The 71,209-nt window shown below is 33.7% G+C and overlaps 3 protein-coding genes, 2 non-coding genes and 2 pseudogenes across 8 annotated transcripts in view; 3 read left to right on the forward strand and 4 right to left on the reverse strand.

Annotated features, from left to right (window-relative positions):
* The window catches only part of LOC120174927 (receptor-like protein kinase HERK 1), a 2,771-nt gene extending 994 nt beyond the window's left edge, over window positions 1-1,777 (reverse strand). Inside the window, exon 1 of the mRNA XM_039181652.1 lies at window positions 1-1,777. This exon is cut by the window's left edge and continues 994 nt beyond it. Coding sequence (XP_039037583.1) covers window positions 1-1,753 — 1,753 coding nt within the window. The 5' untranslated portion in view covers window positions 1,754-1,777.
* Window positions 1-5,530, forward strand: part of LOC120174928 (histone H4-like) — a 17,082-nt gene extending 11,552 nt beyond the window's left edge. The window contains exon 2 of the transcript XR_005521208.1: window positions 5,518-5,530. The gene's annotated coding sequence lies outside the window, so the exon portion shown is untranslated. The remainder of the gene's footprint in view (window positions 1-5,517) is intronic.
* A 28,018-nt stretch (window positions 5,531-33,548) lies between these two features.
* Window positions 33,549-39,673, forward strand: LOC120174988 (probable NOT transcription complex subunit VIP2). 4 transcript variants are annotated; one of them, XM_039181706.1, is made up of 15 exons: window positions 33,549-33,740; window positions 35,174-35,278; window positions 35,809-35,917; window positions 35,993-36,171; window positions 36,334-36,382; window positions 36,497-36,715; window positions 37,039-37,251; window positions 37,337-37,432; window positions 37,647-37,735; window positions 37,937-38,065; window positions 38,407-38,829; window positions 38,932-38,984; window positions 39,072-39,113; window positions 39,209-39,353; window positions 39,461-39,673. In XM_039181706.1, exons 2-15 carry the CDS (start codon window positions 35,261-35,263, stop codon window positions 39,518-39,520), a joined length of 1,824 nt encoding a protein of 607 aa, XP_039037637.1. In that variant the 5' UTR covers window positions 33,549-33,740; window positions 35,174-35,260; the 3' UTR covers window positions 39,521-39,673. The 4 variants fall into 4 exon arrangements, with proteins under 4 accessions (XP_039037637.1, XP_039037635.1, XP_039037634.1 ...); XM_039181704.1 differs by having other exon boundaries at window positions 36,334-36,715; XM_039181703.1 differs by having other exon boundaries at window positions 36,334-36,715; window positions 39,209-39,673.
* Window positions 35,837-35,917, reverse strand: LOC120174989. Its single transcript, XR_005521216.1, has one exon. It is a non-coding gene; the product is annotated as a small nucleolar RNA snoR35 (small nucleolar RNA).
* A 703-nt stretch (window positions 39,674-40,376) lies between the features above and the next one.
* On the forward strand, window positions 40,377-40,449 carry TRNAV-UAC. The gene has a single exon. It is a non-coding gene; the product is annotated as a tRNA-Val (tRNA).
* A 423-nt stretch (window positions 40,450-40,872) lies between these two features.
* LOC120174951 lies at window positions 40,873-55,414 on the reverse strand (annotated as a pseudogene).
* A 1,160-nt stretch (window positions 55,415-56,574) lies between these two features.
* Window positions 56,575-58,608, reverse strand: LOC120174922 (annotated as a pseudogene).
* Between the last annotated feature and the right edge of the window lie 12,601 nt (window positions 58,609-71,209).

Consider the following 71,209-nt stretch of genomic DNA (forward strand, 5'->3'; position numbering starts at 1 on the left):
TTAAACTAGGATGACCTGAGCCGTAGAGATGACTCTTCAACGTCCCGTTCTCCATATACTCGTAGATCAAAATCATCTCATTCCTTTCATCACAATAACCTATCAACGAAACCAGATGTCGGTGACGAAACTGGGATAACATCTCAATTTCAGTCTGGAATTCAGCAAGTCCTTGTTGGGACTGTGGATTTCCCCTTTTAACAGCAACTTTTGTACCATCATTGAGTTCTCCCTTGTACACCTTACCGAATCCACCGATCCCAATAACCCAACTCTCATCGAAGTTGTTTGTGGCTTCTTGAACAGCCAGAAAAGGAACATGATAGCTCATGTTAGAATTGAGACTGACAGTCGTCCCCTTGGAGTATTTGCTCCCCATGGTGTGGGAAGTTCCTCCATTAATAGAGAAAGGAACCCACGTCTTCGATAGTCTCTGGCGTGCCAATCTTCTTCGTTTTCTACACAACATAAAGAGTACTCCAGCCAACAACACTCCAGAAGCCACTCCGACACTCGCACCTACAATAGCACCGACGTTCTTCTTTGAACTTGAACTAGAGCTGTTGACAATTCCCAAGCCAGAAAGGCTGCTATCAGAGTTGTTCATTTTCATGATTTCCAGCCCATTAAGTATGGCATCCGGATAAGTACCATGTAAATTAGAAGGGCCAATGCTTACTCGAAGTTTATTGCTAGTAGCTGACTCTGTGACATAGTCCATATAATAAGCAGCAGCCAAAACATTAACCATATATGTACTCAGATCAAGGTCCCGAACGACCATTGAGGAATCGATGAAGACATTGAAATACAACTGGTTAAGAGCATCACTGACAATATCGCAAAAGTGAAACCTAACAAGGTACTGAAATCCAGGGTCAACATGGAATTCCCATGTCACATTGAAATTGCTACTGGAATCATTGACAGAGTTCATCCTGGTGCAGGTACCATAGACAGAATTCGGAGCGATGTCTTCCGTTGAACCACCATCAACATACTTAACAGATCTAATATTTGATACACTTAATGCAAGGTTTTTTCCTACAAGGAAACGCTGATCAGGCACCCATGTTCGCCAAAGAGTATCGTTCTGGTAGGAGACGGTAGATCCCCCCATATTCACCCTAGCAACAGTCTCTAGTGCCTGCCACGTTAGGCCTTGGAATCCCGATGAAGATTGCACGGAGCCAGCAGTGTCCGGGATGAGCTGATCGGGGACTGAAACAACTTCCAGGGCATTTATAAATGCAAACGAATTCTCTGAAGGGCTGAATGTGATGGCAAGGCTATTGGTGTTTACATTAACAGAGAATTCTTTGACCAGGAGAGACTGAACACTGAAACTACTTAGAAGAACATGGTTTTCGGTTGAAACATCAAACTTTGCCATACTCATATTGTAACTAGCATGAACAAATGGAAAGAAATAAAAGCGAATCCAGTGTCTTCCACGCCGGCTGATTGAGAATGTGTACTTAGAAACACCAGTAAAGATCCTCGCCGTTCGATAAAGCGGCGAATCATCGGAGGAGGTAACCAATTTTGAAGTGTTTCCAAGAACATTCTCGGGTGTAGAAAGGAGCTTTGAGGCTAAGTTATCAGCCAAGAAAACTCGATCACCCACTGTAGTATTAGTAGGTGATCCACAATCAATAAGGTAATTGTCTGCGGGTGTAAAGCCACTAGCAAACAATGTTAAACACAAGATTGAAGAAACCCAGAACAGAAATTCAAGTACTTTACAACCCATGTTTTCAAAACCCAGAAATTAACTGAAAAATAAAGGTTGAATTTTTTTATGCTTAAAATATAGGAGGTTAAATTCAGGGTTTTACAGAAACAACTAAAGATTGATAGCAAAACATAACAGCAATCAAAAGCCAAGTAAGAGAACTGAATCACAAAAGCAGCTAAAATGAACCAGAAGAAACATCAAGAAAGAAAAGATGGAACCTTTGAACTCCAAGAGAGAGAAATGCTGCTGAGAGGAGGCCCCCCAAAGTGAAAAATAAAATATTTTAAGCACCTCTACTGGAATTTGACAGTTCTAATTGGAGTTTTAAATACAGATAAAGACTACACAAATCTCACAATGCACAAGCTGGCTTGAACCAGGTGACAACCTTAGAAATTGACAGATTCCTTGATATTTTTTTTATTGTTGTTTCATGTTGAAACCAAAATGAATAAAGTAAACACGAAACAAAGTGACAAAAGGTGGTGAAAACAGAAATGAAAATAATCAGGACAAAGAAAAAAAAGGCAACTTTTTATATTCCAATTTCAAGTTTGATAAATCAATGTTGGATAAAAGTTACTACTTTTTGTATATGACGAATCAGTATTACTAAAGCGGATAAAGAGATAAAAGGGCTAATTTAAAGCTTGGAAAGCGGATAAAGAGATAAAAGGGCTAATTTAAAGCTTGGAAAAATTTCTTTAGTGGTCATTTGGCCCTTTTTTTTAATTTAGATTTTTAGGTTTTAGATTTGATATCTTCATGACTGATAAAGATAATGTTTATTTATTATTTTAATGATTTTTTTATTTTGGACTCTCGGATTAGACTTGTATACACGATTACGTTCGTAGATAGTTTTCTTACGATATTCGATTCTGATTTGTGATTGTCGGTGGTATTTCAATAGTTTAATATTCTATTGTTGTTCGTTTGTCATTGCAGTCAAATTTATTTGTGTCTATATTTTTGTTGGAATTTTTTTGAATGAGTTCGAACATTTTCCTTATATGATCATTTTATGCTCTAGAATAGTTAATTATTTTGTGGTATTGATCATAGGAAAATATTTTAATTATGTGTCTAGATTATAAATTTTATTATAGTTTTAAATATTTTATTTTTTCTTTTCAATAAAAGTAACAGGTCTATTTACATAAAAAAATAAAGCTTGGAAATTTATGGAGAAAGGTTGCTTCTTGCTCTTGGCTGTAATGGGGGTAGGTAAAGTAAAGTTTTAAACTTTCAAATAATGGAATTGTTAGTTGGGTAGGGTGACCTTGAAAAGGCCATGCCTTCAACTTTAGTTAGTTGAGCAGGGAAAGAAATCTACTACCATTAATACAAAACTGATTGAAAATGAAACATAAAAATGAAATCTATAGTTCGATAAAGAGAGAGGGGTAGAGAGAGAGATTTACAAGGAGAGAGAAATACGTGACGTGTCGAGTAATAGCACGAAGGAAGAAAAGTATATGGATTACTTTAAAATTTAGGTTATTAAATGAAAATAACAGCCTCATTCATAATTGTTTATTAAACCACAAGCTTAATTATTATTTATTTATTAATTTTGGATCGGAGATATATGCTTAACAAATAATTGTTGTCATTCAAATTTAAATTAACAGTTTTTTTTCTTTATATTTATGTTTTAATTTATATTTGGGATTCATGGTTATTTTTCTTAATAATGTAATTTTAAAAAATAAAAAATATTTTTCTATTAAAATAACGGTATATCTTATCACTAATTTAAACACTTTATTTCGACGTGATTTTAGGTTATAGGCTTCCCCGGATGGATTTATTTGATGACAATTATATGGATTCATTTAATTTCAAATTCATGATTTTAACATCTAAAATTTATAAATTAAATAACATGGAAAATAATATAAATTAAATGTAAATATGTAAATTTATCAGATTTCCATATAGGAAAAATAAAATTAGTCAACTTCAATACTTTGGGATTTGAATTTTAAGACTGTTGAGGGACGTGTGACCTAACATTGTTTCTTATTTATTAGCTTTATCTATATAGTTATTAAAGTAACTAATTTGTAGGCAACTTTTGGCAAAATGATGGTAATATTGTGAATAATTTTTTAGGAATATGTATGGATCATGCAATATTATTTAAGAAAATAAAGATCATATATTAACTCAAATTTTAAATAAAAGTTAAATTATATTTTATTATAATTTTACTAATTGAAAATTAGTTAGTGATTAAGTTTATTTAATTAAAAGAATTTATAAAATAGAGATTATTGGTGATCAAATATTTGACTTTATATATTAGGTTTATGAAAGAGAATCATTTTGGAGAGATGTAATTTTTATGTAGTATGTGTAACTTTTGGAGTTTACGTTATAAAGATGGATTTAGTAGGGCTCTTAGTAATGTTTTGGGATTCACCAAGTTTTGTTATATATATTAAGTTTTGGGATACATGAGTTATATATTTGTACTTTTCACGATCTCTACATATATATAGTGAATTATTGTTTTTCTCACCCATGAAGATAGGCAAGATCGAACCACAATAAATCTTATTTAAGTTGATTTCGCTTTTTTTTTTCTTTCACTTTTACGAATTCCTAACAAGTGGTATCATGAGTCATGATTTAAGTTATAGAGTTTCAAATGAATTTGATGTTGAGGATTTTGTTAGCGATATTGGAGACATGCAAGATGAATTTTGCTGCTATAAGTTTTGAGTTGCATAATTCCCGATCGATACAACAGTAATCCAACAGATATTACGTAAGAATTGAAACTGTTAAAGACTTGATGGTTGAGCTTCAACGGATATTTAGCTTATGTAATAATTGAAGTTGTTGAAGATTTGAATATCAATTTTCTAATGAAGTTAGTGTTAAGGAAGAAATTATTAGATACTTACTCATATTCTAATTATAAATTACGTTGAACTTTGTTGTAATTTTACCAGTTAAAAATTATTTGGTGATTAAGTTTATCTAGTTAAAAATTCTTATGGAAAATTATCCGTAAGGTACTATCCATGCCAATATTCCCTAACACGCCCTCTAGAGAAAACTATCATTTGCTTCTACAAGAAAGACAACTACCTCTTCACCGACGCCATCACTTATTGTCAAGTTATCCTTCGTAAATTGAACTCCCTAAAAGGGAAAATGAGATGCCTCACCAAAATAAATAAATAAATGGCTAGGTGTTAAGAAACCTCCGATGACAAATAAACTATAAAAGATGGCAGTTCTTTACCGACTGCGACTCACCGCCCAAGTCAAAGGGTGAATCGTCATTGGCCAACGCAACCCATCTATCTTTAATCAGAGAACACCCAATGAAATCAGGAAAAAGGCCTTATACTTACTACCATGAATCTTGGGTCAAGCCACATTATGACATCTCTCTCAACTAAAGATGAATAACATGTTATACTTGCAGAGATGAACTTTAGAAACCTCCGAGCCTTCGAATAACTACATCCTATAAACACAAGCCTTTTTTAATACCCAAAAAATTGATTAGTGACTAAAATATAAATTTTGAAAGTTTAGTGGCCAAAGTAGAAATTTAGAAAAGTTCATGGACCAAAGAGGTAATATTCCCAAAAAGAAATTCTATTCTATAAATAAATAGTCCATATTTAAGAGTATATTCTTCATGGAATTCAAATTTTGATTCAGAATTGGTCAAAGAGCTACTAAGAGATAAAGTTCAGTAAATTATTCAGATAATTCGATCGAATAAAAAATCTACAAAATTTGAAGGATGGTAGTCTAGGGTTAGAAATATTATATTTATATTTTTAATCATTAGAACTCAACATGGAATAGTAGAATTAAGTGAATTTTTCATGTTAAAGTTGAATAGTGGAAATTAAGTGACTAAACTAAAATTTTAGAAAAGTGCAAGGGCAAGGATGGAAATTAATAAATATGATTTTTATATTGATATGATGATATAAGTATAGTGATTAAAGCATGGAAAAATAGTAGATATTTTGATTCATTAAGGGCAAAAATGACTTTTGGACTAAAATGAATTTTAAATTCATTTTTAATAGAATTCATACAAGTGTACATAGATATTTTTGGAAGATTGGTCTAGAAAATTTCCTTCTTCTTCCTATATATGACGTGAACCATGGAAGAAAAGAAGGCAATGTATCTTTCTTTCTTTCTTTTTTTCATTTTAGTCCTTTTTCCTTTGATTTTTGGATTAAGTTATGAAATATAAAAATAATCCATATCAAATTCTCTATCATTTTATGATAATATTTCATTATTTACATGCTTGAATAATTGGATTGTTGTTGATATGGAAATGATTGAGAATGGACAAAATGATGTGTTGAGATGAAATTATACTTGTATTAAGTTGAAAATTAAGCTTGATATATTTTAATTAATTTGATCTAAAGGAAGAAGACAAATAAAAATTGTGGAAAGATTATATAAGGACTAGAAATGATGTATGAGTGATTTTACGTGCTTAGATTATGATTTGAACCAATTTGGAAAATTGTGAAAGTATATGGATTTAATTGTATAATATGAGAAATATGGAGAATAGTGTGCAAATGTCTAATAGTTGATGTATTAGGTTGATATTGAATGTTGGAGTACTAAAATTGATATTTGGATGATGATTTGGATCAAATTGAAAACTTGTAAAATTATAAGGACTTATTTGAAATTTATGGAAAATTTAGTGATTGAAGTGAAATTATTTAATATATAATGTACTATACTGGAACTAAAAAGTTAGAATGCTGAATTTGATGTTAGAATGTGAAATTGGACTAATTTGGAAATTTGGTAAAGTTTAGGAACCAAATCATAAATTATGGAAAAGATGGGGAGTTTATTGAAAATTTTGTAATTATTGAGGTGTTATTTATTTGAATTAAATGTTGGAATTTTTAGTTGTGTTAATTGAAACTTGAATTGAAGTAAATTTGTAAAGATTGGTGACCAAATTGCATAATTGTATAAATTATGGTTTAAAATAGAAATCGGTATAAGTTAATGAGTAGAAATTGAAAATGTTGTTGGATTGTTCGGTTTTGTTTTATGATATTTGCATTTGGGATTAAATGTCTAAAAAGACTATATTGAATAAATTGTAAAAATGGAATAAAGTTGAGGATATAACCGACAATTGTGTAGTTATTTAAAATCTTTAAGTACTATATTAGAATCGAATATTAAAATAATGATTTAATGTTAAAATGTTGATTTTGGGCTAGTTTGTAAGTTTGTTAAAGTTTGGAAACCAAAATGTAAATTGCATAAATTGTGAGTTTGAAAATTACTGAATAAATATAAATATTAAAGCACTTGAAATTTAAATAATAGAATGGTGAGTTTTTGATGTTAAAATATTAAATTGAAATTGATTTGGAAATATGCATAAATTCAATAACTAAATTATAAGTATGGGAAAACTTACGGGTAAAAATAGAAATTGTATATAAAATAATATGTGAAGTATAAGTAAATTATAATAATAAATGATTGTTAGAAAGGCTTGGGAGAATAAATTGTAATTTGGTAAAATTTGTTAATAACCTTTTTACATTTCATGAGAACTTAGGATTATTATTCAAAAGTTAGAAAGTTAGTGTGCTATGCTAAAAATTTATAGTTAAATGATGAAATATTGAAATTGGATTAATATAAGAAGTTGTATAAGTTGGAAGTTCAATTTGCAAGTTTTGGGAATGTGAGTGGTAAAATGGTAATTATTTAAAGTTAATATATTAGATTGGAATTAATGTGAAAGTAATTAAATATGATGAATGATATGAATTTAATTTGAATATTAAGAATTATTTTGGACATTTTCAAAATGTTAGGTTATATTTTAAAGAAAAGTTTATTCGTAGCTAAATGTGAAATGTTGAAAAAGCTAAGTAAATTGTTGTAAGAACTAATTATTTAAAGAACTTGGATTGTTAATTTAATAAAACTAAGGTTTGTTATCAAATTGGTGAAAGAAATCAATATTGAATATACATTAATGATATTGTAAATATATTTATATGAATATGAATTTATTATGTTAGTTAAATATACTAGTATATGAATGAAACAATATATGAATGTGATAACTTTTCTATGAATATTATTATATATGAAAAAGATACAAGATTTAAATAAAGCCTAATGTATAAGACTTGGGAGTCATGGGTACATGAGATGTAGTGATTCTATATATGTTTTCGTACATTCAATGTAAATCTGTCATGCACTATATGTGCATTCTAGAACTTTATATATAATCTGGCATTTTATGTGCATTATAGGTTTCATGATGTTTTGACGTTCTGAGATACTATATCTGATTCAATATAGCGATGATGTGTTCTATAACACATATACTTCTATTTAGCACTAAAAGTGTTATATGTTACAGACAGTGTTTATAATGCATACATGCATAAAATGTGTCATATTGTTACTGGCAGTGTTATGCTGCATACAGGCACCTTTGGTGTATATAGGGCACTAAATGTACTGATCTGGCAGTTATATTGCATACCATGCAGAATACTCATTTTCTGACTCATTTACCATATATTCCCATGATTATACAATGGCCTATAAAATGAAATCAAAAGATACAATATTATAAAAGATGTAGTACATTAAAGGATATAGTATAATGAAAGGAACAATACATGAAAAGAGACGGTATGAAAAAATGAAACAGTACAAGAAGAAGAGACAATACAAGTTTAATTATTGTATTACAATAAAGTTTTATATGTAAAAATTGATTTAATCCTGAATGATTTATAGATGAAAAGATAAATTATATGTTACTTGTATATGAAATTGTAGATACCCCATTTCATCCCATCATATGTGTTACATTAATAATATTCATATATATATACACATATTATAATAAACATATATTATATATATTATTTATTTTTCTATTTTACATGTTTCAGGCCCAAGCATACGGCCCAGAACCATTACAAAGTAACCCAGCAACCATGACCCATTTGGAACGCCCAAGCCCAACAGTGATTCGACCCAACGCGCGTAACCCAGATCCAATGGGAGCTCGAACCCGAACCGGTCCAGCTAGGGTTTGAAACCTTAGCTTTCCCTTCTCTCGCCCCAGTAGCAACGACCGTTGGATCTAGATGAGTAGATCCAATGGTCCACAATAGACCCCATTTTAGGGTTTTCTCAATTTCTCCTCCAAGAGGCGCCACATCACCTACTCAACAAGATCACGTTCTTCGTCGATTTTCTCGATATCAACGTCAACAAGCAACAAACATTAGACTTTAGGTTCGATTAGTAGACTAAAAATAGTGCTTTATTTTCCTATAAATAAACATAGCATTTACATACGAAGGACACAAAATACACAAGTATTACGCACAAAAATACCAGGAAAATATGAGCAAAAAAAGAGTGATTTCGAAGCATTTGTAACAAGTTCGAGAGGAAATAAAAAGAAAGGTATTATTTTACCTTTTCGGTGGTTATTGACACATGCATGTTGCCTTGGTTGTCTTTGTTTTTTATTCGAAACCATAAAAAACCGAATGGCCGAAGACCCAGGGAGGGGTTGTTTTTCGAGAAGATCTACGCTAGATCTACTCCTCCTGAGGCTATTTTTCAAAATAAAAATGTGATTTTCAGACTATGGGAAGAAAAATGATTTTTAAAAGTGTATTTTTTTAGTGGGCCATAGTCGATCTACGACGGTCGGCGAGGCGGTGGCCACTGGTTTCTAGAATTGGGCAGTGGTTGTTCTTTATTGCTAAAGAACAAGCAAGAACAAGGGAGAGCATTTTAGGCTCTCTCGTTTGATCGGTTTTGACAAAGGAAGGAAAATGGTTTGATGTTTATGGGTTTTGGTATTTATACAACCCAAATCTCGGTCTGCGACCCAATCCGACCCACCTCTAGGTCCACACGTTTTGTCGAGGAAATGGGAAAATCCCATATTTAGTCATCGTTTTCTTTTAAACTCCTTATTTTGAGCACCAAAATCCGTTGTGATCCCGAGTTTTTCTTTAAAACCTTACCTCCTATTTTATTTCTTTCTAATTTAACCCATTATTATTACTATTATACACATATTTTTCTTTCTTTTATTATTTACTTAATTTAACATTTATATATATATATATATATATATATATATATTTTCTTTTTTATTTATTATTATTGCTACTTTTTTCTTTTTTTCAATACTTTTGTATTTTTATTTATTTATTTTTCATTATATATATGTATATGGTAGATTTTTTTTCTGTTTTGCATCGTTTTTTATTATTTCTTCACTTATCTTTATTTTCTTCTTATTTTATTTTATTTTGTTTTTTCCTTTTTGTCTTTTATTATTTTATATTTATTTACTTATTTATTTAACTATTTTCTAGGATTCGTACACTCTTATTTTTTTCTTTGTTTCAAGTGTTCACATTTAATCTCACAATTAACATAGGTTATTCTTATTTTCGTTAATGAGCTTATTTTTATCATGAGTTTTAATATGTGCATTTTTAATATCTTAATTTAACATTTCTCTGTTATTGGTTTAGTCGTTTTTACAAGTTTAACATTTTATCTCTTAAGGGTACACTTTTAAAATTATCAGAGGTAAGTAACTCGGATCAATTTTTACCTTTTTAATTAAACTTGTAATTTTCTTAATTAAAGACAACTGGAAATTATGTAGTTACGAAATGACAGTTCAAGGGTGTTAATCCTTCTTGACTGTAACCGACTCCCGAATCCGACACATCTTTGGTAATACGCAAATCAGGTAAGAAATAAGGTATCCGGTCAACCCATTTGTTCTTAAAATAAATTATCGGTGGCGACTCTTAATCCATTTTCCTAAGTCAAAGCCCAATTCCGGGCCCAACCGAAAGACGGTTCTAACAACTTGGCGACTCCGCTAGAGATAAGTAAGTGAGTCAGACTAAGGTAATTTTCAGTTGTCTTTTTAATGACAATGGTAAGTTTAAATTTTAAGGTAATTTTTCAATCCTTACTACTTACTTTTGATTATGTCTTTTCGAATAAATAGTTCTACTGATAGTTTTCTCAATGATTTCAATTTGTCAAAACTGGTTTTTCATCTAAGGCTCTAAACTCGAGCTCTAAACCCATTTTTTAAGTGGGGGTGATAGCGATGCTCCCGTGAGAATTTATTCTCCGTATGGGCCTAACAAGTAACCTTCGAGATTCATATACCTTATGCTTTCGTGTGAATTTATTATTCGTATAGGCGTAAGGGAATGTTTCCTCTCGAGTTTAACTTAGTCCACACAAGCTTGTAATGGGCTTAAGACTAAAGGTCTGGCAAGCCCAAGGGGTCACCGACAAGGAGAACTCGGGTACCGTTTTTAGAACCTAAACCGGGAGACTATGGAGAATTAGAGCCTACCCCGAAATCCCATTTCAAACCCTAGGATATTTTTACCCTAACCATACTGTTTACTTTTTTTTTCTTTTTTTTTCTTTCATTAATATTATTCTTATTTTCACTAACTTTTTGCTTTCGTGTTTGTTTTTTAGCATTTTGTATCATAAAAAGAGGCTTTGATCCCTAAAACGGTGTTTGTTACAAACAAATAATCTGAACTAATGGACAAAGGTATTGTAATACAAGATATAAAAAATGTCGAGGTTCGAATGTGGTCCGAGAAGACTCAGAAAGAGAAGGGAGACAATCTTCAGGGAAGTTATGTGTCAGAACTGGTCAGCTACGTCTCTGTCAGCATGAAGTAGAACGATGTCCAAGAGCTACGGAGTATTTGGGACAGTTGGAAGGGAGACCGAAAGAAGAAGTTCAGCCAGCGGTATGGTGATATCGCACTCATACTCCATGTCAAGGTAGACGAGCCCTTGATCAGAGCCTTGATTTAATTCTGGAACCCGGGGTACAAGTACTTCACCTTTAACCGAGAGGACATGGTGCCCACTATTGAGGAGTATAGGATACTGCTACACTCAAAAGCATCAGATTGGAGCGAGCCTATATCAAGCATATTAAAAGTCAACCCTTCAAAAATGGGTTGGCTAAAGTTGCAGGAGTAGACGAGAAATGGGTAACTGACCGGACTCAACGCGGAGGCACCGGAGAAGGAATTCTTTGTTCTGACATTAAGCAACTAATGAAGAACCACCATGATAAATGTAAGACTATATATTTTTACACTGGATCTTTATGGTTTGATCATCTTCTCGAAGACTTTGGGGTGTATCGACGCTGCCGTGGTGGAACTGTTTGAACAAATCCCGAGGTGAGTAAATCCAGCACCAGTTATCTTAGCCGAGACCTTTCGCTCTCTCAACCATTGCAGAAGGACTGGCGGATGAAGGTTCATTGGGTGTGCTCAGCTTCTTCAAGTCTGGATTCACATCCATTTTTGGAAGACTAACAGGGTTGCCTACCGCCGATTCAGTACCACTTATTTACCTTTAGGTGAATTCCTCACTATGAAATGGCATGAAGGCGTCTCAAAGGAAAAATGACTGAGAGTGTTCACACATCTTCAAGACCGAGACATTGCCTGGAGAGCCCCTTGGTTGTTATACAGTGACATTCTTTTCTGGTATGAAGATTCCGACACTATGACCCTACTTGGACTATGGGGCGGAGTTGGATATTCTCCGCTGTTGGCACTTTGATAGTATGGGGCACGTCAGTTTATTCCAACCACATATGGATTATCTGAATCAGAGTTTGTGTACCATAGAGACAACTATAAAAAGATGATCAAAGAGGTAGTTGAGCCATGAAAGAAGGTATTCCGGATGGATGTCGTGATTGCCAAAGAGATGCTTACTTCGGACTATTTGGAGTGGCGTAGATTGAGGAAAAATCACAACATCCTAGTGCCAGATTGTGAGGACACCCGGACCATGGAAGAACATCTCAGGCCCATCTCTTCCGAACTTGAGATAGCAAAGGAATAGTTCGAAGCTGTGAATAATGAACTGAAGCAGAGGGTAAGAGAACTCGAGGCTGAATGATACAATGGAAGTTAGATGCCAACACTTAGAAAGATCGAACAAACAAACTGGAGAAAGAATAGAAGAAAGTATGTTTCGAGCTCGAAGACTTGAGAAAGGAGTACCAAGAGAAAGTTCAGAATAACTCCAATTTGAAAAGGACTTCCGAGTACTGGAAAGACAAGACTCATAGCCTGAAAAGTAAATTTGAGGGGCATGATGAGAGAGCTCTAAAAGAACAGGTGAAGACTACTTAGAGGCATTTGATAGACAACCACCATCAGAACAAGAACTTGAGAATCCATATAGCTAATCTGGAGAATTCTCTTCAGAAACAACAGGAGCGAGATGGCAAAACCATAATTGAGTTAGAAGATATTGTGGATAGATTGAAGAAGCAAACCAGCCAGCTTCAGATAGTGCCCTTTGACGGAGGTTTATAGCGGCGTTTCTGTTATGAACATGCTCAGTAGAGGGTAAAGGCTAGAGATGAAGTCATCCAGTGACAGATCAGTGACATATGAATGAAGAAGACTTGTCAACCTATTAGAGGATGTTCAGGGTCTAGAGGATTTAGTTCGGATGTATCTCTGATTATTTTTATGTCTCTTAAAAGATAAAACATTTTTGTTTAAATAAAGATTATTTATAATAACATATATTTTTCTAGATCAGTGCCTCTAAATTACATACACCATGCATTGCATTCTTTGCATTTTATATTTCATGTTTATTTTCATATTTTCCATGTTTTTACATTCATATTAACTAACAAAACATGTCTTAGAAGGAGATGAAAGGGCAAACGCTGAGTTTACCTTCGCAAGTATTAGATATGCATCATTCAGACAATACTCGAACAAATAAGAGACAAATGAAGGTCAGAATTGAAAAAATTGAGGAGAATATGGCAAAATTACAGAAAGAGCTGGAGGACAAGATAGCCCAAAATAGTTAAAGTACCATGGATTCCATCATGAGAAGTCATGAGTCATTGGTCGATCAAATCTTTGCCAAATTGTCTGGTTTACAGTAGGTCAGTGTACAAGGGGTGGGTTCATCTAAGAGGGTAACTATACTAACGACTCTGCAAGTGGTTGTCTCACCTGAGATCTTACCTGGACTACAAGGGGACTCATTTGCTACCAAAGGGAAAGTTGTATATGTTGCTAATATACAAAATTCTACAACCAACCCTGACAATCATCTGGATGACTACCCTATCCAGGATTTTGATGAAGAGGATAAGAAAATGAAGATGGAAGAGAAGATCAGGATGTTGGAAGACAAGATAAAGATGGTCAAAGGGGACCTTCGATTATTATAGAGTGAATTCCATGGAGCTGAGCCTGGTTCCGGAATTGGTGCTTCCACCAAAATTCAAGGTCCCTAAGTTTGAGAAGTTTGACGAGAACAGTTGACTCTCAACCCACATCACTATGTTATGCTGGAAGATGACAGGATATATGGGAAATGACCAACTCCTAATCCATTATTTCTAAGAAAGCCTGTCCGGTTCAACTATCCAGTGGTACAATCAGCTGAGTCGAACTCATATCAAGACATGGAAAGACTTAGCCAAGTATTTCTTGGAGCAGTACAAACATATTAATGATATAAGGCCAGACCGGGTTAGGTTACAAAGCCTGGAGAAAAAGCATAACGAGAGTTTCCGATAATACGCACAACGATGGAGGTATTTGGTTGTGCAAGTTAATTAACCCTTGGATGAAAAGGAAACTAGAAAGTTGTTTGTGCAGACCCTGAAGGCACCTTACTTCGGATACTTGGTGGCAATCACATCAGAAAGTTTATCAGATATAGTTATGGCTGGTGAGATGATCGAGTTGGCCATAAAATAAGAAAAAATTGAGGAAGGGGATTCCAGTAAGAAGCATCCCATGAAGAACAAAAAGAGAGGTCAATAAAGTCAACACCTACAACGCTAACAAAGGTGTTACGATCTCAAGTTCAAATACTACTGCAGTTGTACCATCAGGTACTTCTAAATAAAATCAGAGAGAACCGAGAAGAGGAAGGGGAATGCAAAGGGAACAATATGATCCCATTCCTATGATATACAAAGAGTTATACCAACAGCTCTTCGACACCCAAGTGGTGTCACCCTACCCTATGGAGCCAATAAAGCCCCCTTACCCGAGATGGTTTGATGAGAACGCTCAATATGAATATCATGGCGATGTGCAGGGGTATTCGATTGAAAATTGTCTCGTATTCAAGAGGCTTGTACAATAAAATTCAAAATAAGAATTGGATCCATTTCAACTTCGGAACACCGAACGTCGCATATAATCCCTTGCCAAATCGCCAGGAGACTTGATTAATACAGTTACTATCAAAAAAGGCAAGAGAGTCAAATCGAGTGTTTCAGAAGTAAAAACTCCTTTGGCTTGGGTATGGAGCCAAATGCTAAAGGCGAGGCTTCTTACACCCAGTCATGTGCAGCAAGGAATAAAGATGGTAACCATTGCTATTACCACAACGAATAAGGATATAAAGTAAGAGATTGCCCAAAATTCAAATCATTAGTCCAACTCATGATGGACATGAAAGAGTTGGAATTTTACGAAGAAGTTCAGGAATCCCCGGAAGCAGAGGTTTGTGCTACCGGAGAGTCATCAGAGAAAAAATATAGCAGGGGTAGCCATTGATAATTACCCCTAAAGCGATAGTAGCAGCAACAACACAAGCCAAGGTGGTGATCACAACACCTTGGCTTTTTCAATACATGGACAATCAACAAGTGTCGTGGAAGTATGAATACCTGGTGAATACTTCAAAATAATGTCATAACAAAGTGGGGTAGAGACCACTTGAGCCTTTCAAAGAAGATGTATTGGCTATCAACGAACCTATAAAGGAGGAAGAAGCTAAAGAATTCCTCAAATTCTTGAAGCATAACGAGTACAGTATTGTAGAAAAACACCACATCTTGTCAACGCGTACTTCAATGTTGGCACTATTATTAAACTTAGAGGCACATCGGGAGGCACTGTTGAAAGTCCTGAATCAAACGTTCGTGCCACAAAATATATCAATCAATAAGATGGATCGACTGGTGAACAATATTCAAGCAGATAATCTCATTTCATTTTCAGATGATGAGATTACATCCGGAGGAAGAGGCTGAACAAAGGCATTACACATTACTACGTATTGAAATGGGAATGCCCTACCATGTTTTTTAATCGGCAATGGTTCAGCCCTAAACGTGATGCATTTAGTCACATTGAAGACACTGCCAATGGATACCTCTCATATGAGAACCTGCCAGAATATGGTCCGAGCATTTGATGGGACCAAGAGAGAGGTAATTGGCAAGATCGAGGTGTCGTTAACAATCGGACCAACAACCTACAACGTTGAGTTCTTAGTGATGGATATCATACCTTCTTACAACTGTATTATGTGAAGGCCATGGATTCATCAAGCAAGTGCAGTGTCGTCCACACTGCATCAAAAAGTTAAATTTGTTATTAATGGGGCCGTATTAGTCATCAATGTTGAGGAAGATATCATGGAAAGTGTGACCACGGAAGCCCCATACATCGAGGTAGATGAGAAAGCGACAGAGTGCTCATTCTGCTCCTTAGAATTTTTGAATGCCATATTCGTGGCTGATGAAAAGAAAATTCCTAAACCCCAACTCTCTAAGTACACCAAAATAGAGATCAAGCAAACCTTAGGATGAGTCGCCAAGATCGGAAGAGGGTTTGGGAAGCAGCTACAATGAAGGATTAATCCAGTCCTTCCTATTTCAAAAGTAGACCAGTTTGGGCTTGGTTTTCAGCCCAGTTATCATGAAAAGAGGAAGAAAATCAAGAAGAACCGAGAAAAAAGACTAGCCAGGTTGTCTGGAAGCGAGTTTGAACGGGAACCAATGGTATTCCCACCTCTTTATCACACATTCAAGTCAAGTGGTTATGTGTTTGAGACCACCTCATCAGATTTAGAAGCGGATTTGGAAGATCTGAGCATCAATGCTGTGACCATAGGAAATGCTGAAGATACGGAGAGATTCAGAATCTATCCTCTTCCACCTGGGTTCATGCCTAGCAACTGGTCAATGGAAGAACTACATGTGGTTTACAAGGGTCTTTCAGAGTAATATTCGAACTATCCTTATTTGCCTATACCCGGGGCAATAAGTAATCTTTTGTATGGGTGAATAAACATTGTTTTAAATTCAATAAGAGATGCGAATTTTCTTCATGGCAAACAATTTTCTTATTTCATTTCTGTTGAATTCATTTTTTGTTTTTTTCATTTTAGTGCTCCATTTTATTCACTTTCGAATTTTATTTTTTACTGTTCCGTGTGGGATATTTTCCTCTCATGCATACATATTTTCTTTCCTTCAGGTCCCTAGATAACGGTAATGTAGGCACTGATGATCCTGATCTGGAGGTGGATTTTGAATTAACCATTTGTCTCAGGGAATTTGATGATTGTGACAATGAAAAGGAGTGTAACTTACCTACTGAATTATTGAGAATGGTAGAAAGAGAAGAAAAAAATACCGCCACATGAGGAGACAATCAAAATCTTGAATCTGGACACTGAAGAGGATAGAAAGGAGGTTAAAATTTACACAACTCTTTCGGCTGAAGTAAGAAAAATCTTGATAGGCTTACTTCAAGAATACAGAGATGTGTTCGCATGGTCGTATCAAGACATGTCAGGGCTAGACACAAATATGGTGGTCTACAAACTGCCAATTAAACCAGAATACAAACCCGTGTAGAAAAAGCTGAGGAGAATGCGACATGAGATGCTCCTCAAAATCAAAGAAGAAGTCAAGAAGCAATTCGATGTTGGTTTCCTCCAAGTGGCCAAGTATCTGGAGTGGGTGGCCAACATAGTCCCGATTCCGAAGAAAGATAGGAAGGTTTGCATGTGTGTCAATTACCGGGACCTTAACAAGGCAAGTCCCAAAGGCAACTTTCCTCCGCCACACATAGACACTTTGGTGGATAATACAACCGTGAATGCTTTATTCTCATTCATGGACGGATTTTTGGGGTATAAACAGATCAAGATGAATCCCAAAGATATGGAAAAGACCATGTTTATCACAATGTGAGGGACTTTCTGCTACAAAGTGATGCCCTTCGGATTGAAGAATGTTGGGGTAACATATCAAAGAGCTATGGTGACCCTATTCCATGACATGATGCATAAAGAAATCGAGGTTTATATCGATAACATGATTGTCAAGGCACAAACCGAGGATGAACATGTCAAGAATCTGAGAAAGCTCTTCCAGAGATTGAGAAAGCTCCAACTGAGACTGAACCTTAACAAGTGCACATTCAGAGTAACATCTGGAAACATGTTAGGCTTCGTGGTCAGCAGGAAAGACATCGAGGTCGATCCCGATAAAGTTAAGGCTATCCAAATTCTGCCTCCCCCATAAACACAAAAATAGGTCCGAGGTTTTCTGAGCAGATTAAACTACATAGCACGGTTCATGTCTCAGTTAACCGAAAAATGTGACCCGATCTTTCATCTTCTTCAAAAGAACAACCCCGGAGCATGGGATGAGAACTGTCAAATTGCATTCGAAAAAGCAAATGAGTATTTGTCTCACACTCCTATCTTGATGTCCCCTATCCCAAGAAAGCCTTTATTCTTGTATCTATCTATATTCGAGAATTCGATGGGATGTGTCATGGGTCAACATGACGAGTCCGGAAAGAAGAAAAGAGCCATATACTATTTGAGCAAAAAGTTCACTAATTGCGAGGCCATATATCCTCCCATCGAAAAGGTTTTCTGTGCTTTAGTCTGGACTACAAAAAGACTCAGATAATACATGTTGTATCACACCACTTGATTGATTTCCAAGTTAGATCCTTTAAAATACATGATGGGTATACATGCTCTCTCTGGAAGGTTAGCCCGATGACAGATGATGTTGTCCGAATTTGACATCGAGTATGTGAGCGAGAAATCCATAAAAGGAGGTGCCATATCGGATTTCTTAGTAATCAGAACCGATAAAAATTATGAGCCATTGGACTTCGACTTCCCAAATGAAGACTTAATGGACATATCCTTAGAAGAAGCAAGTACTTCAATCGACGGTTCCTGGAGAATGCATTTCGATGGTGCATCAAATGCATTAGGACATGGCATCGGTGTTATACTGATTTCCCTAGAAGGGAATCATTATCCATTCACTAGCAGACTGAATTTCGATTGTACCAACAACATTGAAGAATATGAAGCTTGTGCTTTGGGAATTTGAGCTGCACTGGGGCAAAATATAAAGACATCCAGATCCGTGGAGAATGGGAAACCAATGATACAAAGCTGGTGGAATACCGAAAGCTAATATTAGATATGCTCGAAGAATTCAATGAAGTCACATTCCACTACATGCTTAGAGAAGAAAATCAAATGACTGATGCTTTAGCTACCTTGGCAGCCGCATTCAAGGCTGGTGGGAAGAATGAAATTATGCCAATTGACATACAGTCGTATGAGTACCCGGTCACTGTTACCAAATAGAGGAAGTGAAAGACACTAAGCCTTGGTATCATGACATTCTGCAATACATAAAAAAATCGGAGTTATCTAGAGGAAGCCACTGAAACTGATAAAAGAACTATTAGAAGAATGGTAGTTGGATATGTCCTTGACGAGGAGGTTTTGTACAAGAAAAGCCATGATCAAGTCTTGTTAAGGCGTGTCGATGCAGAAGAGGCAAAGATGATAGTGGAAGAAGTACATGACGGAGTTTGTGGAACTCATACAAATGGACATATGATGTCAAGACAAATAATGAGATGCATATATTTTTTGTCCACATTGGAAAGTGATTGCATCAATTATGCAAGAAGATGTCATAAATGTCAAATTTACGGAGATAGAATAAATGTTCCACTACACCCACTTCATGTGATGACATCACCATGGCCTTTCTATATGTGGGGCATGGATGTTATCTGGAAAATACATCCAAAGGCTTCAAATGGTCACCGGTTTATTCCTGTAGCAATCGATTACTTTACAAAATGGTTTGAGGTTGCATCATACGCCAGTGTCACTCAATCCACTATTTGTAAGTTTTGAAGAAAGAGATCATATATCGGTATGGTCTACCTGAAAGGATCATTACCGATAATGCTGCAAACTTGAACAACAAAATGATGGATGTTTCTTGTGAACAGTTCAACATAAAGCATTACAATTCTATTGCTTACAAATCAAAGATGAACGGAGCAGAAGAAGCAGCAAACAAAAACATCAAGAAGATAGTGGAAAAAAAATGACTGAGACTTACAATGACTGGCATGAGAAATTTCCTTTTGCTTTGTTCGCTTACCGAACCTCGGTGCGAACTTCGACTGGGACAACCCCATTTTCATTAGCATATAAAATGAAAGCAGTGTTGCCCATTGAAGTAGAGATTCCGTCACTCTGAGTCTTGACAAAAATCAAACTGGACGATGCAGAATGGGTGCAATCCTGAACGATAAGCTGAACTTGATAGATTAAAAGAGATTGAAAGCCATTCATCATGGTCAAATCTATCAGAAACGAATGATTCGAGCACATGATAAGAAGGTGCGCCCGAGATTATTTCATGAATGATATCTGGTGATAAAAAGAATTTGCCCAATCCAGAAAGATTTCAAAGGAAAATGGATGCCAAATTGGGAAGGCCCTTATGTCATGAAAAATGTCCTTTCGGAGGAACCCTTGTCATGGCTGAAATAGACGGACCGAAACTACCCCATCCCGTCAATTCAGATGCAGTCAAGAAATACTTCACTTAGGATGAAAACCCGAGAGGGAGTCCTAAGTCGAAGAAGAAAAAGAAAAAAAGAAAAGAACAGAAAAAGAGAAACGTTTAGGGTAAAAACCCGAAAGTGCGCTCTAAATTGAAAAAAAGAGAAAAAGAACAAAAAAAGAGAAAAGAAAAATAAGGTGGGTTCAAGATAAAAACCTGCAAAGGGCGTCTTGCAACCAAGGATGAGTTCAAGTTGAAAACCCAAAAAGGCGATTTGGACATTAATTCAATAAATCCAGACGGTGGAAACATTCCGGTATCTAAATCTTCTATATACTTAACGAGTCGGAGAAAGGTTGCACTCTCCTGAACGTTGTCGCATTTTCAAAGATCTCTTGGCAAGGCTGCGTTCAAGGTCACCGAACGACTTATCAGTTCAACAATGCTCATATTATCAAGAACTAAGACATTCATTCACACTTCATCATGTATTTATTTTCTAGAATGTTTGTCATGTATTATTTGTTCTTTTTCCCATATGAATAAAGACAATATTTTCTCTAAATCAATTCCTTTTGAGCATCTTGGGTTGAATTTAAGCCTAATGATTTATTTACTTTGGAAAAAAATAATTGCATATTACTGTACAAAGATTCTTTAAAAAGTACAGGTACTTGAAAGCCGATCAAGGCTCATGCATATACTTGAGATGGTCGAGAAGTATTTCCTAAATCAAGGATCAAAAAATAAAATATGCACATCAGATTTAAACCTTTGAAGAGTTCAAGATTGGGAATCAAAACTTCAAGATTCCAGAATCGAGATTCTAGACAGGCAACTGAAGATCGATATCTCTCTCTAGAGCCCAAAACAACAAATTTTCGCATATGAATTTTAGGCACACCTAAGAGCATTGCATCCATAGCATCACATATATGCATCACTTTGCAGGTTCTAGCTAGAGTCAATTTCAACTTAACAGTGAATGATATTAGATTCGAAGTGACACAATTTGCTCGAGATTGGATTTCAACTTCACAACGAAGGATATCCAACTCAAAACCAACTTACTCAAGATTGGATTTCAACTTCACGACGAAGGATATCCAATTCAAGGCTCAACTTCACAACGAAGAGGCCATCCATTATTTCAACTTCACAACGAAAGATATCGTTTTCACTAGCAACATACAAGATTGGATTTTAACTTCACGACGAATGATATTGTGCCCACTTACACAAGATTGGATTTCAACTTCACGACGAAGGATATCAAATTCAAAGCTCAACTTCACAGCGAATGAGCCATCTACGATTTCAACTTCACAACGAAAGATATTGTACTCTAAAGATTGACATAACTTCACGACAAAGGAGTCATCTGTAACACATTAACACTGTTGAAAACATTTTGATGTTTCGATATAACAAATTAAGTTAAATGAATTTTAAGATTTTACAAAATATTTTATGAGTATATTCGATGTAATTATTCGAATATCAAAATATTGCTCCAAGTCTTTCAAAGTTCATTTTAATCTTTACTAAAGTGTAAAATTGTGTTTTATACTTAAACTATTTTAAAGCAATTTTACAAAGTAGTTCGAGCCTTAATCGAGCCAAAAATATTTTCTTTTAAAAGGGTTTTAAGAAAAATCAATTGTTCAGGGGGTACAGATTCCCCCCAGGGGGTACCGATTCCCCCCAGGGGGAACAGATTCCCTCCCAGGGGGTACCGATTATCCCATGTCTAACGGTAAAAAATAGATTGCACTTAGGGAACTGATTCCCCATGAGGGGGTACCGATTCCCCCACGCTCCAAGCTGTTTTATTAATTGTTTCTCATCTCCAAACGGCTCCAAAACATCCCTAACGACTATATACGACTTCAAACACATTCCAAGCTATAAATACAAGCTAAGTACACTTGAATAAGTAAAAGAGAACAACCATCCAAGCAATCAAACACAAGAGAAAAGTTTTTCATTCTTATTTCATCTTTCTCTTGTAAATATTTTGTTCTTGTGAGCTTAATTCTTGTAAACACCTACCTTAGAGAGGTTTTCTTGTTTACATCTTTTATCCTTTTATAAAGGGGAAAAGTTCTAGCTTAGCCCGTGTAAAATCTAGGGAAATGTTCTAGTTTAGCCCGGAAAAACTAGGGAGTTTGTAAGGTTACTCTTTATCCTCAAAAGAAAGAACAAATTAGTAAATTTGTTGGAAAATCCTTGGTGAGGAGCTAAGGCAGTGGACGTAGACTTTGGTTGAGAAAGTCAAACCACTATAAATCGATGTGCAATTCTCTATCTTTCAATCTCCTTACTCCCTAAACACAAAACCGTTCCGACCCCTCGTTGAAAACCGTTTCGATTGTCGATTTGAGCTTCCAAAAATTCTAACAATTGGCATCAGAGCCTAACTCGTTAAGAATGTTTAACCACCTTCAGACGATCCTCGAAGAATCTCTACCAATTCCCAACGCAACCGACAAATAAATGACTTTTTCCTCCGGTGCTTATTATCTTGAAGAATATCCTAATATGGATTCACAACCGGTCAACAAGTCACCCTTCTTTAATGGAGAAAATTATGCAGATTGGAAGAATAAGATGATGTACTTCATTCAATCCTACAATCTAGGAGCTTGGTACTCAATCATGGACGGTTACTCATCTCCACCCGGCAAGTATAACGATTGGAGTAGCGAAGAGCAGAAAAATTTTCAGCTTAATTCTAAGGCTATACATATTCTATTTTGTGCTTTAGGCCCAAATGAATATGGAAGAGTCTCATCTTGTTCTAGTGCCAAAGATATTTGGGATAAGCTCCAAGTCACTCATGAAGGAACCGACGAAGTGAGGGAATCAAAGAAAAATATTTTCAACCATAGCTACGAGAACTTCAAGTTGAAACCCGATGAAGACATCAAAGCTATGACAGATAGATTTTCCGTGATTGTCAACGGTCTCAAGGGATATGGAGAAGTAATCCCAAATGAGAAGCTTGTGAGGAAAATGATTTACTCTCTTCCAAAGGAGTGACAATCAAAGAAGACAACCATTATCGAAGCAAGAAACCTAAAGTCTCTCACTCTCGATGAGTTAATTGGTTCCCTTCTCACTTATGAGATGATGGTGAAGGAAGATAAAGAAAGGGAAGAGAAGAAAACAAGAAGAAGAAGAAGAAATAGAAGAAGAAGAATGAGGACGTAGGCATCAATGAAAGCTATCAAGATTCAAGTGATGAGGTGGATGAAGACGATGATAAACAAAAAGAATAGATGATCAAGCTCTTAAAGAAACTCAAGAGATTCATGATTTCCAAAGAAGTGAAACAGGAATCAACCAAGAAGAAGAGTCCCTCGGTATGTTTCGATTGTCAAAGAAAGGGGCATATCATGTATGAATGTCCTCTTCTAAAGAAAAAGGGGAAGAAGGCATTTGTTGCATCTTGGAGTGATGAAGATGATTCCAATGATGAAGATGATTCCAATGATGAAGATGAAGTAGTCAACCTATGTCTCATGATCACTCAAGAAGAATTCGAGGTATCTTCTAACTCAAATGAATTTAATTCATTTACTTTTGATGAGTTACAAGATGCTTATAATAGATTGTTTTTGGGATTTGAGACCATGAATTCCAAATATACGAAATTAATTTCAAAACTCAAAAATAAAGATAATTTGATTTTGAAAGAAAAAGTTGATTTTGAAAATCAAAATGAAATTTTGAAAAATAATTTAGAGCTTTCAAAAATCAAAATAAATGATTTAGAAAAAGAAAATTTTGAGTTAGGTGTTAAGTTTGAAAGCTTAATAAAAGAAAAATAACTAATTTCTAAAAACAATCTATTATGTTTAAATATGGCAAAATGCTCACATTGCCATTATCATGGTCATATGGAACATACTTGTCATTTGAAAGAAGGAAAACGTTTTAAAATTAGGCAAGTATAGGTTCCAAAATGAACAAGGGGCATTGTAACTAACGTTCAAGGATCCAAAGCAATTTGGATACCAAAATCTACTTAAATGTCTCTTGTAGGTGAGTGGAAGCAATTGTGATGAAAATGATGATATTCAAGATGCTCTAGCCACACATGAAAATGAATGGGTAACCTCTAAGCTTAATGTTTTTAATTTTAGTTATTGGGTTGCTCATTTGATTTTAAGCATGCATGAGTTTTGTTTTTAAATAATTATACATTATTGTTTTAATCTCATGTATGTTAAAAAGGTTTTATGATAAACATTTTAAAGTTTTAATGATTTTTTAGAATTTTTAGTTCATCATAAGGAATTTAGGTCAAAATTGCTTTTAATGCAAATGATATCTCTCTAACAATTGATATCAACTTTTCAAATGTTTTAATTTTATAAATTTTAAATTTTTTTAACTAAATTTAAATGTTTATGCATGTGGTTTAAATGAAAATGATATCTCTCTAACAATTGATATCAAAATTTTCAAATGCATAACATTTTTGGAAAACTTTATGCATATGCACTTAATTTCAATAATTGATATTGCATAAAGTATTTTAGAGTTTGATGTATTGAATTTCATGTGCTACTAACATGTTTGTTATTCTTTGTTGAAATTCAATTTTGTTTAAGTGTCAAGATCCTAAAAGCATAATTTTATTTGGAATGCATTTATTGAGGGGGAGCTTTAATTTTTCAAATGATTTTTAAAATGTTAAATTTACTACTTACTCTCCAAAGTTATTTTGAACTTCAAAGATTAGAGTCTTTTTGATTTAACAAAAAGGGGGAGAAGTGTTAAGGTGTTAAATGAGAGAAGTGTTAAAGTAAGGGGGAGTAATTTCAAACTTGATTTCAAAATCTTAAAATTACTCAAATGTTTTGTTATATCAAAAAGGGGAGATTGTTGAAAACATTTTGATGTTTCGATATAACAAATTAAGTTAAATGAATTTTAAGATTTTACAAAAGATTTTATGAGTATATTCGATGTAATTATTTGAATATCAAAATATTACTCCAAGTCTTTCAAAGTTCATTTTAATCCTTACTAAAGTGTAAATTTGTGTTTTATACTTAAACTATTTTAAAGTAATTTTACAAAGTATTTCGAGCCTTAATCGAGCCAAAAATATTTTCTTTTTAAAAGGTTTCAAGAAAAATCAAATTATTCAGGGGGTACAGATTCCCCCCCAGGGGATACAGATTCCCCCCAGGGGGTATCGATTCCCCCCTGTCTAACAGTCAAAAACAGATTGCACTTAGGGAACTGATTCCCCATGAGGGGGTACCGATTCCCCCCACGCTCCAAGCTGTTTTATTAATTGTTTCTCATCTCCAAACGGCTCCAAAACATCCCCAACGACTATATACGACTTCAAACACATTCCAAGCTATAAATACAAGCTAAGGACACTTGAAGAAGTAAAAGATAACAACCATCCAAGCAATCAAACACAAGAGAAGAGTTTTTCATTCTTATTTCATCTTTCTCTTGTAAATATTTTGCTCTTGTGAGCTTAATTCTTATAAACACTTACCTTAGAGAGGTTTTCTTGTTTACATATTTTATCCTTTTGTAAAGGGGAAAGGTTCTAGCTTAGCCCGTGTAAAAGCTAGAGAAATGTTCTAGTTTAGCCCGGAAAAACTAGGGAGTTTGTAAGGTTACTCTTTATCCTCAAAAGAAAGAACAAATTAGTGAATTTGTTGCAAAATCCTTGGTGAGGAGCTAAGGTAGTGGACGTAGACTTTGGTTGAGAAAGTCGAACCACTATAAATTGTTGTGTAATTCTCTATCTTTCAATCTCCTTACTCCCTAAACACAAAACCATTCCGACCACTCGTTGCAAACCGTTCCGGTTGTCGATTTGAGCTTCTGAAAATCCTAACAAACACCAAAGTCTTCAAGTCAAGTATCAGCTTCACGATGAAATATCTTGGGCTAAAAGACGATACAGGAGCCGCTTCCTAATACTCTGAGTTCAATTTCAACTTCACGACGAAGAATTTCTTGTTCAGAATTTTCCAGTTTCGACTCAACCTCACGACGAGGGAGTCATTTTGTGATTTAAATTGACAAACCAGATTCCATATCAGATTTCAACTCTATGACAAAGGACGTTCGATATGGACGAAATTTGTGTCTATTAATCTTTGCTCCATTTTCGTTACACAATAATAAGCAAAGAGGGGCAGCTGTAAACACCCCATTTTATCCCATCATATGTGTTACATTAATAATATTCATATATATAAAAAAATGGTTGTCCATTGTTCCCATATGTAATGGGGTAAGGGGGAGATAAGATAGTAGGCTGCCCCCAACACTAGGTTGAGAGCAGCTTCCGTAGGAGACCTCCAAATTATGAAATGCCCTCCATGGGACTCGATCCCACGACCTCAAGGTTAAGAACCTTGTGCTCTACCAATTGAGCTGGATGTGATTCCTAATATTCATATATATATATACATATTATAATAAACATATATTATATATTTTATTATTTATTTTACTATTTTACATGTTTCAGTCCCAAGCATACGGCCCAGAACCATTACAAAGTAACCCAACAACCATGACCCATTTGGAACGCCCAAGCCCAATAGTGATTCGACCCAACGCGCGTGACCCGGATCCAATGGGAGCCCGAACCCGAACCGGTCCAGCTAGGGTTCGAAACCCTAGCTTTCCCTTCTCTCGCCCTAACCGCCAGGGTCTATAATATACCCTATTTTAGGGTTTTCTCATTTTCTCCTCCAAGCGGCGCCGCATCACCTACTCAGCGAGAGCACGTTCTTCGTCGGTTTTCTTAGCATTAACATTAACAAGCAACAAACATTAGACTTTAGGTTCGATTAGGAGACTAAAAATGGTGTTTTATTTTCCTATAAATAAACATAGCATTTACATACAAAGGACACGAAATACACAAGTATTATGCACAAAAATACCAGGAAAATATGAGCAAAGAAAGAGTGATTTTGAAGTATTTGTAACAAGTTCGAGAGGAAATAAAAAGAAATGTATTATTTTACCTTTTCGGTGGTTCTTGACACATGCATGTTGCCTTTGTTTTTGATTCGAAACCATAAAAAACTGAATGGCCGAGAACCCGGGGAAGGGTTGTTTTTGGAGAAGATCTAAGCTAGATCTACTCCTCCCGAGGCCATTTTTCAAAATAAAAATATGAATTTCGAACTGTGTGAAGAAAAATGATTTTTAAAAGTGTATTTTTTGTGGGCCACCGCCGATGAGCGGTCGACGAGGCAGAGGCCACTGGTTTCTGGAATGGGACGGTGGTTGTTCTTCATTTCTCAATAACAAGGGAGAGCATTTTTGGCTCTCTCGTTTGATCGGCTTTGACAAAGAAAGGAAAATGGTTTGATGTTTATAGGTTTTGTTATTTATACAAACCAAATCTCCGTCCGCGACCCGATCCGACCCACTTCTAGGTCCGCGCGTTTTACCGAGGAAATGGGAAAATCCCATATTTGGTCCTCCTTTTCTTTTAAACTCCTTATTTTGAGCACTAAAATCCGTTGTAATCCCGAGTTTTTCTTTAAAACCTTACCTCCTATTTTATTTCTTTCTAATTTAACCCATTATTATTACTATTATATACATATTTTTTCTTTTATTATTTACTTAATTTAACATTTATATATATATATATATATATATATATATATATATATTCTTTTTTATTTATTATTATTGCTACGTTTTTTTTCTTTTTTAATACTTTTGTATTTTTATTTATTTATTTATTTTTCATTATATATATGTATATGGTAGATTTTTTTCTGTTTTGCTTTGTTTTTTATTATTTTTTCCCTTATCTTTATTTTCTTCTTATTTTATTTTATTTTTTTTTCTTTTTTCCTTTTTGTCTTTTATTATTTTATATTATTTATTTATTTAGCTATTTTATAGGATTCGTACACTCTTATTTATTTCTTTGTTTCAATTGTTCACATTTAATCTCGCAATTAACATAGGTTATTTTTATTTTTATTAATGAGCTTATTTTTATCATGAGTTTTAATATGTGCATTTTTAATATCTTAATTTAATATTTCTCTATTATTGGTTTAGTCCTTTTTACAAGTTTAACATTTTATCTCTTAAGGGTACACTTTTAAAATTATCAGAGGTAAGTAATTCGGATCGATTTTTACCTTTTTAATTAAACTTGCAATTACGTAGTACCGAAAGGGCAGTTCAAGGGTGCTAATCCTTCATTGACTGTAACCGACTCCCGAATCCGACACATCTTTGGTAAGACGCAGATTAGGTAAGAAATAAGGTATCCGATCAACCCATTTATTCTTAAAATAAATTATCGGTGGTGACTCCTAATCCATTTTCCTAAGTGAAGCCCAATTTCGGGCCCAACCGAAAGACGGCTCCGACAGAAATGATATGGTTAAATCTTATTTAATTGATTAAATGGTTTTATGCTATGTTTTTATACTTACATAATATTGTTATGCGATATGAAAAGTATAAATTAAATGGATTGAAATTGAACATGTATATGTGTGTGTGAATAGTGTTATACATGTAAAAGAAAAATACTATTATAAGTTTATTTTACGTGCTTATTACATAAAATACTCTATATTGATGTTTTTATTTTTTTTTATGAGATTTTATATTAATTAATATCTTCTATAATTATATAATGATTGCTTAATTTAAATTGTGAATAGATTAAGGGCAAGCCACATGTACTTAAGAAAATTTATATGCCTAATGTGGAACTATAATAATAGTCGTCGTCAGTGTGTGGTTGTGTGGCGGTAAACAATAGCCATAAAGTAGATGTCTCGATAAATTTAATTATAAATATTACAAATGTTGTATAAATAGATGGTGATGTAAAAATATATGATAAGAGTTGTACTAAAATCATAGAGTAATATAATATGAGAAATCATAATAAAGAAAGAATAAAATATGATAAGTGGTTAGGTGGTTACGTATGATTAGTAATAAATTATATTATAAAAATTAATTGAATTATTATTTTTGAGTAGGTAGTGTTAATTGTGATATGAAATAGCGTAGACCTGCTTAATTGCAGGAAATTAAATGTGAATTGGAAATTAAATATTTCATTATGAATTTATGTAATTAAATAATTTAATAATAATTATTAAATTTGGAAGTTTTTAAAGAAACAAATTTTTCACAAGTTTCAAGTAGGAAATGTTATACAGAAACAATATATCATCTTTAACTTGTATTTGGGTTCGAATGCGGGTTAAGAGTGTTACACGTTTAGTTAACTGCAATACGCAAACAAAACATCTAACATATCCGCATGATATGTCAAAACAAAATCCAAAGTCTGGCGATTAAATATGTCTAGTTCGTTAGCCTACAAATAGCCATGATGAGCATACGACTGACACATGTACTAAAAACACTATAAATACCCTCAATTGAGACCGAAAAAAGGGGTGACCCTTTTATATTCAACCCTACATCTTCATATTCTTCCTCATAGTCATTTCTCTCACATAAAGAGACCAATCAACGATTGTTCTCTCATCAATCGTCCTTTCATTGACTATCTTTTCATCGGTCGTGATTTTTCGTTCAACTCAGAAAGGATAAACCTTCAATTGCCAACAATATAATTTTGATGCCATCAACAATTTTTATAGATATAAGGGTCAAACTTTCGATCGTTTAATTTAAATAAAATATGAGTAACCATCACACTATATCTTATAGCTAATAATAAAAATATTTTTATTCATATAATATAATACAATTAATTTGTCAATTATATTTTGTCGATTTTTTTATCAATTATTATATTCTCCTCTTTTTGACTTGTCATTTTTCGAGGTTTTTATTTTTATAAACATCTCGACAATCTCGTAACGAGTCGTGCATGGAACGCAACTAAAATACAAGGGACAAAGAAATCGCGTGGGGTCAGTTATTAATATTATATTAATACTGTGTTACTATCGAGCTAAGTAATATATTAGTATCCAAAACAAAACAAGTAGTATCAAAGTAGTGGTGAAAAATATAATATATTTCATAAATAAATAAAGATTTTCTTCTTCTTCTTTTATATAGAGTTATAGTTGCACTTACATTGGATGAGGCAATAGATCCTTTAAGTAAGGTCAATGATTTGAATTTTAGTGTTTGTGAATGGAATAAATTAGATTGAGAGGGTCGCCTTGCATCTGCATTACCCGATGATCAATAGATCAGAAATAAGTGATTATACTAAAATATTTAAATAATAATTTTTACCAAAATTTTGTTTGCTTTTAAGTGACATGTTGTTAACAATAATATAAAATAATTATTTAAATAAAAAGTAATCATTAATTTTATTAAATGAAGAGAAAATATCCTATAATAATAAAAACAATTATAGGAAAAAATAAATTAATTAAAAACCTTATATATTTTCTTTAAAATTATCAGAGTGCAAAAACTAATCAAATATAAATAAAAACATCATACAAATAAAGAATATTTTTTTGAATAGAACAAGAAAATTATTACAACTCAACCAAATAGTTTAACTAAATGATAGAAAAATAAATATTATTTTCAAAGTTGAACGATAAACATCATTAATACTAACATAAAAGTATATAAAAAATAATGACTCATTAACATAATGACATTACCACAATTCATTCACGACCTAATTTTGGTGATTACGGAAACTTATTAGTATCCAACCTAAAAGACCAAAACAATAATTGGTCAACAAAAAATTTAAATAAGGATATGAAAAAGTAATACCAAATCTAACCATGAAAAAAATGAGTTATAAAAGTATACAAAGAACACACTATAAGAGCATATAAAACCATCAATCATTTTATAAGAAAAGAAAAAATTAATTAAACAAAAAAAAACATATCTCATATTAAAAGAAACGAGAGAAAAGAAAAGAAAATGTATTTACCGTAAAAGGGAATACAGTTAATATTGATAAAATTATTTATAATTATCTATTTTGTTTTTATTGTAAATGAATAATTTTTTTTGATTAATCTATGGTAAATAAAAGGTAATATATGTTTAAATATATATCTCAACATTTCGATATTAAAAGTTTACACTTTTGGCATCTATAATGTTCGAACTCGGGTCCTCAAGGAATAAATATTATATTATAAATCATATACATTATCTATATATTATTTTTTAAATAAATATTATATTATAATACTATTCAACAATAAAAAACAAACTTATTCGTGTTGTGTTTCAGTTAAACTTATTTTCGGTTCAAAATCTCATATATTTTTCTCTTTAAAGACAAAGATGATTTCAGTCTACGCGAGCACCATTTATCAAAAAATAAAATGTAAATAATTTATTAATCAGGGGTTAAATAAAAAAATTGCAAAATGTGAAGATAGTAGTAAATTAATAATAAATAATAATCTACATCAAAGAAAGTTGTTGAGAGGTGGTGGTGACAGATGGACCAATCTAAGTTGAACACGTAATGCTTAAAGGTTAATTACGTGGGACGTCGAGGCATGTGCCCAGCAGACTAATGAACCATGATGAGAGAATATATGCTCATACATACCTAATTTACTTAACAAATACACATATACTTTGGTAATAAACCCTTCTAATTAAATGTTCCCAATATCAGGATTGGACCATTTCGTAACTTACACTATTTTGTAATATTTAATATTATAATCAACTTATAAAAAATATTATAATCAAATATTCATTTTTCTCATTGGTAACTCATTACATCTAGGAGGTGAAAAGAGCATTTTGGGCCGGGTCAATTCGTAACTGGCAAGCCCATTCCGTGCTCCTATGTATTTTGGTAAAACAGGCTGAAATTAGGTCAATTATGCTTCTCGTGTATGCATGGTACTCAGCTCTGCGATTTATTTTTGGGTAAACTACGCAAATGGTTATTAATGTTTGACTAAGTTTTTATTTTTACCACCTATGTTTCAAAAATTATAAACCAATTTGTAATAAACGATAATATTAGTGATTTTTGAAACATTAGTGGTGAAAAAGAAAATTGATTCAAACATTAGTGATCATTTGTATAATTTATCCTTTATTTTTTTATAAGTCAACTTAAATACTTTATTTTGATGTAATTATTATTATTTAATTAATTAATTAATTCAGACAACATTGTTTACATTTATTATGAACAAAATTTTAAATCTTATTTCACTCACTACGTTAAAGATTTAAATAATGAATATTATATAAAAGATTTAATATTTCGTTATTAGACTAAAATAAATTTTTTGAACAGCCAGAATAAAATAATTGGATTCACTTACTATGTTTAATTTAATGTTTTACTTCAAATCATTAGAAATCATTATGAATTTTTATTATTAAAATCCAGAACTTGTTAGAATAACGATTTTTTGCTAATTTATTTATTTTAAATTATTTTAATAATTATAAGATTATATATGTTCAGAACTTTATTAATCTATTGATAACGCATACACATCTTAAGATTATATATATTCAAAACTTTATTAATCTATTGATAACGCATACACATTTTACCTACGTCGCTATTCAAATAAAAAATCTTACTTTTACCATTAAAGTCAGATGACTTATTCACCACAAATGAATTTTTTTAAGTGACACGTGTACTGGTAAACATCAAAAGTATATTAAATTAAGAATATTTATTTGAAATAGTAATTTTGTAATACATAAGTATGCAAATTAAAATTTATTATATATCAATTTGAATTTTAAAATTTAAAATTCTAACATTTTAATTATAAATCCTAAATTATAAATCTTTAAATATAAAAATAAAATACATGACATTATATAAATTTTATAAAACTAAAATTTACACAACATAATCTCAAATAATTTTTATACTAAAATCCTTAGATTTATCGTTTGACCTTGAAATTAATATGATAGGCTTTCAAAGGAGGCCCAAAATATTTGAATTAAGTCGAGATTTACCAAGATAAAACATTATTTATCTTCAATTACAAATCATTAAAACGACAACGTATATAGTTTTCTCTCTGCCCTGCCATTTCTTTTCGGCTTTCGGCTCATTCGATTCACGGCAAACGCAGAAAAACTAGAGCCCAAGCAAAAACGCAAAAACTCGATCTTCGACTCAGCTCACAGAAAAATAGAGAAGAATTAAAGATCTCTCTTGCTCGTTGATCTACCTTTCAGGTTTTCATCAATCTTTCCTGAGTTTCGATCTTGACTTGTGTCTGAGTTCGTTCTCCAATCGCACTAATTTTTGTCTTCTGAAATTCGGTCTTACGTTATTTTTCTTGAATATATTGTTTTAAGGATTTTAATGGTATAGTGGACTCCGTGTCTTTAAGTTTCTGTTTAGGTACTGAGAAACCCTGGAAAATGTGGAATCGGTCGATCAGCTCAACTGAACTGACCTGAATAGTAGTGTGTTTTTTTCCCATTCAGTTTTTTATAATTATTGAAATCTTAGTTTTTGGAAATGAGGTTTAACTCTCCACAGAAAATCTTCGATAACTAGTTGTCTTTCCCCTTGCCCCTCATTACCTCTTTAATGAAATACGGGGGATTAGTTTGTTTACCTCTCTTCTTTTAGGCTAAAATGTTTAGCATTAGTATGGCTGGTGCAAATTTGATTTTGTTTTACTGTTGTTATTTGGAGGGTTTGTTTTTTTGATAGAAGTTGAGGTCTCGTTAAAAACTTCCTTAATGTTCTTACATCAATACAAAACCTAAAACAATAACCCCACTTGTAAAATATACCTCAAGATGTAAGATAACATAGCAAAATAAAAACCAACAATTACAATCACAAACTTAAAAATGCCTCTGAATACAGCTGTCGAACAATCACAATCCAATTGGAGGATCAAGTTCTAAAGAAATATCGCAATCTTCAGGGACCTATGAATTAGGTTTGAAGTAAGGATCAACTTCATGCACCAAGATTTTGAATAAATGATCCCCGACCTTCAACTCCAACAACTCATTAATTCTCCCTTGAGCATTTGTGAGTATTTGAATTTTCGCCCGATCAAAAGACGAAGGGAACTCACAACTATTATCAATTACTATTAACTTGCCCCACTTAGTAGTTATGTTTTTGAAAGTATCTCAATTCCAAACGTAAAATGGAATACCTTCGCAAACTAGCCAAACGCGCTGGCTCTCCACCACAAGGCTCTCAGACCAAGTTTCCACTCTGGAAAACCATTTTGCAAGAGTCTCTAATTTATCATCCTTCACTCTTCTCAACGAATCAAAATCTTCAAAAACCATTAGAACTACATTTTCAACAGCTCTCATAAGCGTGAAAAATCTTCTCGTACTATGCAAAATTTCCTTATTTTGAGTATTGTGAAAAGTTTTCAAGGTCCAAAGTTTTTGTATTAATGTCTTAGGGTTTTCCCGCTTTTAAATCTTCATAACTAGTAAGACGTGTTACATTGTAATTTTTTTTTTTTGAATTTTTATGCTTTGGTTGTCATCTAATGTGAGAAAATACGGTGTGCAGTCATTATTTGGGAGTGGAACGTGGAAAAGACAGCGGTTTGTAGCGAAATGCGATGTCGTTAAGCTTAGCTGGACATCATTTTACTGGTGCCATTTATTGAAAGTCACAGAAAATAGGTTTATTGGTTCAGCTTATCGCAATTACTTTTCCTTTTCAGGCTATATATTCCGTACCAGCTTCTCAAATCTGGTTTGCTTCTCAACGAGGAATCGTTCTTTGCATGACCTATTGACACACTTGTGAGATGTCGGGGTTACTAAATGTATCACTACTTAAACTGAAAACAATTTTTTTTAGAGTTTCAATCTTTTAGAACATCAATCTTGATTTTGGACTTGCCTTTTTTTTTATTTTTCTAAATGTAGTATGTGGCTTCTGTAGGTGAATTTAGTTGTTTTAGCTGATGATAACCTGATCTATATTTATGTAGTTTGTAGATGCAACATATTGGATTCTGTTGTTTCTGTTTCTATGCATATCTGTATGTACTTTCCCATGTCAATACATTCTGGCATACTGATTTTAGGAACTTAAGAGTACAAATGTATTGATTATATAGGTCGATGGTGCTCTGTTAAATGTCAATTGGTTTGAAATATTAGTAACTATAGATCGGAAATATTCTTCCTATTATTGTCTACCATCTTTTTAATTGAAACTTTAAATCAAATTTGGATGTGTCATGTGATTCATGGCTGTTGTCAGTATTCTTTTCCTGTTTGGTTATTATTTTTTATTTCTGTATTACAAGTTTTCCATTAACTGGAAATTATAATGTATATCTGGTTGCAGTCTTCTATCAACGGATCAGCATCAAACCTTCCAGATAGTAGTGGACGTTCTTTTGCAACATCTTTCTCTGGTCAGTCTGGTGCAGCCTCTGCTGTTTTCCATCATGCTGGTGGGTAGATTTTACTGGATTTCCACACAACTATGTTCTTTGAAACTCATGCAATTTGTATTGTTTGTTTTGCAGGCAATATTCAGGGTTTGCATAATATTCATGGTAGCTTTAATGTTCCCAACATGCCTGGTACATTCACATCAAGAAACTCAACATTAGGTAATGTTCCAACTGCTGGGGTTCAACAACCTACTGGGAGCCTATCTGGTGGAAGATTTGCATCAAATAATCTTCCTGTTGCTCTTTCTCAGGTGCTTATAAATCATACTGTGATTTGACTTTCTATGGTTGCTGCAAATGCAATAAAAGTTATTTATGTTTCCTTCACCCTTCATGCATGTCATTGGGACAAAAACATACAAAAATGAAAATTAATAATATGTACTGAATTTGTTATGGAGGCTATTTTGCAGTTATCTCATGGCAGCTCCCACGGATATTCAGGAGTAACAAATAGAGGAGGTATTAGTGTTGTAGGAAATCCTGGATTTAGTAGTTACACAAATGGAGTTGGTGGTTCTATACCTGGGATTCTCCCTTCCTCTGCTGCAATTGGTAACCGCAATGCTGTCCCAGGATTGGGAGTATCTCCAATTTTGGGAAATGCAGGTTCTAGGATAACGAGTTCTATAGGAAACGTGGTTGGTGGGGGAAACATTGGGAGGAGCATAAGCTCTGGTGGTGGATTATCTGTACCTGGTCTTGCATCTCGTCTGAATTTAAGTGTCAATAGTGGATCTGGAAGTTTAAGCGTGCAGGGACAGAATCAATTGATGAGTGGTGTGCTTCCTCAGGGTACGTTACCTTGGATGATTACCACTAGATTTTGTTGTTGGCTTGAACAGAAGACTCTGTTTGCCTGTGTTGCTAGCTATTGTTGCTCTTGGGTACAAATGAGTATGATGATCATAATTTTTGGCTAACTTACCACCTCTCACACTCTATTTTTTTTTCTGGTCAGTTCCAGTTATTATAATTTAGTTGATTCCTATTCTTAGTTGATCCTGAATATATGTTTTATATTTATGGATTGTTACTTTTATATGATAGAATATGCATCTTGTAGATGAACTAATTTAGCTGTAGTTGTTCATATGAATGTCATTTTCTGTATTCAGGATCTCCTCACATGATTTCAATGTTGGGCAATTCTTATCCTACTGCTGGAAATCCTCTTTCCCAGAGCCATGCTCAAGCTGTTAACAACCTTAGCTCTATGGGAATGTTGAATAACATGAACGCAAATGACAATTCTCCTTTTGACATAAATAATGATTTCCCTCAGCTGACAAGTCGTCCTAGTTCTGCTGGAGGACCTCAAGGACAATTGGGTAACAGAAGAGTAGGACTTTCTGATTCCTCATTTGTCTTTTTTTCATGCTGCTGCAGTCTTAATATTTTAAGTTAAACTTGCAGGTTCATTGAGAAAACAAGGTCTTAGTCCCAGTGTTCAACAAAACCAAGAGTTTAGCATTCAAAATGAGGATTTCCCTGCTTTACCAGGATTTAAAGGTGCACAAATATTCTTTGATAAATGCTTTATTTCTTTCTCGCTTTTTAAGTCCAGCTTTAAGTTATATCTATACTTCATTTGATCTTTCTAGTATATTTTGTCTACTGAAATTTATGCACTGTTCTGTTAATTTAATATCTTCATTCTTATGATGCTGTTATTTTGTCTAAAATCATTATGATGTTCTTGACCTCATTATTTGATATTGTATAGGTGGTAATGCTGATTATGCAATGGATATGCACCATAAGGAACAACTTCATGACAATACCATGTCGATGATGCAATCTCAACAGTTCTCTGTGAGTTACATTTACAAAATTGAAAATTTATGGTTTATTTTCTTTTTCATATGACTTTTAAAGTAATTGCACGCTGTATTTACTGCTTGTTATTTATTTCCTTTTCATTTTCTAGAAAAGTATGTTTTGTCATCTTCATGATGTATGTATTTTGGGAGTTTATCTAATACTTGTGGATCATATTCATCACATTGCCCACAGCAGCAACAGCTACATGGTCCATCAGCCAGTAGTAGCGGTGCCTCCTTTTCACCTGTAAACAACCAAGATCTCCTCCATTTTCATGGCTCAGATATATTCCCATCTTCACATTCGAGCTACCATTCACAGGTATAGTAATCTGGTGCTTTAAATGGTTGCTTGCAAATGTAACCAAGTGGTTATTGTGAGGTTGAAGGATATATATAGATCTCTATGGATTGCATCTTTCTCAAATGGTACTTGGGAGAAGAGATTAATTTCTAATTTGAAAATCCATATTTGAGTGTGTTTTAGCAGCTGGATTGAATTGCAATTCACTCTTGGTCAAACCGGAACAATGTGAAATTTGCCCTTCCTTTTTTTTTCTTATAACAGCATGTGAAAAGAATTATGCATTGGAAGTTGAAGAAATTTGACTTCTTTAGGATGGACATATTTGAGTCGTTCATTTTCTTTCATCTTTTGTTCAGACCAGTGGACCACCTGGGACTGGGCTAAGAACTCTAAATTCGCCAAATACGGTTTCTGGTGTCGGTTATGAGCAGCTCATCCAACAATATCAGCAACGCCAAAACCAGTCTCAGTTTCGTCTTCCACAGATGTTGGCTTTGAATCAATCATCTAGGGAATCTGGCCTGCAATCAATACAGGCTACGCAGTCTAATCCCGACCCATTTGGGTTACTTGGTTTGCAGAGTTTAATAAAAATGACTAATCCTGATCTGACTTCCCTTGCTCTTGGAATTGATCTGACAACCCTTGGGTTGAATTTGAATTCATCGGAAAATCTTCACAAGACTTTTAGTTCTCCATGGTCTGATGAACCAGCAAAGGGTGACCCAGAGTTCACTGTACCACAATGTTATTATGCTAAGCAACCACCTGCTTTACATGTGGGTGTTTTCTTACATTTCGTATTTTGGTTACTCAATGCAATTGTCTCAATTAGTGGTTTTCCTCTAGTTCCGAACTCTGATTTCCTTTGATGCATGCAGCAAGGTTATTTTTCAAAGTTCACAGTGGACACATTGTTCTATATATTTTACAGGTGTGTTCATTTTAACATCTGTTACCTCCCTATTGTTTAATTTAAGATCTTATTTTAGTTATCTGAACTTCTCTGTTTCTAACACAGCATGCCAAAAGACGAAGCTCAGTTATACGCCGCAAATGAACTGTAAGCTCTCGACTGAATGAATTGTGTTGAAATCTTTATGCATTTTCCTTTTTTTTTTCCCTTCAAGCCCTCATTTTAACTCCTCTTATTGGCAGTTACAATAGAGGCTGGTTTTACCACAAGGAGCACCGAATGTGGTTCATAAGGGTTCCCAATGTTGAGCCACTAGTGAAGACGAACACATACGAGAGAGGTTCTTATCATTGTTTTGATCCAAAATCATTTGAATCAATCCGAAAGGTCGGAACTACAGTATCTCCTAATTCATTATTATGTTGCTTTTTAGTTTTTACTGTTATTCATGACTCTAGTTGCTGAATGTTGGTGACTATATATTTTAAGTGCAGGATAATTTTGTTTTCCATTACGAGTATGTGGAAAAGAGACCAGCTGTACCTCAACATTAACAAGGTGGTTTTCTTTCTCATAATTAAGGACGTAAAGCTAAAGGATGTATTTGAAAATGATTCATTAGGACATTAGAGTGTATTTTTGGAATATTTAGAAACTTTCAGCAAGTCCCTGGCGATCTAATTTCAATGACCAGCTCTCTTTGCTTCTTTTATATCCATTTTGGATTAATAATATTTTTATTGCTCAATATACATAGTTTCCCTTTCATATTGGTCCGTACACATAATTCCATGCCAAAATCGGGTTGACGCTGTTCAAGACCAAAGGTCTCCTGCAATGAAGCATTCTTTTAGAATATGATTAACTACCAAGATACTTCTTCTTCAACATTTCACACCGAGCGCATCATGGTTCATGAGCAATCGCCAACTCTTTCGAGTGAGCATAGCCACATTCATAGCTTCAGCTATCTTAAGAATAAGGCCTCCGTTTCTTTTGAGTTGAGGCCAATTTAACTTGGGATATTAATCCAGTCAATCATTTTATATATCGTATGAAAGTTATATTGGGTCTAAATAGATATAACTAACAGATAACGAGTTGGATATCTATAATTTTTATTATAAAAGTTAAATATGAATTTATTTGTTATCCAAATTATGTATAAGCAATATCATCTAAATTTGAATGTAAATTAATTAAATTCGATACCGATAAGTGGATAATAGATTTGGATTCTTCTTCTTGCCATGGAATATTTTTATTAAGGGTTAGCGGTTGTTGGACTAAAATCGAACTGATTGATAATGCAAGCTCTTTTTTAAACCGGTGATCAAAATGGTTTGAATAAAAATATAAGGGACAATTCATATTGCTTAGTTAATAAACAAAGGGAGCAACAGATATCTAGTTGCTGTGGTGTAGTGGTTATCACGTCAGTCTTACACACTGAAGGTCCCCAGTTCGATCCTGGGCAGCAACATTTCATTTTGAAACCAAAGCATGCGCCAACCCTGCTCGACTCTCTCATCGTGCCCCACCTCCTTTTTCGAAACCAATATTTATTTTCGTTTAAGGCATACTCCAATTTCATCGTGGAAAAAGTGCTGAGGACACACCATCATTTCAAGCCTGTTACGGAAAACACATTTTCTTTATAGTACTATTACTGTGTTAAACATTATTTGCAATTAACAAGAATTCCAATTCCCTTTTTACGTTAAGCGATATTGTTATTATTATGAAAACAAATATTTCGATTTAAGTCTAAGAGCAATGAAAAAATTTCGGATGTATGAAGAATTAGATAACACTAGTGGAAGAGTCAATAGTTTGTATGCAACTTTACGAAAAGATTAAATCAGAATCTCCAGTGCGTTCGAAAGAAAGGTGGAGTGGACCTAGATCACGCTCCTGTTTTCTTTTGGTCTTCCGCCCGTTCCTTTGTAATCATTCTCGGAGTGATTGCCATTGCCATGAGCTCCTGGAACAGCAGTTTACATGCGCAAGGGATATATACCTGTACAACACCAGTTTTATTCTTGCATCCTCTGCACTCGAATGAGCTCTTCTTTAGATTCGCGATAGCAATCAACCCACATCTCTCACAAACATGCACTCTGTATGCATCACTTTGGTCAAACAATCTCTCCTTGAGGAAATGGGAAGCACCATGTGCAATCATGCAATCTCTTTCCATCTCTCAGAAACGAAGACCACCATCACGGGATTGTCCCTCTGCAGGCTGCCTCGTTAGATCTGAACAGGACCCCGACCTCTTGAATGGATCTCATTGTCAACCATGTGCTTTAGTCTTTGGTAATATGTTGGCCCTAAGAATATCATAGCAGTAAGCCGCCTGCCCGTGTGTCCGTTATACATCATCTCAAAACTACGCATCTGATACCCACATTTATGAAGTGCTCTGCTGATATTATCCACCTATAGCAACAAACCAAAAGGATTAAAATGTGTCCACGGTCCCTAGATGTTAAAAGGAGTAGCATTTAACATAGTCTGAGAACAATAATTCAAGAAAATACCTAATTAATCTAAATGATTAAGAGATCGCGACTTACAGTTACATCTGTAAAAGGAGTATCATCCGCTTCCTTGCCCATGAGAGCTGCAACTTTTCCCATGATACACTCAATAAGCTGACCGATTGTCATTCGAGAAGGAATAGCATGAGGATTCACAATGATATTAGGCGTGATGCCTTCCGCAGTCCATGGCATGTCTTCCTGGGTGTATGATAGGGAAGTGGTGGCGGGTTCATGATCGTTACTCTTGTTGAAGAATCAAACCTAGAAATCTCTAGACTCGATGAAGAACAATAAGGAATGAATAGGGAATGTGGCACCAATAGCTAGGGTTCTTTAGGGTTTCTTTTAGGTGCTGGAAACAAGGTAAGAAACAAGATTAAAACAAGATAAACAAAAGATAAAAAAATTGAAAATAAAGTAAAATAACCAAGAAATCAAAATATCTCCCTTATGAAAGTGAGCGATAAAGATGATTGATGGCGTGGATGGATATGTAGAAAATTGATGGATAACGTCCTATCGAGCCCTCCTTGTCGTAATGAAAAGGCAAACACGATAATATGACTCTAACCAACCCTCCTAGTCGCAATGAAAAGGCAAATTGGAGTGTAAATTAATCTCTCTCACAAGAACTTGAAATAACTCAAGGAGAAGAAACTTCGAAGGCACAAGGCAATCAGCACTTGCAAAAACGAACTCTCGTTGTATTATTAATCAAAGAAATCTTATTTACAAAGTTGAATGAAACCTCCTTTATATAAGGACTGAGTTCTTAAGGTCCTAAATAACTAAAGAATAAAATAATAATAAACTAAACATGTCTTAACTCTAATTTATAATAAAATAATAATAACTAAAATTATTGTCTTAACCCAACCTTAATTCCTAATAAAATAATAAATCTGATCCTAAAGGATAATTTATCATCCTATATTAAATTATATTACAAATAATCAATATAAATATTGAAAATTCGTAATATTTACAAAATCACGTAATAATCCCGTATAGGATTTCCTACATGCACTGTATTCAGTAAAATGGCCATATCTTGAGTTTCCGATATCGGATTGATGCAATTCAAGAACCGTTGGAAAGATAAGAGACATACTATTGTATCTACAGAAGACATCTTGACCAAATAAGATCAGGATACCATTCAAAAAGTCATCACAAGTATACTTATGTTCTAATCTTCTTTTCCAATGCTTGGACGAGTGGATCATTTGGAAGAGTTATTACTTCTTCCTTTGATGTGAGCCTTGTGATGCATGTATCATCTTCGCTTTCTTCAAAAAGATTCAACCTCAAATATGAAACATTAAGGGAGCAACATTAGAATCGTTTAATGATTCATTCACATTATACTTACCGAATATATATGCTTTGAATCTTTGAGACTTTGTTCTTCTAATAGGTTCAAGTAGAAACATTAGTCCAAAGAAGCATGTATTATGGACTCTGGTGCATGTATCATTCCCCCACTCCTCAAAAGGATTAGTCCTCGAATCTAAAAATCTAAGAGAAAGAGAATTAGATGTGTTGAAAGGAAAACTTGTGAAACATTTACCAAGATCAATGTGATGTGTCTTTATGTGTTTTAGTCGAGGTTTCTTCTTTGTAGGAACTGATTTCTTGTAGTCTTGAAATCATCTTTTGCATACAAGTCTTGTAATTTGATGTTTAGGTTGAAATTCAACTTGGCGCCAACCACTGTTGGCTTTCTGTATGATTTCTTCAGATAATTTCTCCATGGTTTTATTTTTGTGTGGCGAGAATGGGTTTTTAAAAACCATGCCAACTGGTTTGTTAAAGTAATCCCTTAAGTCTCCTAAGTGTGGTTCATGAATTAATAATTCTCAGCATGAGATTTGTGGATTGTAGAACATTTATGGTAGTGCATCGTCTACTATGTTTTGCTTACCTCGGTCTTTAGACTCTCGTAAATCGTGACTTTTCATTGATATATCATAGTGATTAGGGCTTTCATGTGGTAACCCATCATGAGGGTCACCAAGCACTATTCAAACACTCTTGGCGATGGAAGATAGTGTGGGCTAGTCTCGTGTTGCTTTTACTTTCTCATCATTTACATGGATTCCCTGTGCATGAATTATAAAGCCTGTGGAGTTGTGTAAATCTTGTTTCGTCATTAAGATGGCATCACAACTAAGGTTTTCCTGGATATAGCATTTTTTTTAACAAATCTAACTCTTTGGTTTCTTCGAGATTGTATGTTTGACGAGGTATGATGGAACCTTGAATTAGATTGGTTTGGTGTTGTTTTCCTCTTTTCGGTGGTAATTCGTTAGGTGGATCACCAAACACTTCTCGAAAATCCTGTAACAAATATGAAAACACACTAGGAAAATCCTTGTTAATGTTAGAAATCGAAACAATTGATTCCTTAATACGAACAAGGATGGAAGGTTGTTTGTAAAGAAGATTCTCTCTTAATTCTTTTGTGCTCACATATAGATTTTGAGTCACTATTTTCTTCTCACAATTAGGTTCACTCACCTATCATGGGTCATTATTCTTTTGGCTTTTGTAACTAGTGGCCTCTTTTACTTTTGCTTTTTTCTCAACTTTTTCTTTTTTTGCTTTCCCTACCTGCTCACAAATTATCATTTGATCTTTAGGGGTTGGAAGTGTGTCATTCTTTGCTGGTCGCTCTTTCTCCTTGTCAGGTTTGTCATCTCTTGGCTTTTCCAGAGAAGATGGAGTAGAAGATGAGGAATGATTTGAAGGATTACCTTGGTAAGAGGATGAAGTACCTTGGTAATGTTCTCTGAATCGAAATCTCCTTTTGAATTGTGCTTCGATTGCCATTGCTTTATTTAGTGTATCTTCAAGGTTTTCGTACCCATGGAGATCAAGAAGATCAGTGATGTTTGAGTTTAAGCCAACGATGAATCTTGACACGGTGACCTCTTCTTTTTCGGTTATGTTAGCCCTATTGAGTAAGGATTGCATCTCCTTGTAGTAGTCTTCAACTGAACTTCTACCTTGTCGAAGTCGATGTAGTTGTAGTTTAACTTCTCGTGCATAATGTGTCGGTAGGAATCGTTTCCTTATGGTTTGTTTGAGGTCGGTCCAAGAAGTGATCGTTGGAATTTGGAAGTTTTGGATCTTTTTCCTTGTTTGCATTTACCAAGTTCGAGCATATCCTTCGAATTGCATGGTGATAAGGGGAACTTGTTTAGCTTGGGGTAGTCATGGTATGAGAACATGAGATCAACTTTTTCATTCTCAATCGATGTACCTGTCCGGATCGTTGTTTCCTTTGAAAGACGGGATTATGAACTTTGGTTTTGCAAAGAGTTCGGGTGCTTGGAAACGTGGTTGTTCTCACCTGGGTACCAAAAGTTCAGCATTGTTTGTTCTTGGATTATGGTTTGATAGATCTAGTTGTGGTTCTTGTCGTTCTCTCACGGTATTGGTAAGTTCATCAAATCTTTCAACTTGAGTCGTAAGTCGTGCAAGTATGGCTAAGATAGTCGTAAGTGTCTTGTTGTTATTATCGGCCATACTAAAAGCATAACACTCGAAATAAAATTTTAAAGTAAAATAAAAATAAAAGAAAGAAAATTCAACAAAGCAAGAAACCTCACAAGTCACTCCAAGAAAGTAACACAGCGAGAGGAAAGTAAGCCGATCTTGTACTCTTTAAAATTCACTTTACCAAGTAGTCTTCCACAGTTCGTATCGGAGTTTGATTACTAGCAAAGGCGATAAAAAAAACCTAAAAGCTCTAAGAGGCCAAACAAGGGTTAGACTCCAAGAGAACAAGAATGCAAAGAATGAAGAAATATGCAAACTCTTTAGTCCTACTAACACAAGAAATATAATGTGTTAGATAATGCAAAAGAACAATACAAGGGAAAACAAAAGAACCTAAAGCACTAAGAGTCAAAGGAAAAAAACCAACCCATAAACCTAGAAAAGGTTGGATCAACTTGAGCAATGTTTTTGAGAGGGTTACTGGTGTCCAACAATTTTGGAAAAATTCTTGAATGTCTTTATATGCGTCAAGAAACCTCTTGTGAAATTTTAGAACCAAATACCTTCATTAGTATCCAGTAGACTCTGTTGAACGGTGAGTCCTCAAACAATCTATTTTTCTTGATCACTTTTTTCGAAGTTGTTATTGATCTAAAAAAATTGTGATTTTTTGTTTGAAGTATCCTGAATATATGAAGTTTCAATTTGGAAATTTTCACCACGAAATTCTTGTTGCGGAAGATGGCTATCGGATAGAGCAAAATCGCAACTGATAATTTGAGAAAATAAAAATGAAGATAAAAAAGACACAAAATTTACGTAGAAAACCCCTGAATAATATAGGGTAAAAACCACGGGCAACGGTAGAAGAATTTCACTATAAGAAAATAGGAATTACAACCTCTCTCGATCTACCAAGGAAAAAACAATGATAATTCTCTCTAGATAAAAGGAGAAAACAACTCTCAAGAAACTCTCTAAAATCTCTCTAGTATTGGAAGAAAACTAGAATGCTTTGGGATGGTTTTGAAGCTAAATGAGCTAGGGTATTTATAGTTGAAGCTTTAAGGACTAATTTGTAAATATCTTAAATTAAAATGGCTAAAATTGAGGTTCTACCATTTCCAAAATTCAGCAATAGCTGCTGCCCCCTTTTTTTCCAAGCAGCACCGAAAGTTGCATTTATTATGCACACTTTCGGTGCATAGTCAACAATCTCCCACTTGAAGATTTGATTGAAATAATCATATCTTCACACCATTCTTTCTACCTTGTACCATCATGTTGCTTACGTCTCTGAATGGCCACAAGAGGATCGACACCAAGTAAATTTATCGGTATTGATCGCCTTCGTCATGAAATCTGCTATGTTGTCTTTGGTATGGATCTTCTGCATATCTACCGTCCCTTCTTCCACCTTTTCACGAATGAAATGGTATTGAACTCGTATGTGTTTTGTCCTTGAATGAAATGTTGGATTCCTTGCTAGATGCAAGGCGCTTTGACTGTCACAAAACAGAGAGACAAACTCTTGATTGTGCCCAAGCTCCTCCAATAGCATCTTCAACCAAATTGCTTCTTTAATGGCTTGTGTAGCTGCTATATATTCTGCCTCTGTTGTGGATGTAGCCACAACTGACTGCAATTTTGAAACCCAGCTTACAGCTCCACCAGCAACTTTGAACACATATCATGTAGTAGATTTACTTTTATCCAAATCCCCTGCATAGTCAGAATCGACATACCCATTTATAAGTAAGTTTGATCCTCCGTAACATAATGCAACATTTGAGGTCCCTTTGATGTATCTTAGGATCCTCTTTACAATATTCCAATGCTCTTTGCCTGGATTCGCCATGTACCGACTAACCACTCCCACTGCTTGTGCAATGTCTGGTCTTGTGCATATCATAGCGAACATTAAACTTCCCACTACTGATGCATACGGTACTCGAGACATCTCCATCCTCTCTTCTTCACTGCTAGGACTCATACTGGAGGATAATTTGAAGTTAATAGGAAGAGGGGTAGAAATTGGCTTACAATCTTGCATGCTAAATTGTGACAAGATTTTCTTCAAGTAATTCTTTTGTGAAAGCCAAATCTTCCTGTTACTTCTATCTCGGTGAATTTGCATCCCTAGAATCTTGTTTGCTGATCCCAAGTCCTTCATTTCAAATTCCCTAGCCAGTTGTGCCTTTAATTCTTCAATATGATCTTTGTTGGGTCTTGCAACCAACATGTCATCCACATACAACAGCAATATAACAAAATCGTTATCACCAGACCTCTTGAAATAAGCACAAGGGTCAGCATTAAGTCTGTTGTATCCAAGGCACATAATGAAGGAATCAAATATCTTATACCAACACCTCGGCACCTGCTTTAGACCGTACAGAGATTTGTTCAACCTGCAAACCAAATTCTTCTTTTCGTCTTCTTCAAAACCTTCAGGCTGGAGCATATAAATCTCTTCTTCAAGATTTCCATGAAGAAAAGCTGTTTTAACATCTAGTTGCTCTAGATGTAAGTTCAATGTAGTACACATTGCTAAAACTACTCGAACTGTTGTTAGTCGAACCACAGGAGAAAATATTTCATTGAAATCAATACCTTCCTTTTGAGCATATCCTTTGACCACCAGTCTTGCACGATACCTCTCTCAACTTGATCGTCACCATTTCGCTTGATTTTGAAGACCCATTTGTTACCAATTGGCTTCTTTCCTTGTGGTAGTGACACAAGGGTCCCATGTATTATTTTTATGAAGGGCTTCGATTTCTTCTTGCATTGTCATCATCCACAGTGAAACATCTGAGCTGTTTATTGCCTCCTGGTATGTTGATGGCTCACCGTCCTCTGTTAAAAGACAGTATGCAATATTACCTTCTATAACATAATCTGAGTGCCAATTGGGACGTTTTCTCACACGATCTGATTGATGAGTTGTTGGAGCTTCAGAACTCTCTGGTTCTTGTTCATCATGTGTTGGTTCTGCTTCAGAAAAATCTCCTTGTTCAAACTCTTTTTCCACATGTATCTGCGTAGTCTCTAACTTTTCAACGCTACCATCTTCTTCTTTTCTTTGTAGCTTATCTTCTACAAAGATAACATCCCTGATGATGATCACTTTGCGGGCAGTGGGATCCCACAAGCGATACCCCTTGACTCCATTAGCATACCCCAAGAATTTGCATTTCCTGGATTTTTGATCCAGCTTTGAGATTTCTTGGGAGTTGTACATCACGTACACAATACTTCTAAATATATTGAGGTTTGAATAATCAGCTGGTTTACCAGTCCACATCTCCATTGGTGTCTTCAGCTCTATTGCAGTTGATGGAGCTCGATTCACCAAATAACAAGCGGTATTGACTGCTTCTGCCCAGAATGATTTTTCTAGGCCTGCATCCCTCAACATTGCTCTTGTTCTTTCTAACAAGGTTCTGTTCATCCGCTCTGCCACTCCATTTTGTTGAGAAGTGTTTTCCACTGTGAACTGTCTTTTGATGCCTTCTTTCCTGCAGAAGTCATCAAATTCTTCGCTTGTGTATTCTCCTCCATTATCTGTTCTGAAACACTTGATCTTATTTCCAGAATCAAGTTCCACCCGCGCTTTGAAGATTTTGAAAGTTGAAAACACATCCGACTTCTTCTTAATAGGATACACCCAACATCTCCTAGAGTAGTCATCAATAAATGAGACAAAGTATTTTTCTCCACCTAGGGATGTAACTGGTGCTTGCCATACGTCAGAATGAACCAATTCTAGAACATTTTTGCCTCTAGAATTTGACGTGTTGAATTTCAACCGATGCTGCTTACTTGTTATACAATGCTCACACAAAGGAAGTGATATCTTTGTTAAGCTGGGAAGTAGCTTTTGCTCCACAAGGACTTTCATTCCTTGTTCTGACATGTGTCCAAGTTTCTAATGCAATAGCATTGCAGAATCTGAACTACATGAGGCAACAGAGGCTTCTGCTTCTAGCAAAGTCTCTCCCTTCAGTATGTACAAGTTTGATGCTATCTTTTCGCCTTTCAGCACCACAAGCGCTCCACGAAACACCTTCATGATTCCTTTCCGTGTTTCAATCTTACTTGCATTATTATCCAACAATCCGTAGGATAATAAATTTTTCTTTAGGCCTTTCACGTGCAGCACATCTCGAACAACTTTAATTGTTCCATCATACATCTTCAATTTGATGGTTCCCACGCCAATGATCTCTAAGGCATGATCATTGCAACTATACACAGATCCTCCTGAGACAAGTTCATACTGATTGAACCATTCTCTTCTTGAGGTCATGTGATATGTTGCTCCTGAATCAATGAGCCATATATCTGCAAATCTTTTTCTTCCTTCCATGGTGGTTGACGCTTCACAGCATAGTGCATCTCCATCATCTGAAGTGTTTGCGTTATTGCCTTGTGGATTGGAGTTTTTATTTAGACTCCAACAATCCTTCTTCAAGTGACCCTTCTTTCCACAGTTGTAGCACTTTAAATTCTTCTTACTCCTCGACTTTGATCTACCATGTTTGTGACTGTTGCTTTAGCCACGTTCTGTTGATCTCCCTCTCGTCGTTGTCAACGCTTCTGCTTATTGCAGATTTACTTGTCTGTCTTCATTGTTCTTGCACCGATTTTCTTCTTGTAGAACAGCAGCTGCAACGTCATCGAAGACTAGACTGGTGACATTATTGTTTGTCAAGTTGATGATGAGTTGATCATACGAATCCGGTAGACTTTGAAGTAGAAGTTCAGCACGTTCTTGTTCTACTATTTTACAACTTAAGGATGTAAGCTGAGAAAATAAAGTGTTCAGTGTGTTTAAGTGCTTCGTCACTGAAGTAGATTTTGACATCCGAAGAGTGTATAATTTCCTCTTAAGGAAAATTTTATTGTACAACGATGTAGCCTCGTACAATTTGGTGAGATAATCCCATATCTCCTTAGCTGTCTTCTTCTCCTCGATGCTTGACAATATTTCATCTGCTAATGCTAGATGAAAGTTTGCCATAGCATTTCCGTCCATCTCGTTCCATTTGTTGTCATCTGCGAAATCCATCGGCCTTTCATTGATAGCCGCTAGACACCCGTCTTTCCTCAGGGATGGCCTTCATCTTCAATTTCCACAGTGAGAAATTTCTCCTATTGAATTTTTCAATATCAAATTTTGTTGTCATAGCATCTATTATTGATAGCTTCCACTATTTAACTATCGTGAATAGTAATCTAGAACCTCAAAGAATGGGTAATACCTTCTTATTTTCTTTTGTTGGAGGATCCACCTTTTGGTGGCAACCACAAAGACAATAAGCAGATATTACACACTCAAATCTAGCTCTGATACCAATTGTTGTGGAAGACGGCTATCGGATAGAGCAAAATCGCAACTGATAATTTGAGAAAATAAAAATGAAGATAAAAGAGATACAAAATTTACGTGGAAAACCCCTGAATAATATAGGGTAAAAACCACGGGCAACGGTAGAAGAATTTCACTATGAGAAAATAGGAATTACAACCTCTCTCGATCTACCAAGGAGAAAACAATGATAATTCTCTCTAGATAAAAAGGAGAAAACAACTCTCAAAGAACTCTCTAAAATCTCTCTAGTATTGGAAGAAAGCTAGAATGATTTGGGATGGTTTTGAAGCTAAATGAGCTAGGGTATTTATAGTTGAAACTTTAAGGACTAATTTGTAAATATCCTAAATTACAATGGCTAAAATTGAGGTTCTATCATTTCCAAAATTCAGCAATAGCTGCTGCCCCCTTTTTTTCCAAGCAGCACCGAAAGTTGCATTTATTATGCACACTTTCGGTACATAATCAACAATTCTTCCTGTATAATTTTCAAAAAAATTCGAAAAAATTCTGGACCGAATCTATTGATGAAACTTGAATGATGTATTTGAAGGCTCTAATGAACTCCAATTGGGGTTAAATTTGGACTGGAGATTACTCTTAGAATTAATATGAGATATGGAGAAAATAAGCCCTAAATTTCTTTGTTTGCAATTTTTCAATTTTTTTGACTTTTTTTTTGCTTTTTGGCTTTTTCTTTTTTCTTTTGTCCTTTTTCTTCTTCTCTTTTTTTTGAAAAAAAAATAGCAAATTAACAAGAAGGATTTAAATCTAAATTAAATTAAAATAAAAAGAACCTAAAACAATGAATCTTTTGTGAACTAGCTCCGTTGGGGTACCTTGACGATTTTGTGTGCAAGAACAAGCAAGATTGCTTGCTTCTTTCCAAGAATCGGCCCAAATCTGATACCAATTGATAGGGAAGTGGTGGCGGGTTAATGAACGTTACTCTTGTTGAAGAATCAAATATAGAAAGCTCTAGACTCGATGAAGAACAATAAGGATTGAATAGGGAATGTGGCAGCAATAGCTAGGGTTCTTTAGGGTTTCTTTTAGGTGCTGGAAACAATGTAAGAAACAAGATTGAAACAAGATAAAAAAAAGATAAAGGAATTGAAAATAAAGTAAAATACTAAGAAATTAAAAGATTCCTCTTATGAAAGTGAACGATAAAGATGATTGATGGCGTGGATGGATATATGGAAAATCGATGGATAACGTCCTATCGAGCGCTCCTAGTCGCAATGAAAAGGAAAACACGATAATATGGCTCTAACCAACCCTCCTAGTCGCAATGAAAAGGTAAATTGGAGTGTGAATTAATCTCCCTCACAAGAACTTGAAAGAACTCAAGGAGAAGAAGCTTCGAAGGCACAAGGCAATCAGCACTTGCAAAACGAACTCTCGTTGTATTATTAATCAAAGAAATCTTATTTACAAAGTTGAATGAAGCCTCCTTTATATAGGGGTTGAGTTCTTAAGGTCCTAAATAACTAAATAATAAAATAATAATAAACTAAACATGTCTTATCTCTAATTCCTAATAAAATAATAATAACTAAAAATATTGTCTTAACCCAATATTAATTCCTAATAAAATAATAAATATGATCCTAAAGGATAATTTATCATCCTATATTAAATTATATTACAAATAATCAATATAAATATTAAAAATTCGTAATATTTACAAAATCACGTATTAATCTCGTATAGGATTTCCTGCATGCACTGTCTTCAGTAAAATGACCATATCTTGAGTTCCCGATATCGGATTGATGCGATTAAAGAACCGTTGGAAAGATAAGAGACAGACTGTTTTATCTCCAGAAGACATCTTGACCAAATAAGATCAAGATACCATTCAAAAAGTCATTGCAAATCTACTTCTGTTCTGATCTTCTTTTACAATGCTTGGACGAGTGGATCATTTGGAAGAGTTATTACTTCTTCCTTTGATGAGCCTAGTGATGCATGTATCAGTGTAAGTCGTGCCAACCGTTCCCTTTTGGCCATGCCGACTGCTAAACTTGTCTCGAATCTGGGGAATCCGAACAGATCGTACTCTTACTTTCACAAATCGCAACCCATCAGCATTAGTTGTCAATAGAACCTACACACACATAGAAATGGTCAATACAATGACAAAATAACTGAAACACAGGCACCTAATCCATGTACATGTATTTTTTATCATGATAACAAACAGAGTGGAATAATCTCCACTTAAAACTAACAACAATTTGAAATGTCTTTACTTGGTCCACGATGCCAGTTTCACTGTGACGTAAGCTTATGCTATGATCACGTTTGGTACAGCGCGATGCCATATCCTGAGTTTCCTCCTTTGAAATAGGTGTGGTCTTTCCGATGATTACATCCTCACCTGAAATTCTTGTTCCCCAACGGACAACAATAAGTGAGCTAATTTTGCATGACAATGAGATGAACGTTGAAGCTGCTAAATTTTGCACTTACAGGAGGTGCAAGACCATCATCATCCAATTTATCGTAAGAGCCATGCCTCGATCCCTGAAAAAAGAAAAAGCTAATTGTGTCATAGGCCAACACTCAAATAATTAACAAACAACAAATTGAAATTTATTTCTCCATGCCAATGCCCTCTTCCTAGGTATTACTAAATCCTCGATTTAATATGACGTAAATAGAAGAATTCAAACTGAATTTGTTTCCCATTTTAAACCATTTTCTTATTTTAAATTAAATTACTAATTTTCAATTTTTATTATAGAAACATTTGAAGGGGCAAAAATCAGCAATCAAGTGAAGCCATGCTCAGTTCTCACCATAGTAGTAGACCTATCTGGTCGACCAAAATCCTCTTTGACAAGGGTCCCCATTTCCTTCTCCTCATCCCTGCAAAGTGAAAAGAATGGAAATTTATAGTGAACATTAATGTGGAGTAAGAACAAGCTCAAGTATGGGATCCAAAAGGCTTGTATCTGAAAAAGGAGTAGTTAAAGGAGTTATCAACAGAATCTTACCGGTAAGAGCGGAAGAAAAGTGATCGAAAGAATCCACGGTCTATTGATGATTGATTCATAATAACAGAATCTTCTTGGTTATATCCAGAATAGCAGGCAATGGCCACAATAGCATTCTAAGAAAGAAAATAAGAGGCAAAGAAACAATTGTAAGGATAAAGCAAAAAGTGAAGTAACTACTAAAACAGATCATAGAAATTTCAAATTTACAATGCCAGCAGGAAGCTGCGGAAAATGGAGATGTTCCATAGCTCGTGTAGTAACAAGTGGCTTTTGGGTATAGTAGAGCACGTAGGCCAATGTATCCTGTGTAACAAAAAGAAGAACAAATGATGATATTTTCCAGGTGGGATGGGACAGACTTATACTCATGTAAATAAGAAGCATACGTACCATTCGGAATTGGTATTGTATTCTGGTTCATTCTAAATTATTGCTCTTTTTCCAGGTATATCATTCACCGATTGCTTATTTGTGCACTTGGTATTTAGAAAACCAAACAAAATGAACAACCAACGTAAGGAACAAAAAATTTAAACCTTTGAGTCCGATCAGACCGGTCCCCTATACTCTGTATATTCATCCAAACAACCAATTAACGTACAATGCAGTTCCAATAAGGACTAACTCCAACTCTAGAAACGAAAATTTTACGCTGCTTCAAAGAAAGAAAAAAAGAAAGAACCTCTACGAAGTCAGACTGGTGACCAGGATTGTGCTGTGACTCGGGCCTGATGTCGATAGCGGCCGATTCAGATACAATCTCTTGCATCGTGTTTTGGATAAACTCATCGAAGGGGTCGAGCTGTTGACGCACCAAACCTTTTTCTTCGAAATAAGCAGAGATAACCGCCCACGCGTCTTCCAGCGTGATCTCCGCGTCTTCTTCGTCCTCCATTAGTTGAGGATCGTACTCGCTGTTGTCCTCAATTTCTAGGGATTGTTTAAGGTTGCGTTTGGCGCAGGGATTTTCTGGTTTTTGTTCAAAGGATAACTGTACGAGAGACCTGAGATAAGGAGAGATTTAGAGAAGACGGGGAAGGAGAGGATTACATGTAAATGACCTTTCTTCAACATATATATAGGTATGTTACTGACCCGGGTGGACTCGAGTCTGGATCGGACCTTTATACCAACATGGAAATCTTTATACAAATCGACTCGAGGTAGTACGGTAGTTTTTAGAAGGCTTAAAATAAAAAAGAAGTTATTTAAATTGTTTTTTAATATTTTAAACAATTAATTATCATTTTGTGAATTTTTTGAGTGATTTTAATAATTAAATAAATAGTATTATCATTAAAGTTTTATATTTAAACAATTACGTATAAAAAGATTTACTTTATAATTAATTTATATTATTAAAAATTATTTCATTAATTATTTTGATTTTTTCTTAAAATTAAGTTTTTGACTCGTTTCCTTCCCAAATTAAGAAGGGTTCTCTTGTAATTAAGTCTTCAAACAAAGTTACTTGTAATAAAAATAGATTGAAGTCGCTCGTTGCATAATATAATACTTAATATAAAAATAAATATTCAAACTATACCACCACCATTTACTATGGTCAAAAGGATAGTAAGTTTAACTGATTTGTTGGGTTTCGACGGGACTTGGTCAACTTTTTTTATTTGAAAAATTAAGTTCAAGACATGTTTAATATAATACTTAATATAAAATAAGTATTTAAATTATATTGTTTCTTTTTTATTTTGGTATCTAAACTATTTTTCAGTTAATTCAGATGTTTGATTTAGAAACTTTGCTATTTTAAGTATCGAACCGTAATAGACATTAAAAAAATCTCATTAAACGACCCATGTCATATTCTTATAATTTTAAAGATTTTATTTTTTAAAAACTTAAAAGTAAATTATTATATTTAAAAGAATCTAAAAGAAAAATCTCTCTTCACATTCACGTCCCGTTCCCCTTCTCCTTCTCCCTTTCACTCTCACTCCATTACCATTTTCGGCCATTGCCGACTATCGCCCCCGTTATCGAATGATCACCCATCCGTTACCGTTCACCTAGTATTTTACCAGCATTTTCCACGGGCATGCATTTTACTTGGCAATGGAATTTTGATTTACAAGTATTTCACCTCGTATTTCCACGGCCATGCATTTTACCAGCGAGCGGAAAGGTGCAAAGATTTAAATTTGCAAAGGATTTAGTATTTATATTTGTAATGGAGTTTTGATTTACAGCGGTCGGCTCTAATGATTCAATTTTACAAGGTAATGGGAGCTACAAAAGGACTAGAGATTTTAGGGTACTAGGACCACGACAAGAGTGGCGGCCGACGACAGTAGCAGCGGTGGGGTGGGCGGCGGTTGACGAGAGAATTGATCTTTTAGGTTTAGAATTTTAAGAGTTTTTTTTATAAATATTTATAAAAAAAATTGGGGTAATTTTATAATTTTATAGAAATTAAGGGTTTTTTTAATATAAAAATACTTATCAGTTTTTTTTAAATTATCTGAATGCAATATGTGTTATTTAACGCATCTTTTTAATGTACATTATGACCAAAACATTTAAAATGGGAATGTTATACGTTTGGATTAGTAAAAAAAATATAGGCACATAAATAGAAAAAAAGGTATAATTTAAAAATTCTTTATATTAAGCCTTAATATAAATATTTTAAGTTCAAGTTGATATTAAATTTAGGAGTAATCCGCTTCAAATTGACTCGAAATATTTACATGAATATCTTTATTTCCCTCTTTCTCTTTCTCTCGCGCATACAATGTTTATTTTTTTTTTACCTTCGTTATCTCACTTCACACATATTAAACTTGACTTACAATCGAGTATTCATGAGATACAATTATTTATTTAAATTAAAAAAAGAGAAATATCAACTATTGATGAGATAAATTTATACTCATCAAGATTATTATTCCACATTAATTTAAAATATTATTTCCATAACGCATTCTTGAAGAACATTTCTTTTACAATCATTTGTTTGGCATTTTCTTCGTTTTGACGTCTTGCTAATTACAACCTTTTTAATTTAATTCGTTGATTAGTTCAAACCCACGTCACCAAGACAAACAAACGACATAAACAACAAAACAACTGGGATAGAATAAAATTAATTAATTAATCAAAGAATTATATATTTCAATTTTAAAAATAATGAACAAAATAATCAGTCCACTATACACGCCTCTTTGTCCTTATTATCAACGATATGCCGCGAGCGTAAATTCCTACACGGCCGGCGATTTTTTCAAACGGGCCCAAAAAAGATCGGTTCAATGACTCCTTCCACCTCGGCTTGAACTTGACGAAACGCTCCCTGAGCTTCTGCTTCCATAGAACAAATCCGACCAGTAATTTCCTAAATCATCAGGGGTATATCTGACTAGTGATTCAACCCTCAGTTCCTTCTTCGTCTCCACTTCACCGTATATCTCGTAAAACTCCTTGTAGATTGGCACGATCCGTCTCGCCATCGAGATTTTGATATAATCTCGGAGTTTTGGGTCGGGTACGATCCAAGAACATTGTTTCATGTAAGCTTCTTCGAAAGAGGAATTGAATCTTCTGAAATGATCGTTCACGTGATCCATTGAAATCTCGGCCGTTGGATTCTCCGGCAATGATGCAAGCACTTTGCTCCATCCGATCCTCTCGTAGTTCGAGGCGTACTGTTTCACTTTCTTCTCGTGCTTGATCACCCAATCGTCGCCGAGGAGAAAATTCAGATTCGATTGACGGGCTTTTCCGATGACGTATTGCAGATTATTTGCTAAGAACAAATAAGAAAGCGCCGCGTCTTTATACATCGCGGCTTTTGAGTCTAGTTTACATAACATGACGAGGACAAGCCAGGCTAAACGGACGGAAATCGGCGATGAAATGCTTTCCTCGTTGTCGGGGCTACTGAAGTAAGATTCCGGTAAAGCTGATGGAATCCTGAACGGCCAATCCGCGAAAATATCGGAGAGGATCCCGCTGTAATCGGAGAGGAAAGATATGTAATTCATTACATAGCGTGTGAGGGGGTGGACTCCACCTCCTGGAACCGTCGTCTTGGATGAATCCTTCTGAATCGCCGTTTCGAAGTCCGTTAACATCGTTCTAACGGCGTCACCGAGCTTGATCAAGGAGTTAACCGCCGTTGATCGTACGGATGAGGTTGATTCGAAACTGAATATTGGTTCAATATCCGTCCAAAGGTCGGAAACTGCTTCATATAAATCCAGGACACGGAACATTTTCTCGGGAGTTTTTTTGCACTTGGCTACATTTTCCGGGAAACCAAACAGGGCCAAAGCTCCTTCCTTTGAAATCTCCGTGAAACAAGATTCCCTAAGGAGAGCCGAAATGGAGAACACTTGATCGCAGAGGATTCTCTCTCCGTAAAATAGGGTTTTAACCGCCATTTTAACAGCGCTTAACCACGTTTTGATTTTAACCTCCAGAACCTCCCATTCCATCTTCTGAACCTGCTGAAAAGTGAGTCCCCGTTCAACTCCGAGATGATAGAGAGCTTCATCGACGATCGATTTCCGAACGATTTTATAAATTTTGATACACTCCTTGGCGTACCCGGCTGATATCATGGCTTCCGCAATGACCCTCAAATCCGCCATGGCAGCCAACGACACTCTCTCGACTTCAGGTATAGAATCATTCTCGTCCGTCGACTCGTTTTCAAAATCCTCTTCTTCGAAATCCGAAAAGCTAGACTTGGAAATGGATGGTATTGAAGACGAGTGAGCTGAAACAGATTCCGGGTCAAGATAAGCCCGGTTGGACTTCAAAATCTGGTAAAACTCCTTCTCGAGCCTTTTCATGGCCTTTTGCATCAGTATTTGAGCTCGGACGAGTCTCTCCGAACTCGAGTGGTGTAAAACCAAAAATTGCATAGCCTTTTGCAGTCCCTTAATGGAACCCAAATATTGTCTAGCTTCTCCCTATCGGAGAAAAGAGAAGCAACATCTGTACCCCATTTGGTGATGATAAAGTCGGCAACTTCAATGTTTTCCTCCATTAATGACTGGGAGAAGGTATGGTGGAGAGGGGAAGGAGGAGGAGTCAACCTCGTAGGAGATGGGGATTTGAAGAAGATGGACCTCATTCCTTTTCTTGGCATTTACAATATAGCAGAGAGTTAAATGGAGTTTGAATGTATAAGAAGACGAAGAAAGAAGTGAAATTTGTATGTTTCTTGTGCAGATCAGGGATGATGAAGGGGGAAATGTGAGTATATATAGAGAGGGGATAAAGGGTCCACGCGGTGGGATATAAATGGAAAATTCAAACTGTAGTGTTTTTGAGATTACGTGAGGGGCTGACAATGACCACTTCTAAAACTCAAAATAAGAGAATCGTTGAAATCGGCCATTACTCTCAATACTCCCGCTCTTTGTTATTTTGGGTAAACTAATCCACTTATTCTATTTATACTTTTTATTCATCCAACTAGTTTTTTCAAAGTTATTTTAAACTTTATATTTTAATTACATTTTAATCATTCTTCGTTAAAATATAATGATGATATTGATATATCATCATAAGAGAATATCAAATCATTATTGAATAAAAAAAAATTGCTACGTCAGCATTTATGTCTATATTTTAACAACCGGTGATTAAAACGAATTCACATAAATAGATAAATGACTAAAAATGTAGTTTACCCTTTTTTATGATGGCCTGCCTTTCTCGTTCTCTAAGAATTACTTTTGATTTATTCTGTTATAATTAAATATTCTTGAACTTGCCTTTCTAATATTTTCTAGGGTAGTAAATATCTAAGAAATTAGATGGGATATTTTTTTATAATCATATAATTTTTTTTAAGTTGCAATTAATCGAAAATATATTCGGATAATTATAATAAACCAAAATGATAAAATAAAGTGCTACATAGTTTGAAATTTTTATACTTACAGCTATCTATATCTATGCTCTTGAAGATTACTTTCTTTTTATGTGGTAGAGATTTTGATTTAATGTTAAAAATGGTAAATTGATTTTTTACCATGTAAATCTCTTTTGTTGTAGCCAATCTAATGTTTTCGTGTTATTCTTAGCTGTCTAATTTTAAAATTTGATGGCATGTCTCTTGTTGGTAATTATCTGGCCTTATTAATACCTCAAGCATCATGTTTATCTTATTAATAGTGTTAGAGCTTAAAATTTTGTTAGTGTCGAATCGTATAAAAATAATTTTATTATTAAAATTATGTATGGATTCGCCGCCACTAAATAACGAACATCATCTCATCTATATCCGTTTCATGTTTGTATGAATATTAAAAATACTTATTTTCGTATATCTAATTGTTTTGCCGAACTCTATCTTACTTCTTTCATTAATATATAATCTTTTATTTTGATATTAAAAAATAATATTTATAATTAATTTATAAACATAATTTCAGTATATATAATTACTGATATATGTAAAATATAATATATGTATAAAATAAAATATCACATATCTATGATATTAGTATATACATTTAACATATTTATTGAAACATAGAATATTATTTAGGTGTAAAATAATATTGTTAAAAATTAAGAAAGTGGGACCAACCAAATATTTATCAAAGTTGTCTCGATTCACTTTATGTATCCATAATTAAAAAAAATCACAATATCTTGAACAGAACCGTGTGAAATCCACATAATAATAAGAACTCAATCATCCTTAATCATTATCGTTGATGATAATAAAGTTATCTTATCGATAGTTGACAGTTCATTTTTTTATTTGAGTAGAGAATCATTATCGATGAAAGAATGATTGTTAGTTAATATTTGAATGGAGGAGAATATGAATTATCATGAGGATGGATGGTTGGTCGATTATAGGAAGTTCATCCCCTTTTTTAGTATTGAGAATATTTATAGTGCCTTTTAGTGTCATGTCAGTCATAGGGTCATAATGGATATTTGTAGGCTAATTAAGTTAAAGTTAGAAAGATTTGGTGGTCTAACATAGATATCATCCTACTAAATCACATAGATATGTCAGGAATCTTGTCTAGGTCTCTTCTACGTATTGTAGTTGACTTGAGGATCTATGCTCGGGGGACATGAGTTTCAATAAACAAATAGTCTCTATGAAGACCAATTATTGATGAAATACTAAAAGATCTAATGCGACGTAAACTGAGAAATTTTCAAAAGATATCTTCAAAATATAACAATTATCTTTTACTATTATTATCGTATTTAATTATTGAATTTTTTTAGTAAAAAAGGATTCTATATAAAAAAAGGTGTAGAAACTCAAACTACTCCAATAAGCGTATAAGAAAATTGCCGCCACCCAAAAATTGCATTTGCATGCATGAATTCCCTTATTTTTACCGTTGTATTTTATTTATTACAAAACTAGAAATCCATGCAGCGTAACGGCTTTTACAATGGGTTTCTGCCTCGGGTTTTGCATCCATTCATGCAACACAGGTAAATCAATGTTGAAACAATCAACATTGGCGTTTCTTACAGCACATAACAGTCTTTAAGAATTTCAAAATTCGGACAAGTTTATTACAATGCCAATCATCTTCCAGCTCATGCTATTTATGCCTGCAAAATTAACTTGTTTTTCATTGGTCGGAATTAATAAACTGTTTGATTAATCAGTTAACAAAGTCAGAATATCATGAGAGGCAACAGACAACAGGATTTGATATTTGACCCACACGAACATTGTTTTTCTTAGGCTACGTTTTGCCCACAAGAATTTAAGTTGACCGATTAGATTTAATTATTTTTTCCACAAACAGTAACAGATCCAAAAATATTTTTAAGAACGGACACATATATTAATAGACGTACTTTTGTATGGAATGAACACAAATACAGTTTATAGTGAATATAATTAATAAAATAAATAGATAATCGAAAAAAATCAGATTTCAAAATGGACATATGCCTACCTTAAACCTAATAATGATCCGTCAGTACAAAGAAAAAAAAAGCATTATTCCAGAAGATGTTCAACAATGTAACACCTTACGGCAACAAATTAACGTAATCCAAAACTAATTTCACGCATAAATGACCGGTCCAATGTTTTTATTAACAAAATGCATTGACCATTTGACAACTATAACGCGTCTAGCAAAGGCACCTGCATTCTCTTAATTACAGTAATTATATTGTTGTTTCTACTACGGTACAGAACCAAAATCCAAATCCAAACTTCTAAATAAAATGAATTATTTAATATTTAATAGTTGGCTCATCACGATAAGATAACTCATTAATGAGATAAATAAACTTTTTAAATTGCTTTAAATATAAATATTTAAAAAATATATATATATACCTCATTAATAAGGTGTTCATTAATGGAGCGCAGCCAAAAATATTATTAGGAACTTAAATTATATTAGAAATTGTTCAAGTATAAAATGTGGTTTTATCATTGAACTAATATATAATTTTATAATTTTAGGATTAAAAGATTTAAAAATTTTAAACCTAAAAAGAATATTTTCCTTCGTATTCATAGGCATGATTGAATGTTTGAAATAACTTTATATTTGAATTGTTTATTGCTGCAAATGAGTTGATTATTTTGTTGATAATTACAACAAGTTTTCAACTATTTTTTAATTTATTATTAATCATAACATAATTTGTATTGACTATTTTAAATTCGAGCATTAATCTAAATTTAATTTGGATTGATGGTGACGAATAACGACGACAACAACAACAAAGAGATGGTTAGAGAAGAGGAGAGAAATTTTGGAATAATTTTTTAGGTTTTTTGTTTGAGAAGTGAAAAATAAACTTTTGAAAGTTTAGGTCAAACAAAAAATTAATAATCTTGTTAATGTGTCACGTCATTAATCTAACAAAAATTAACATTTAAGTGATCAAAATATTTTAACCCGAAAATAGACTTAAATAAAAAAGGATAGCCCGTGTAGTTTACCCTAAATAAAATTAGATTGGTTGATTTTTTTAAATAAAATATGCTATCATTTTTTTTTATAATTTTTGCTATCATGTAAGTATATAACTACTCAATTATCAACATAAAAAAAACTACTCAATTATCTGTTTTATTAATAGAGAAAATAACCTCAGTGACCAAAAATCTCATATAATATACGATTTTAACCAATTTTTTTGGATTTGCCAAAATGACCAACAAAATCGCAACGCGATCTCCAGTATCGCAAATTCGCGCTGCATTTCGCGTTGCGATAGTTGAAAATCGCGTTGCGGTTTTTCATTTCGCGTTGCGATAGTCTACAGTGTCGTTGCGGTTTTCATTTCGCGTTGCGATAGTCTACAATGTCGTTGCGATTTTCCATTTCGCGTTGCGATAGTCTACAGTGTCGTTGCGATTTTCCATTTCGCGTTGCGATAGTTTTAAAAATGGTACTGCATTTGTTTCTTAAATTTTCTCTAAAAAGATAGTATCCTCGCGGACGTGTCGAAGACACGTATTACCACGACCACGACCAGACGGCGGCGGCGGCGGCGCGCGAGAGTCCCCCTTGTTCTCTTTCACTCAACAAGGAAGTGCAAAATCCAAACCTTAAATACCATTCCCAATATTATTTCTAAAACTATGTGGGATTGAGCATTCACAATAGTAATATCATGGATCTTACAGTATCATATCAAACTATATCACATAAGAAAATCTATGAGGAAGAGATATTTATACCATGTTCAACTCATAAATTATTTTATCAATTCATAGATAATAGAGTCTCTTTAAATATTTTGAAAGATCATCAAGCATAACATTCAGGATCATTAGTCTCACTCAATTACTAATCACTACCTCTCCTTCAAGCACCTCACCATCCTCTCTCCACTCTTAAGTCTAATCATTGTACAACATAATTCATTAAACAAATTATCTCGATCTCGCTATCTTTTTATATATCAACACGTAATTATTTAAGTCGAATAAAATGCAAAGACTAAATATATAGAATTTGGTTTATCTTTGAATGTATAAAAAGCTGAAACTACTATAGGATTCACCATATTAATGAGCTGAACATTGTATAAATATACTCTATTATCTAAGTGTTGGTAATGCTCAATCCCACATAGTTTTGAAAACACTATTGAGAATGGTATTTAAGGTTTGAATTTTGCACTTCCTTGTTGAGTGAAAGAGAACAAGGGGGACTCTCGCACGCCGCCGCCGCCGCCGCCGTCTCGTCTCGGGTCAGGTCGTGGTCGTGGTCGTGGTAATACGTGTCTTCGACACGTCCGCACGGATACTATCTTTTTAGAGAAAATTCTTAAGAAACAAATGCAATACCATTTTTAAAACTATCGCAACGCGAAATGGAAAATCGCAACGACACTGTAGACTATCGCAACGCGAAATGGAAAACCGCAACGCGATTTTCAACTATCGCAACGTGAAATGAAAAACCGCAACGCGATTTTCAACTATTGCAACGCGAAATAGAAAATCGCAACGCGATTTTCAACTATCGCAACGTGAAATGCAGCGCGAATTTGCGATATTGGAGATCGCGTTGCGAATTAGAAAACACATTGCGATTTTGTTGGTCATTTTGGCAAATCTGATTAACTTTATTTATGGTTTGTGTCTATTACTGTCTTTGGTTAGTTAGGGTTGAGACTTGAGACGATATGAAAAACAAACAATCCTTCCAAAATAAATAAATCAAAAAAGGTAAATACAAAGAAAAAAATAAGTATACATGTTTAATAAACAATAATTTCTATTATATATTTTTCATTGTATATTTGATTAATTAAGCTCATTTAAAATGTATACGAACCAAACGATCTCAGTGGTAAAAGAATTGTTGTCATTCGTTGACGTCTTTGATTCGAGAACCATGAATGACATGAATAAACATTCAATGTCAAATGGTTGAAAGTTATATTTAAACATATATTATCTTGTACTTAACATATATTAATAAATAAAAAAATACACAAATGCGATTGTATAAATGATGTAATTATTTATATTTTTAAAAGCAAATGGTTGTTATTTACATTTGATAGTGAAAAATTAAAGGCTTAAGAGTGTTGAAAGTTATGTAACTTTAAAAAATATCAATTAAGTTATTGATTTTTTTTTCATATGATAAAGTTCTTATATACTAAAAATTCATCATGTGATCAATATTAATCGTTAAATTTGATGGGTTTTTCAGTTTATATCACATGTTACATCAAGGTATAGAAAGTAAAATTTCTAAAAATATACTATTGTTTAATAAATAATTTTAATAACTTTTTATATTTTTCTTTAAAAAATCTAAAAAACTTACGTGACAGAGTCATAGTGTGCCATGCGGTAGCAATATCTAAAAAATATTAAGATTTAACAATAAATTTTGGTCACATGCCTTTATTGATTTAATTTCTCAATCCAATGACTTAATTGGTTTAATTTTCAATTTCATAACTTAATTGATTTAATTCTCAATTTGATAATTTTACAAAAGTTTAAGGGTATCAGGCATCCTTAAGCCAAAATTAAAATTCTATATAAAATTTGAAAACTTCACTCCTAAGGAAATAATTTTGCTTGTTTTCAGGGGACCAAGTCAATTGGATGTGGGAGGGCTACCAAATGTAACGTTAGGCATGATTTTGAAAAATATAATAGTTGAGTGATCAAAACAGAACAAAAGTGATAGTTGGGCTACCAAACGTGTTGTTTACCCTATTTTATAGTAAACTTAATTTTATATATAATAAGTATACATGTGTAATTAAATTTGCAGGCCTACAACAGCAACACTCAACACTGCAATCAGTTTTCAGAGAGGAAACCAAAGAAATTAGAATATAAATTAGACCATTTCTTTATTGGTGTTTGACCGTCAAACAAATCATAACCCTAATCATATATATATATACATACAGATATATAATATTCTTATTGTTTTTCAATATTAAATCATTAAAACTTCAATTATACGATATAGGCGTGACTTATTGATGGAACTTTTTAAATTTAATGATTAGTTAAATTCTTTTATAATATTGTATGGATCAAATTAACACCAATTCAATCAAGAAACCATTAAAATATTTTTATTTTATATAATAATTGAACTATTATAAGAATAATTTCATTTTTTTCATACTCTTACATAATCTTTAAATAAAAGAAGTAAATATATTCTTTTTGAGACCAATAAATTCATATAAAATTATTTGATTATTTTTTCATATTACATAAAATAATTAATTTGACAAAATTCAGTATATATAAACTTCAATTAAAACTTAAAAGATTTTTTTATAATACTCTTTTATGAAACCCGATATTGACTAATTCTAAATGTAAATTAAGTTAATTAATAAAAATATTATGTATATGCAGAGTCGTGGGTAGAGAAGGCATCTCCACAAGGACCGTCATTTTAGAATGTTATAATAGGTCAGAGATAAGAGTGAGGTATTATATTTAGATTCTTAGTTAAAAAATCAAATAATATTTCACACACACTTCTTACCCCTCGGACCAGAATACCCTTAGAGATAAATTATTTTTATAGATTATTCTCAATTCTTATTCTTCGTCCTTTACTCAAAATTATAAATATAATTTAATAATATACAAAGAGTTTGATTTAGTAAAATATTAACAAATTTAAGTAGTTAAAATTATTTTATATATTAATCATTTTATAATTTTATGAGGTGATAAATGATATTATTGTAAAAAATATAATTATTTAAAATCATTTTTAATTTTAATTTATTAAAAATGAATTTTATACATTGAAAAATATTATCTTTTTCCACTCGAAATCACAATATTATTTTTTATCATATTATATTTTATATAAATAAATATGGCACTTATGAAAATTATTTAAAAATGTAAGTTTTATATACAAATTACATAATTATATATTAAATATATTTTTTTCTTAAAATTTAGATAATGTAACAATTAAATTATTTCTATGAATTTTTATTCAATTATTTATAATTTAATACTAAAGTTCAACTTATTGAAAAAACATATATCACTAGAATGATTTGGTAAAATATACATCCAAATAATCTTATATTCCTTCAATAAAACATCGTAATCTTACATTCCTGCTAAACATACCAAAAAAGATAATATAATATTTTCATAGTAATCTTACATTCTAATAATCTTATTCCCAAAGATAATCTTATACTCATGAACCAAACGTTGCATAAAATGAGAAAGTTATGCAATGCTATATTATGATCTTAAGAGAAATAGAGAATTATCGAGGGAAAATAGAGAACAGAAAAGATAATTCAGAAAAGAAATTTTCATTCAATACTTTCCTAAAAATCATCTCCTTAGTACATGGTCTTATTTGTTTACAATGTACCCATAGTTAACCCTACAGCTGACAGTCCTTGTTGTACTGGGTATAACAACCTAGACAACTAAGCAAGTTGTTTCCTATCCTTAGTGAGCTATAGAACGTGTAGCCCATTCCCAATTCCAAATCCCTAACTCATTCAGTAACATCTCAAATCAGGGCTAGTGATTAAATTACAAATTTTGAAAACTATGTGCTCGATTTTGAAACAAGTTAAAAGTTCAAGGACTTAAATATGAATATTTCAATATTGGATTAAATGGTAATTATGAAACGTTTGAAGGGTATATGGTAATTTCATAAGAAAGATTTTTATTTCTCCTTTATATAGGATATAACACGTGGGAATAGAGGAAAGAGGAAAGAAAGGTCTAGAGATTGGGTTCTCTTTTTCTCCAACGTGACCATGAGCTCCAGGCAAAGGTGAATTTTCCATATGGTTAATTTCTTGTTGAATTTTTGAGTTGGTTATGATCATTAGATAATACTTAAGCTTAAAGAAAGCTTAAGTCAACTTTAAATCAAAGGATTAAGGAGTTAAGAGAGAAGATTTTGAATGAAAACTTAGAATAGAGTTGATAAGTGGAATTTGAAACTAAATTTGACTTGTCATGTAGCATACTTCATATCGGGTTAGTGATTAAATTGTGAGATTTAAAATTCAATGACCAAATTGGATAAATTGAAAAGTTCAAGGACTTGATTGAAATGTTTTGTGTAGGATCAATTAGCAAATAAGGAGAAACTAAAAGGGCAAATGAGTCTTTTAACAAGGGAAATAATTGGAAAGCTATTGGGGATGATAACTAAGCTTAAGGAAAGTTTAGGTTATCTTAAAATCAAAGGATGATGAAGTTAGGGGAGATTAAAGATTAGGAGTTATTGAATGAAATCTTGGAATAGAGTTCATAATAAGAATTGGAAGTTGGATTTGACTTGGCATCAAGCTAATTAAGAAGTATGAGGTGTTAGAATTAAAATTAGAACATGTTGCAAAGTAAGTGTAATTCTTGAATTACATATAAAGGATACGATTTGGAGGTTAAAGAAGTTATTATTGAGTAGAAATGAGTTTTAATAACATGTAGATAGACTAAGAATATGTAAAGGAAGGAAATAGAAAGTGTTGAGTTGGAAATGAAGAATTCTCGTGCATAAAAATATGATTTCTGGGCTAGGAGTATCAGTACCCATTCAACAAGTATCGATACCCTCTCAGACGAAAAGAATCACATAATGTAATGAGGGTACTGATACCCTCTTAAACGAAAAACTAACAGAATGCAGCAAGGGTACCGATACCTCAAGGGGTATATCGATACCCCCTAAAGGAAAAATAAAATATTGATTCATTAAATTTGTTTAAGTTATTAGGAGCCAATTGCAAGGTTTAGGCATCTGATAATCATTTTGAAAATTATATTTATGTAGATACAAAGCCTAAACAAGTTCCGGAACAATTTTCTAGTAAGATCGATGAGGGAAAGGCAAAGAAATATAGGTGAGTGCATATGCATAACATGATAACGTAGTGTATCCAGTTTTAGACTTGTGATAAGTCTAGATTCAATACATTGATGCATGATTCATTTCATATTATGAAACGTAATAGGAGTTCATACTATGTGCATTGTGTAGTATGTTTTAAATGAATATGTATGCAAAGTTATATGAGCTATGTGATGAAGGTAAGGAATTGACATGTCTATGTGATGTACTATGTAAGTTGAGAAAAACCCATGTTATGTAGATGAGAACTATAGATATAATTGGCATGCCAAGAGTAGAGGGTTCATGTATAAGGTCTTTTGAGACACATATTTGGTCTTTAGTATATGTATATGATTCTTAAGGAATTTTCTACGTGGTCCTTCGGGACATCTTATATGGCACACGGTGTAATTCTATGCGGTACTTCAGTGCAATTCTACGTGGCACTTCGGTGCATTTATTCGAGCTGTGGTGACATCATAGTGCACAACCTCACAATACTCACATACATTAGGTTCTCAGTATGGTATCATGGGCCAATAAACTTATTAATAGTAATTCATGAATATTAATTTAATATGCTTATGAGTAAGGAATATGGTGATATAAACTGCATTGACTTAGTATATGATTTCATTACATTCCATCTCATTATGACATTTTCATTACATTTCCTTATTATTATTATTATTATTATATAATGCCTCACTAAGTTGATGACTTAGCGTATGAGTATTTCACACGTAGGATCCGAGAAAGTAGATGAGACAGATTAAGCAGCTGGACAACATTACTCCTACAACTATCAAATCAGAAGCAACTTAATCAGTAGGTCATTTTGTTATGTAAATGAATGTTGGCATGTAATCAAACTATTAAGTTGTGTATGCTCTGATCATTTTGATGAACTTTGTATAAACCTATGTATATTATCGTATTTTAATTATATAAGTCCAAAAGTTTTATTATTTTGCTAAGAATATTGTTTTAAAAAGTCAATGTGACATCTTGGACTCGTATTCGGGTCGGGTACGGGTTGGGGGTGTTACATGTCAATAGTTGAATTAAGGGATATAAAGTGTTAGAATTGAATTTAGAACAAGTAGAAAATTTGGTATAATTCTTGAGTTTCATTTTTAAGATGAGATTTTGAGGTTAAGGAGGTATTGGATGAATATGAAGTTGTTTATATATGTATATTTGAGTTAAGATTATGAAAGGGGATGAAATATGATGTGTGGGAGCTGAAATGAGTGAATTTTTGGGATTAAAAAGATATTTCTAGGCAATGGGTATCAGTACCCATTCATCAGGTACCGATACCTCAAGAGTAAAATTTAGGAAGACATTCAAAGGGTACCGATACATGAAGAACAATATCGATACCCATGGTACCGATACCTTAAAAAAGGTATCGATACCTTCTTTGAACGAGAATTACAACATGTAATAGGGGTATCGATACCTATGGGGAGGTATCGATACCCTTGCAAGAAAAAATTTGGATTAACTCATTCTTCTAACTTAAGAAATGAATGATTAAATTATAGTTTTTGAAATGTTGATATGTATACATGATAGTGTAGATATCGATCGAGAGCAACGTCCGGACAAGTCGACAAGTAAAAGTCATCGAGAAGAGATAAAGGAACGGTATTGACTAGTGAGGTCATGTGAGTGCATATTAGTAATATATGATGTTTAATGGAAATAAGACTTGTGTCAAGTCTATTTCCGATAGTAAAATGCATGAATTCATAAATAGAAGAATGTGTTAGTTATGATTTATATGCGTGCATGAGTATATGTGTGGACATGTTGTTGTGTATGTTATATGATTTATGTATAAATATATGTTAGTGTGATAAGTTATGTGAAATAGTACAAATGATCCATATGGTTATATAAGAATAGGAAATAAGAATAGGAAATAAGTTATGTGATAGGGTCATAAGGAGTTGTATGAACATATGATAGTTGACCATACATGTTACATGATAAATGTGATCCTAAGAGGACAATATATAAACCATATGATAATAAATTATAAGATATATATAAGAGAATAAAACATAAACTATATTAAAAGATATGAGCCATATGATATGACATTGTGAACATATGTGTTGAGTTAATCGATTGACGGAATCGGTCAAGAGGGGGTGAATTGGCAATTAAAATTTTGGTGGAAGCTTTTGCAGAAAATTGAAAGTAATTACACAGCGATTTAGAGTGGTTCGACTTTATCAACCAAAGTCTACGTCCACTACCTTAGCTATCCACACTAAGGATTTTCCAACAAATTCACTAATTTGTTCTTTCTTTTGAGGACAAAGAGTAACCTTACAGCTCCCTCAAGAATTATACCCCAAATTCTTGAGCACACTCTTTTTCAAAGAGATACACAAATTTACAAACTTACAAGGAAAACCTCACAAGGTAAGATGTTTGCACAATTCTAGAACAAGAAAAGAACACTCACAAATAATTACAAATGAGCACAAATGGTGTTCTTTGAAAGCAAAATGAATATTGAAAGGAAAATTGGCTTGATTTGCACAAACTTGGTGTTTGATGTTTTCTCTCTTGTTTCTCTATGATTTCTTATTGATCAAAGGCTTCAGAACTTGTTTAAATACACCTTGAATCACTTCTGAATGTTGGGGATGATTAGTAAAGATCATATAGCCGTTTTAGTGTGAAAACAATTAATAAAACAACTTGGAGCGTGGGGGGAATCGGTTCCCTAAGTGTAAAATTCAAATATTTCGACCGTTATACAAGGGGGGAATCGGTACCCCCTGGGGGGGAATCGGTTCCCTCCGAGCATACTGAAATTCTAGGAGCCAAACCATTCAGGGGGAATCGGTACCCCCTTGGGGGGGAATCGGTTCCCTCTGAGCAATATGGAATTTTTGGCTTTGAAATGGTTCGAAATACTTTGTAAAATTATTTTGAAATTGTTTTAAGATTAAAACTTAATTTT

Source organism: Hibiscus syriacus, unplaced genomic scaffold (assembly GCF_006381635.1).
Source record: "Hibiscus syriacus cultivar Baekdansim isolate YM2019G1 unplaced genomic scaffold, ASM638163v2 tig00112131_pilon, whole genome shotgun sequence".
Classification (NCBI taxonomy): Eukaryota; Viridiplantae; Streptophyta; class Magnoliopsida; order Malvales; family Malvaceae; genus Hibiscus; species Hibiscus syriacus.

Coding starts and splice junctions, on each gene's coding strand:
- LOC120174988 (XM_039181703.1), top strand. Junction 38,066..38,406: donor ATTCGAGCTACCATTCACAG/GTATAGTAATCT, acceptor TCTTTTGTTCAG/ACCAGTGGACCACCTGGGAC. Junction 38,985..39,071: donor TTGTTCTATATATTTTACAG/GTGTGTTCATTT, acceptor TTTCTAACACAG/CATGCCAAAAGACGAAGCTC.